General features: G+C 46.8%; 2 protein-coding genes across 2 annotated transcripts in view; one reads left to right on the forward strand and one right to left on the reverse strand.

The window, feature by feature from the left end:
* Positions 1 to 25,708: 25,708 nt before the first annotated feature.
* SCN3B (sodium voltage-gated channel beta subunit 3) lies at positions 25,709 to 46,963 on the forward strand. The gene is made up of 5 exons (XM_021696500.1): positions 25,709 to 25,763; positions 33,952 to 34,115; positions 37,593 to 37,818; positions 42,150 to 42,288; positions 46,900 to 46,963. The coding sequence occupies exons 1-5, from the start codon at positions 25,709 to 25,711 to the stop codon at positions 46,961 to 46,963; spliced, it is 648 nt and encodes a 215-aa protein (XP_021552175.1).
* A 6,466-nt stretch (positions 46,964 to 53,429) lies between these two features.
* The window catches only part of GRAMD1B (GRAM domain containing 1B), a 166,446-nt gene continuing 148,921 nt past the window's right edge, over positions 53,430 to 70,954 (reverse strand). Inside the window, exons 12-22 of the mRNA XM_021696275.2 lie at positions 70,362 to 70,551; positions 68,711 to 68,854; positions 67,684 to 67,802; positions 67,307 to 67,449; positions 65,902 to 66,005; positions 65,127 to 65,330; positions 63,990 to 64,080; positions 60,126 to 60,233; positions 59,689 to 59,806; positions 57,548 to 57,641; positions 53,430 to 53,491 (exon numbers count right to left, since the gene is read on the reverse strand). Coding sequence (XP_021551950.2) covers positions 57,552 to 57,641; positions 59,689 to 59,806; positions 60,126 to 60,233; positions 63,990 to 64,080; positions 65,127 to 65,330; positions 65,902 to 66,005; positions 67,307 to 67,449; positions 67,684 to 67,802; positions 68,711 to 68,854; positions 70,362 to 70,551 — 1,311 coding nt within the window. The 3' untranslated portion in view covers positions 53,430 to 53,491; positions 57,548 to 57,551. The remainder of the gene's footprint in view (positions 53,492 to 57,547; positions 57,642 to 59,688; positions 59,807 to 60,125; positions 60,234 to 63,989; positions 64,081 to 65,126; positions 65,331 to 65,901; positions 66,006 to 67,306; positions 67,450 to 67,683; positions 67,803 to 68,710; positions 68,855 to 70,361; positions 70,552 to 70,954) is intronic.

Genomic DNA, 70,954 nt, shown 5'->3' on the forward strand with positions numbered 1-70,954 from the left:
AGTAGGAGGAACCTCGTACCTGTACTTGATGCTAAGACATTCTGTAGTGGTAGTAATTGAGATAGTGTGGTATTGGTGAGGGAATAGACATGTAGATCAATAGAACAGAATAAAGAACCTAGAAATAGACCAACACAAATATACCCAGTTGATTGCTACAAGATGCAAAAGCAATTCAGTGGAGGAAGGACAGCCTTTTCATCAAATGGTGATGGAGCAATTATAATTAGACATCTATGGGTAAAAATAATAAATCTTGACACAAACCTCCCACCATATACAAAAATTAATTCAAAACACATCACAGATTTGAGTGTAATGTGAATCTATAAAACTTTTAGGAGAAAACGTCGGAGATCTTCGGGCTAGGCAGAGACTTACTAGACATGACACCAAAGCACAATACATAAAAAGAAAATATGATAACTTGGACCTCATCAGAATTAAAAACTTTTGCCCCATGAATAACCTCATTAAAAGGATTAAAATAAAATCTACCACCAGGAGAAAATATTTGTAAGCCATATATCTGACAAAGGCTCATATCTAGACTATAGAAAGAGCTCTTGAAAATCAACATTAAAAACAAAACAATTATAAAACATGCAGAAGACATGAGCAGACATTTCACCTAAAAGGAGATAAAGATGGCAAATAAGCACATGAAAAATTTTCAACATCCTAGCCATTAGCAAACAAAATCACAATGAGGTATCAGTACACATCTCCTAGAACAGCTAAAATAAAAAATAGTGGCAACACTAAATCTGGCAAGGATGTAGAGAAACTGGATCACTCATAGCTTGCTGGTGGGAGTGAAAATGTTACAACCACTCCAGCAAACAGTTTGGCAGTTTCTTATAAAACTGAACATGCAATTACCATATGACCAAGCAATTTCACTTTTGGGCATTTATCCCAGGGAAATGAAAACTCAGCTCCACACAAAAACTTATACATGCATGTTCATAGCAGATTTCTTCATAATAGAAAAGGCAAAGGAATAGAATAGCTTAAATAATTTTGGAAAAGAAAAAAAAATAGAAGGAATCACTGCACCTGATGCTAAGACATTCTGTAGTGACAGTAACAATCTACAAGTCTTTTTTGAGCGAATGGTTGAACAAATTCTGGTATATCCATACAACTGCATACCACTTGTCAATAAAAAGAAATGAACTGTTAATACATGCAACAGGGCGCCTGGGTGGCTCAGTTGGTTAAGCGACTGCCTTCGGCTCGGGTCATGATCCTGGAGTCCCGGGATCGAGTCCCGCATCGGGCTCCCTGCTCGGCAGGGAGTCTGCTTCTCCCTCTGCCCCTACCCCCTCTCATGTGCTCTCTCTCATTCTCTCTCTCTCAAATAAATAAATAAAATCTTAAAAAAAAAAAATACATGCAACAACCCAGACAGACTTTGAGGGGATTATGATTACCGAAAAAAGTCAATCTCAAAAAATTATATGTATGATGCCATTAGTAGAATAGAACATTCTAGAAATGGCACAAAAAAAGTAAAGCTAGCGAACGGATTAACAGTTGCTAGGGGGCAGGGATGATGGGAGTAGAGTGGGGTGGGGGTTGGTGTTCATACAAAGCTGTAGCACGAGAATGGTCTTTTGTGGTGATGGAATAGTTCTGGATCTTAATTGCACGGGTGGTTATACAAATCTATACATGGAATTAACTGGCTTGGAACTACACACACACAAACACATAAGTGAATGCAAGTTTTTTTTTTTTTTTAAAGATTTTATTTATTTATTTGACAGAGAGAGACACAGCGAGAGAGGGAACACAAGCAGGGGGAGTGGGAGAGGGAGAAGCAGGCTCCCCGCAGAGCTGGGAGCCCGATGCGGGACTCGATCCCAGGACCCTGGGATCATGACCTGAGCTGAAGGCAGTCGCTTAACCAACTGAGCCACCCAGGCGCCCGAATGCAAGTTTTTTAAGTGGTGAAAACTGAATAAGATTTATAGTCTAATAAACACTAATGTACCAATGTCAACTTTCTGGCTTTGATATTATACTATAGCTTCATAAGATGTCACCATTGGAAGCTGCCTGAAGAGAGTGAAAACTTATTTGTCCTGTTTTTGCAACTTCTTGGGGGTCTATACTATAACTCTTTCAAAAGTGTTAAAAAAAAGGGGGGAAACTTAAAAAAATGAAAAATAAAAATATATTTTTTAAAATGGCCTACCTCCTTAACGTTTTAAAAGCCTTCTTGGTCTGTTAAAGCAGACTAAAATAACTATAAGAGAGCCTTTTCCTTCTGCGGAAGACAGATGTAGTCATGGAAAGAAAGGTCAACAAGGAAGCAATAAATGAAGTGAACAGAGGTAAATAGGCCAAATCTCTGGAACCTATGGGAGAAAAATAATATGCCTTCAGCAAAGAAGTGAGCCTCAGAGTTTAAATTAGAAGGATGGTGTGTGTTCACTGACACCAAAGCATGAAGGAAATAACAGTGACAGACGGGCTGGAGCAAATCTGGGTTTGAAGCGTTGGAGGGGGAGAAGAGCATCTCTATGAGGGTGGATGGATGATAACACAGAGTCTATGCTTTGGGTGCAGCAAGGATGAATGTCCAGGCATGTGAGCGCTGATTGTCTGAGACTGAATCGAACCCTTGTTGATGAGACCTGCAGCCCCTGCCTGCCCCCACAGCGGGAGCTCTGCCTGCCTCCTCCCATCTTCCCTCCACCTAAACCCAAGGCATATTAATAATACTTATCATCACAACCTACATTTGCATAGAACCTTTCCATTTTTGCAAAAACGTTCCATATCTTTGACCTCATTTGAGCCTCACCATTCATTTGTAAGGTAGTCAGGGAAGGTGTTTAGGGTAAGGTAAGACAATTAAGAAAGACAGAGGTTTCACGGACTCATGTGGATATGGTGCTATGTTTTGGGTGTCTGGGCTGTGACAATCAGCTCTGGAATCTGAATTGTGGCCCCTCTTTTCCTACTGGACCATGTCAACTCCCAGAACACAGACTCTTTCCCAGGATGCTGTGCAGGGGGTGAGAAATTCAGAGAGAAAAGCTACCAGCAAAATTCAGCCTCGTAGAAAGACCTCTGCTTTTCAAGGAGCCATCATAAAAGAAAAAACCCATCAGTTCATTAGTTCACGGGGTTGGTTTTTCTTAAGAAGAGAAAGGAAAGTATGCAAATTTCACCCTGACTGGTTTTATGTTTTCAGGTAATTCCTGAGTCTTAGTCATACATGGGTCTTGGATTAATCAGAATTTATTTTTAGCTTCCAACCTTCCCGCTGAAGCTTAGAGCGCTGTTCTTTGCTTGCCGGGTGAGGTTGCCATAGAAACTCTTTCAGGGGAAGCAGAGTCTCTCTTCACAATGTTGTGACTGCAAGCAGGGACCAAAGCAGACCAGCCACTCCCTGCGAAGGAGAGTACTCTGGGGCCGCCAAAGCGCTCCATCTCTATGCCAAGATCCCTGCGCCCTGAGATGTGAAGTGTTTCCCGATCAGCATCCAAGTATACACCCACAAACATATCTTTTGCCCCCTGAAGCCTCATCTTCATTAGCCCCTCTTGGAGAATGGCTATGGAGCCCCGATATGAATGAGGAGCCCTAGTGGGAGCACTGCTATGCTGGAGTTGGCTCGCACTGGTTCACAAGACTGATCTGTGCATTGCTCCCCGGTTCCATGTTCCCGGATGTCCCATCGGCAGCTCGAAAATTAACCCCGGGTGGGAATATTTATGCCACAGAAATTGGTCAATCGTACAGATCAGGGCTTTTTACTTTTTCATCAGCTCACTACTGAGAACTTATCTTTCTCAGAAACTCTAAGAAGCTTTAATAACTGATTCTGAATAGGTTGTCTTCCAAATGTTGGTCAGTTATAGGTATCTCCGAGTCCAAAAGAGATGAAAGTAACTCAGATCTCCATAGAAGACTAGAACTCAGGTCTCTTCCACTTGTCCCACCCTTGTAACTTGTGTGTGCTTCTGTTATCACACTGTGCACTTTTTTTTTAAGATTTTATTTATTTATTTGAGAGAGAGAATGAGATGGAGAGAGCATGAGAGGGGGGAGGGTCAGAGGGAGAAGCAGACTCCCTGCTGAACAGGGAGCCCGATGCGGGACTCGATCCCGGGACTCCAGGATCATGACCTGAGCCGAAGGCAGTCGCTTAACCAACTGAACCACCCAGGTGCCCCACACTGTGCACTTTTATTTCAAATGCTGTCAGCTTCATTCCACTGTATCTCCTTGATAGCAAAAATTCTTTTTCATACATCTTTGTATCCCTAGTGCCCAGTATAGTGCTTGATACACAGATATTTGGTGCATGAGTTACTGAATGAATAAGTGTGTGTTAGAGCTGGAAGGGCCAAGAACTAATTGAACACAGTCAGTATGCTAGTAAGAAACACCTCCCAGGAAAGTAATAGTAAATTGCCCAAGGACACAATCCTGTTAATGGTAGAGGTGAGATAGGAACTCAGCTGATACCTTCTAAAACTGTGCCACATTGTCCCCTGGTTCCAAACTTCCAGTACTTGTGACAAATACCACATTGGTGATTCATAGCCTCAGCCTTTTCCTCCAAACGTTACTTGTTATAATCTTGTTACACGAGGAGCCCCCTGCACTGGAATTTCTCCATCCTTGTCTGGATGCTTCCACCATCCCTAAGTAAGGTAGGACTATTCCTACTCCAGTAATGTATGACTATAAGGGAAGAAGCTCCAGGACATTTCCATCAGACCATAGTGCCCTAGTCTCTTCCTCCCTTCCCTTCCTTTTTCTCTCTCTCTCTCTCCTTTCCTTCCCACCCTTAGTCCTGGATAGGCTTCTTTACTTGAAGATTCGTATGATTCATAAATCATATCTTGAGTTCTTTCCCAATAAATCCTTGATGTAAAATTCTAAATCTCATCAATGATCTGGATAGATAGGAAGACATCACATACAAGGAGAAGTGAGAAAGAAAATCACAGCAATAAATTTGTTTTAATGTCATCTTTGCAAATGTCAATATTCCTAATGTGGTGTCTCATGAAATGTTTCTTTTCTCCCCTGCTTCCTTCCCTATGACCTTGACCTAAAGCTCTTCTTTCTCTCCTTCTCCTCCTCTTTCTTGTTCTCCTCCTCCTTCTCCTCTTCCACTGCCTTCATCTTCTTCATAAAATAAAATATAAATGTTAAAAGTATGAAATAATGTGATGAGTGCCCAATGGGATATTAGTTTATCAAAATGCTAATATGGGGCGCCTGGGTGGCTCAGTTGGTTAAGCGACTGCCTTCGGCTCAGGTCATGATCCTGGAGTCCCGGGATCGAGTCCCATATCGGGCTCCTTGCTCAGCAGGGGGTCTGCTTCTCCCTCTGACCCTCCCCCCTCTCATGTGCTCTCTCTCTCTCATTCTCTCTCTCAAATAAAAAAAAAAATCTTTAAAAAAATGCTAATATGTTTGGAGTAGTTTCTACTAACAGGTACTGGAAAAAAAAAAAGAAAAAAAGAAAAAGTTTTTGGTAGATCTATAGCTGCATACCAAGTTCTTGATGATATATTAATTTGCTCTGGTAAAGAAACCACAACTGAAACAGTAGCTGCTGCTGGGGTCACCACCTAATGGAGGGTTCAGTAATCCACCATCATTCTTCAAGATTCAGCTGTCTTCTGTGCTGGTGAAAGGCAGCCATCAAAGCAAACTATTAGAACTACTCCCAGTCATTCAAGCTAAAACACTGAATACAGAATCTCTGGTCAGTGCACCCATATCAATAAATCCACCCTGATCCAACCATTCTCAGACATACCCCTCAGATTGTTTTTGAATCTTGCAATTTGGGTATGTATGGTATCTTCTCATTGGTCACGCTTGTACCTGATCCCCACGGTCTGCCAGAACTTGTGTTGAGATTTCTAAACAGAGATATAGAAGCAACAAGAGGTGGGAAAGATGAGTCTTGAGGAGGCTCAGTGCTCCTCTACAAGACAGTGACCTCTGGAGTGGTCATTAAAGCTTCCTCAGGCAAGGTAAGCTAACTCCCTCAGACAGGGGAGGCGAGGCTACTTCCACAAGGAAAAACAGGGTCGGTGGAATTTTTGGTTTTAAAGATCTCAGTTTTATTATAATCTGCCCATTTGTTCCCAGCTCAATTTCGGGGCTCTCTGGTCTTCCACAAGAGACTCTGTGAGGCTGTGAAGGCAATTTGTGTTCACTCAGCCTTTGAAGAATTCAACTTCGCATATGGCTTTCAGAAATCTCAGTCTCCAGGTTCAGGTGATAAATGTTTATTTCAGGTAAGTTACAGAAACTCTCTGGTTCTTTATCTGGACCTTGAGCTGGGAATTTAAACCCTGATCTCACTATTTCCCTTCTCCAAGTCCTTCAGTGGACTTTGAAAGAAACCATGCAACACCACAGTGCTTTACTTATACTTAATTATTCTATGGCAACATCTTCTTGATCATTCAGAGCTTTTCCTTCTATAAACACTTCGCTGCAGGTAATAACACGGGATAACCAACTAATTACTTTGCCATTATATGTCTTTGACTGCTAGTTACCAGTGATGACATAGTCTTTGATGTTTTTAAATTTAGCCAGATCAGAGAAGCAATTCAAATTCTCATCCTTCAAGTTCTTTTGTCTGGAACTACATTTGGTTCCAATAACATACCAGGCAGAGAAAGAGAACTAGGGTGAGTATTATGGATATGAGAGATTTACTGTAAGAATTGGATCTCTTTTAGACCATAAATTTTATTATAGGAATTAGACGCAAAAGTGAAGGAGCTAAAGAAGCGAAGTTCTGGAAGGGGGAGCTGGAGAACAACAAAAAAATAGTCACTCAGCAGGTCTTCCTGAAGCACTGATACAGATGGACAGGTCGGGGCTTGCGGGGAATTCTGGGAAGCAATCATATGGAGCCGCTAAAGTGGGACACAAAGGGGAGACTTCAGGAGAAGTCTATAGGAAGCCGTTGTCCTTAGCCCCTACCTCAGTGAGTACACAGCTAAGCCTAGGGCTGCTGTCTGGAAGACAAGCTGGATACAGAGCAGAGGAGAGAAAGAAGGCACCTCTGTGTCCCGAAGGTGGCTTTGTGTCTGTCTGTGACATACTTCTGAGAGTAATGGCTGTTACTTCGCTTTGGCCTTCCAAATCTCATGCAAGTTCTGCTTTTGGCCAACTCCATACTAGAACCATACACGGTAGGGAATTCTGAGAAATAGCATTCCCAGTTTGACCAAGTTGATACAGCACAACCTGACACAACTTTCTAGGAGTGTGCAGGTGGAAGCAAGTGACAGTAAGTGCAAACCCAGAGCTGAATGTACAAATGCCCAAAGAACCACATACAACCTGCTGAGACGAACAATCATGTAACGGCAATTGTACTGTGGTCAACTTTTATCTGTCAGGCTGATGCTGAGAGGTGTTAAAAGCTGGGAATTGAAAAGAAGAGAATTATCTTGCTCTTTTTTTACTCTGGCAGACTACTAAGTTAAATGTTTCGTCCTCTGTATTTTAAATATTTATTAATCAAAAAACAAGGACAATGGAAAGTTACAACTCAGCTAATCCTCCAAAGAATCTACTCTTAGGGGATATATTCACTAAACTTGTCACACTGTCATTCTAATCCCGTTGTCTATTAAAATCCATGGCTCTTTTTACTGTTAAAAACACACACACCACACATTTAGTATTAAGAAATTTTCTTCATTTAATTTATTAAAGCCTTGTCTGGGAGCTTCTTTTTTGGGTCGATTTCGGTAAATCTTCACAGAATCAGAGATAGGTGGATAAACTAAATTATTTGTCATTGTTCCTTCTACTCCTCATTGTATAATTTTACTAATGACATGAAACTCTTTCATTGCTATTTCCTGTGCACAGGCAGGGTGATTTTAAGTGATATCTAGAAAAATAGAACACAGTCCTAACAATTTGTGTCAATAAGGAAGTTTGACATTTACAAGGCACTTTAAAATGTTTTCCCAGGGGCGCCTGGGTGGCTCAGTCGTTACGCATCTGCCTTCGGCTCAAGTCATGATCCCAGGGTCCTGGGATCGAGCCCCGCATGGGGCTCCCTGCTCAGCGGGAAGCCTACTTCTCTCTCTCCCCCTGCCTGTGTTCCCTCTCTCGCTGTGTCTCTCTCTGTCAAATACATAAATAAAATCTTTAAAAAAAAAAATTTTCCCATTTGAGTCTCAAAACAATCCAATGAAGTGAGCTAGGCAGATGTCATATCACCACATTTATAGACATGGAAACTTGGTCTCTGTGTTTTCAAACAACTTGCCATTGCCAGAGCTCTTTCAGTTCCTCATGTGAGCTAACAGAACTTACGCAACTGATTACGATTACTTGGTCAGAAGCTTTTCTTTGTCCCCAGGAGTGATGATGGATTGCTCCATTTCATCCATACCTTATCACCTGGTAGTTTGTATGATCAACACACACATTTTGAGGTGGCACCGAAAAGAGAATGTGCTTTGGTAAGAGAAAAACCTGGATTTGAAAAATGGTTCTATCCCCTACTGGTTTTGTGGCTGTGGACAAGCTACTTAATCTCTCTGAGCTTCAGTTTTTCCATTTTAAAAAGGGAGAGGGGCGCCTGGGCGGCTCAGTCGTTAAGCGTCCGCCTTCGGCTCAGGTCATGGTCCCAGGGTCCTGGGATCGAGCCCCTCACTGGGCTCCCTGCTCTGCAGGAAGCCTGCTTCTCCCTCTCCTACTCTCCCTGCTTGTGTTCCCTCTCTCGCTATGTTTCTCTCTGTCAAATAAATAAAATCTTTAAAAAATAAAAAAATAAAAAGGGAGATAATTTTTACAAGGTTGTGAAGATGGCATTATATAATGTACATTGTCAGGATGCCCGAGGCCATGCCAGGCACATAGCACGGGCTTGGCAAATACCATCTTTCATCTATAAATCCTTTTTCCTCAAGGGTGAGGGCAGTTCTACACAAAGCCTTCCCTAATCCACCTCTCGCTCATTTTCACAATTTCACTGTACCCAAACCACGCAGAGCCCTACTTAATTGTTCTCAGATTGCTTCCTAACGATCTGCTCTTTTTCATTCATTCAACAAATATGTAGCAAGCGCCAACTATTTTCAGACACTGTATTAAACTCTGGATATAAAACAGTGAAGAAAACAGACCTGTTCCTGTCCTTGAGGAGCTCACAGTCAAGCAGGAAGCAGAGCTCATACCAGTAAATACCCTGGTAGATGTGTAGTAAGAAAGGGAGATAAGTGTTGTAAATGGAAAAACCAAGTTGCGGTGTGGAAGACTGAGTTCAGCTTGGGTGGCGAAAGACGTTCTCGTTGGAGTGACATTTAATCAGAGACATGAGGGATTAGGAAAAAACCAGTCATGTAAAGATGAAAAACTAGCATCTCCTAGACAGAGAAGAGTGGATATGGACACCCTAAATGGGGGAGGAAAACCCTAGAAAATCAGCATGGCTGGAGTACAGGGGATGAAAGGAGTGTGGCCTGAAACCAGGTCAGGAGGCAGGCAGGGGTCAGACCACACGGAGCCTTGGACCTCAGTTGGCCTCTCCCAGAAGATTTTGAGTACCCACAGTTTATTTAGGAGGTTGGGGAGAGGGGAAGTGAGAGAGGGAGACAAGGAAGGCAATAAAGGTGTGTTATTGAACACATCACCACTGGCGGAGCCTGGATCTCCACCCTCTGAGAAACTCCAAGACACATATATATGGGACACCCACCAGGGACACCAGGAAGTTGGGCTCTTTATCAACCAGATTCCTATGCTCCTTATGGCATTAATTCTCTGGCACTCCCAGCTTGCCATTTGTAGGCTTACCACATTCATGGCCAGGAAAAGAAGCCCAGGAGCAGAAAGTTATAGATGTATACTGAAAACAGCCTTCAGTGTGTACGGATGAGTGATGAGTAGTTGGGGTGGGCGATGAAGAAAGCCATACTGGACACATCATTTTCATTATAATGGGGAACTATGGGAGGATTTTCATAGTTTAATATGGTAGTGTTTAGGTTATTAGCTTTGTTTGTCTGGGTACATTGTAAGATCCTTGAGAACAAAGAACATTCTTCACATTCCTTTAGCACTAGCCACAGTGATGACATGATGCTGTTTACATAGCAAGTACTAAATAAATATGTTTGATTGACTGTCCAGGGGTAAAAGTATTGATGGATCCAAGGTAACTGGACCACAAAAGATCAGATAAAAAGTTTTTTCAGGGGCGCCTGGGTGGCTCAGTCGTTAAGCGTCTGCCTTCAGCTCAGGTCATGATCTCAGGGTCCTGGGATCAAGCCCCGCACCGGGCTCCCTGCTCCGCGGGAAGGCTGCTTCTCCCTCTCCCAGTCCTCCTGCTTGTGTTCCCTCTCTCGCTGTGTCTCTCTCTGTCAAATAAATAAAATCTTTAAAAAACAAAGTTTTTTCATCAGTATGTTTGGCATCGGGTTTTATAAAGTCTTTTAAAGTGGCCAAATGGCACATGGGTCACTTCAGTATCCAGGGAGTCAACTATAATGTGGGCTATTCATAGTAAATATTTCAGAGAGAATTCAACCCCACTTTTAACCCTGAGAAGGACAGAGTAGTACAGTGGTTGAAAGTACCGATTTTGGAGTTTCACCCAGATCACATAGGGCCTGGGCCATAACCCTATCAGCAATGGGCCCTTGAACAAATTACTTAACCTCATTAGCCCTCAGCCTCTTCATCTGTAAAATGGACATAATATGAATTACATTACCTCACAGGGTTAGTATAAAGGCAAGATAAAATAATATTCTATAATTACATATTCTATGTAATTAACATTCAATAAATGTTATCGTTACTAATATTTTTACTTTCCTCAGGGTTGTTCTGATAGGTTTTCTGGAACACAGATAAAAATGTACTCTCAAGTTCAGGCCAGACACAGAGTCAAGAGGAGCCCCTGGTCTGCCTGCACTTTAAGCCTATACGTTAGGGGGAAAAAAATCCCCAAACCCTCATTTCCAGTGGATACTTCTTCCCAGAAACAGACTTTCCCTCCAGGAATTGAGGGACATATTTGCAAAATGAACAGAAGCATGGGGGAGGTCGAGTGTGGACTCACACTCTCCCCAACCGGCCCTCTCATCTACCAGCTCCCTCTGTGCTGCTCTCTCCCTCCCCTTCCTGGAGAACTCAGAGGGACATGCATGGAACTATGAAGTATCTTTATGTAAAAGGCCCCACCAGCTGGGACTGCACTGGCCCACACCTTTGTATTCATCTTTTCCCATTTGCATTTTTTTCTGATTTCAAAGATATATATTCTCCTAGAAATTCTGGAAAACGTATAAAACCATAAAACAGTAGGAGAATAAAGCTCTTGAAACCTTCTCTAGGATGTGATTGCATTCACCCAAGACATGCTAGCTGATTTTTTTCTAATAACCTTAGAATCACAGGCTTTAAATTGCATCTGACCTGAAAGTCTTTTATAGCTATCTTCCCTTTCTTCTTGCTCCGGTCTCTGTGAAAACAAACACTTGTGAGTCACCGTTCTCTGCCTCTGAGTGTAGGTGTTTGTCCACTTTTGTGCCTCTACTTCCTGGCCGAGCATGGGCTGCCAAGAGGAGCAATGCCCAGATCCAGGTCAAAATGACATTCATGCAGGAGGCAGAATGGAGGGGACAAACCCAGAGTGGGACAACAACCAACAGCCAGGGGTGATGAGCTCCGGGGAGGGGTCCTCACTCTGTAGGATCTTCTATTGTGGTCTTCCCACTACAGTTATGAATCCTGGCCAGGAAGGCAGCTCCAGCTGCGGCCTCATCTAGCTGGAACAGATACTCATCCAAATGGAGAACAGGAGGTGACTTTTTAAGGGAATCTAAATAAGGCTCTCAAACTCGGCAACTGTTCAGAAGGCTCGTCTTCCCTCACAAGATGAGAATGACTTTTATGCCGCCGGCACTGAAACTTCTAGGAAAGCTGTAGATCTGGTGCTGCTCATTCCACTGGGGGTGTCGAGTCAGCAGGGTCTGGTAGGTGAGGAGTGAAAGTTGGGGCTTCTCAAGTCCATGGCATGAAACCAAAGAGGTTACATCAGCTGGAAGCTGTTCTGTCTCTGTCCTGCCAGCCAAGAAAGAGAAAGAATAAAGAAAAGAAAAAGGGGCAGAGGGGGGAGGGGGGAGGAAAATACCTAAATTTCCCCAGGAAGATGTTTCTCTCCTTGATTCCACTGTCTGTTAAGCACTCAAGAAGTTCTTCTTTAGCTCAAACCCAAGTTTTTCTTATTGCCACTTCCCCTCATGTTGTGCATCCTTCCTCCAAGAGATGAAGCTCCTTGGTACCAAGAAAGGTATTATAGGTGGTACCCGAGTCAATCGTGAGTCTGTTAGCTGTGTGACTTTGTGGACTTTTCCTTGCCTTGCTGCTCTTCAGTCTCCTTATATGTAAAATGGGCAGAATAATAACACATGCCTATTAAGGTTGTTGTAAGGATTACATGAGATAATATATGTAATGCTCCACAATGACAAACTCGATAAGCATCAGTTATAAATAGAATATTAGCAGCAGACCCTTCCATGGCATTGGTGATGTCTTTGATACTGTGATCCAACTTTTAAGCTGAGGATGAATTAGATCCTTTAGTTCTCCTTTTTTCTTCCTTTTTTTTAAAAGCCATCTTTTGTTTTTTATATCACTTAGATTTTTTTTTTTAGCCACTTCCTGATAATTCAAAGTAGAATTTAAAGGATCTAAACTCTTTAGTGAATTTACTTTAAAACTGAAAGCACCATCTTCTGCTTGGTAAGTCTCAGGAAAGTGCTAGAATCCTCTTCTCTCTTTTCACTGTGGTCCTGAAGATGAAGACCAAAGCAGTAGACCATTCGTGAGGAGACTTAAAAAAGAAGCAGCTTCTTTACTCCTAGTTTCTGCCTCAGCTACACACAGGAAGGAGCCAAGGGCATGTCTCTTTCCTACTGCCTAAAAACAAGAGACATCTTCTCTTCCCTCTGAGGCCTTCAAGGCTCCCAGGGACTGCCAGCAATACACAGTTGCTTATTTATTGGGGTTATATTTACGCATCACACATGCCAGGTACAGAGGAACTATGGTGTTATCAAGAACTCAGCCTTGTCCTTTTATGAACTTGAAATATTCCCCTAAATTTGACTTTTATGTTTTTCATTTCTATTAACTGAGTCTTTTCTTACCTCATTCCCCAGCCCTCAACAATACTAAATCTCTTATAATTCTTTCAAAAGAGGCCCTATGCCCAATCTACTTCTACTCTCCGGAAGATACGCATTCATTATCTCTACTCCCACATTGCCATATCCAGGTGGTTCAACTCTTCCTTTATGGAGTTCACAGAAGTCACAGTCACTCTTGTACCCTCCTCAAAGTTCTCCACCAACTTCCCTATACTTTGCCCATCTTACTCAGTGGTTTCTTCACCTAAAGAATGGTTGTTCTCTCTTTTCATCTTAATCATCACCTTCAGGAATGCCAACAATCCATGCTGATAAATGTTCCTTGTATTCTGGTCTCACATACTCTTTTCCTTTCTTTTTAATTCCAGAGACAGGCAAACATTCACCAACTTTCAATCCAGTCCAGCTGAACAGTTAGTGAGTTCAGTAAAGAATTGTTAACTGGATCTGAGCCTGAAATTTCTCCCCCTGCTTTATTCATTTGAATGCTCTAAGTTTGTTTTGATTTTATTGTTTTAAAAAAAATTCTGGGAGCAATATTTGCTTGCTGGAAAAATAATTCCAATTCTTGCAGAAGTATATAAATTGAAAAATTACATATTCCTGATCTCTTCAACTCCAATATCTTCCTTCTGCAATGTACTCAGTCACTTAGCAGGACCTCCACAATACAGACTTGCTTATCCCTTGATGTGGTTCTGTGCTAGAGATGTCAATACCCCAAATATCCCCTCTGATAATGATCTCCTGCTCTTCCTTCTCTCTCAACTACTTACAGTCCCTAACACTGCTTCTTAGTCTTCCTGTCACCACCAGTTGCTCCCTGATTCTTTTTTATTTATCTTTTATTTATTTATTTATTTATTTATTTATTTATTTGAGAGAGAGAGTGGGCACACGTGCATGTAGAGGAAGGGGCAGAGGGAGAGTGAGAGAGAGAAAATCTCAAGCAGACTCCCTGCTCAGCGCAGAGCCCAACTCAGAGCTCGATCTCATGACCCTGAGATCATGACCTGGGCTGAAATCAAGAGTCGAATGCTTAACCAACTGAGCCATGCAGGCGCCCTACTCCCTGATTCTTTCTTCTTCTTCTTCTTTTTTAAGATTTCATTTATTTATTTGACACAGAGAGAGAGAAAGAGAGCACAATCAGGGGGAGCAGCAGGCAGAGGGAGAGGGAGAAGCAGACACCCCACTGAGCAGGGAGCCCGATGTGGGGCTCGATCCCAGGGTCCTGGGATCATGACCTGAGCGGAAAGCAGATGCTTAACCAACTGAGCCACCCAGGCGCCCCTTTATTCTTCTTCTCTATCACATCTGTTGGTTAATTAACCATTTCACAAACATACTTTACACCACTCCAGGATGTCTCGACACCTTGAACTTCTCCTGTTCTACCTTCCCACTCTCCAGCCTTCAGGAATGGTTGGCAATGTTACTGGAGAAAGCCTTGAAGCCATTTGGAATGGATCCACCACAATCCATTCTTTGTTGGCTCTACTGATACTCACATCTGCTTTCATTCACTTTCTATTAATTAATCATCCCACTTCCTAGAGAATTTTCGATCTCTCTCTCATTCTCCTCAAGGCCCCAGTTCTGTCCAGCTTCCCACTTATAGCAAATAACTTTATTGCCTGTTTTACTGACATATAATCTCTCTCACTTGAGCAACTTCAAAGTCTTTTCTTGCTACCTCCACATCCCTGTGTATCCTTTCTCTTTCTCCTCTTGCACCTCCCCTGAAGCTGAGGTTTACTCCAGCCAGTGCTCTTGGTTCAACCCCCTCCTCCTTGTTACGAAGCTCATGCGTCAGTGATTGCCCTTTTCCCACAAATTTGGTCTTTCCTTCTGAGTTGACTTCTAAGCGTTTGCCGATATGACCTTCCCAGAAAAATCCTTACTTATCCTAAAGTTTCCTATCAACAATTTCACTCCCACTATCAAATGTTTTGCAAATATAATCAAACCAATCGCATCACTAGTTTTGTACCAACACTTCTTGTTCAACTTCTTCCATAATATGGCCTCCTCTTGACCCTCAGCTGAAACTCCTCATAAGGTCATCAGTGATTTCCTGATTACCAAGTCTCCCAGCCAATTTTTAACCCACTTAAGTCTCTGCTACCGCACTCACTATCAGTATGGAACATTCCCATCCCCGCTTTCGTCCCTGACACAGCACTATTTTGATTTCCTATCACTTTGATCACTCTGTTTCCATCTGTTACTGGCCTGACTGCTGCCTCTACCCTCCTAAATTTAGGTATCCTTAGATCTCTTATACTTTATAGTCTCTCTTTCAAATATCAGCCATTTCCATTACTTTAATTATCACTCCATAAGAATGACTCTCCTATCCTGATGACTAAATCCATGATCTCTTCTGAGGACCAGATTTAAATTTCTGGGCAATCTATCAGAATCTGCGACACAAAATATACCAAACAAAATCCAAGGTTCATCAGTTTTTTCCCCAAATCACCACTGCTGCTATCTTTTCTATGACTTTGGATGGCATCGAAGTTGCCTCCTCTTCCATGACTAGTGTGAACTTTCTTCCCTGCCTCACACTTGGTCATTTGCCAAATCCAATGTATTACACCTTCACATTTTCTTCTGAATCAGGTATCTCCCACTCATACTGCCCTACATCAGCTCCTTTTTCCTTCTTACTACAGCTAAAGCAATCATTTCTCCTATTTTTCCCATTCCATATCTCTTATTCTGCCAGATTAATTTTCCTAAACCCCATTTTATATCACCTCACTCATATGCTTTAAAATCTCCAATGACTCCCAATTATCTCTCAGACTAAGTCTAGACTCCTTAAAAGGCATTAAAGACTATTTACTTAATTTAATGTTTCCAGCATTATTTCTCTAAGTGTGTCCAGGGTTGAGATGAACTAAATCATTCACTTTCCCTATCTCAGGTCTGAAACTTCTCTGCTTCTATGCTTTTGTTCATGTTGGCTTACCTGTAAAGAATGTCATGCTTTTCAAACACTTCCTGTTGAAATCTTTGTTTCAAGAAGGTTTTAAATGTACCTTTTTTGGTGGACCTTTTACTGTTTGAGGTGTAGCCAGCCTTTTATCTGGTCCTCCATATCTTACTCTTACGCTGTTTTATAATATAACCATTTGTAAATGTGCCACCTTCTCACTCCTGATGTCTGATCCTCACTATAGATTGTGTCTTTAATACTATTTTCCAAGAACTTTGCTAATTTCTGCAAATTCAAAGATGAATTAAAATTTTTGTAATTTCCCTGGGAAATTCAAACTTTCCTTACCCAAAGGAAGCCTGTATTTATATTTTTCATCCTCATTCCCCAATGCAGGTTTCTCATTCATCTGAAAGGTGAGTGAGTTCCTATTCTCACTCCTTTAAGGGTGGAGAACATAGAGAAGGTGGGGCCATCTTTACCACCATGGCAAGGGAAATTGTGTTCTCCAATCCCCATGTTGGAATTCAGAATGCAAATCTTTGCACTAGAAGGGAGAACACAGACTAGTGATGGAAACAGACCCCAGCGCACCCAGTTACAAGGTTATTTGACAAACGCTGTGATAGAAGTGTGGGGTGTGGGCATCATCTCCATCATGGTGTGGGAGAATGGACGAAGAAATCCGAGGGCAGGATAAAAGACCTTGGCAGCCACTCAATCAGGTGTTCTCAGTGTGACTTCATTAATCATTCTGAAACACAAAGTCCAGCTCTGTGCCTTTCCCAAACACTCAGCATAGTCACATTCTCTTATAAGTACTTACAGAAATGCAATATTTTTAAAAAGCTATGTTATTGTTTCATATGGTTTGAATATGGAGTCTCTTCCCTCTCCTCCTACCAAGTCCTGGAGTTGTTGTGTTGAGCTCCTCCTGGCAACACACAGCTGCTAGTGGAAATCTGAGTCCCACCATTAGTGTGGGACATCAAAGAATAGAAAACAGAATTGGTGGTTTTGCCACATACAAGTTGGGTGGCCAAGTCACTGAACTTCTGTTGACTTTAGTTTTCTAAAAAAAAAAAAAAAGAGAGAGAGCGAGCTATAATGCCTACTCCTTATTTATGAATTTACGAAGAAGGGAGGAAATAGTGTTTATTTTTTTATTTTTATTTTTTAAAAGATTTTATTTATTTATTTAATTGACAGAGAGAGAGAGAGAGAGAGCGTGAGGGGGAACACAAGTAGGGGGAGTGGGAGAGGGAGAAGCAGGCCTCCCGCTGAGCAGGGAGCCTGATGCGGGGCTCGATCCCAGGACCCTGAGATCATGACCTGAGCTGAAGGCAGTACCTTGACCAACTGAACCAACCAGGCACCCCAATATGTTTAATTCATTTAATCTTCATAAATAGCTACAAGGTAGGTAGTATTATTATTGTTTTCATTTTGACAGAAGAAACTAAGGTTCAGAAGAATTAAGTAACTTGTCCAAGGTACAGAAATAACAGGCAGAGTATCCAGGATAAACCTGTCTGATCCCAAAGATACCATTCTTTTCCATTGCTCCATTTAGCCACTCCAAATCATGGCCTTACTTGAAAATGGCAGTGTTATTCAGTGATACATGCCCCACATTAAGAATCAGGAGTGTGTTACCTGCATCTACAAGGTGATCCTCTCAGGACACTCTTTAACCCCCAATCTACCATTTCCTTTCTTTGGGAAATTTTACTCATCTACTCAAATATTACCTCTTTCAAAACTTTTCCAGCTACCTCCCTGCTCCCCAGGCTCAAAGTATAATCTGTGACTCCATCTTCCAGGCTACCTATATACAATAACCATACAATTTCAGTTATTGTTTTAAAGCCACAGACTAATGCAATACCTGGCATAGAGTAAGCACTCAGTAAAAATTTTATAAATGAATGAATAAGTGAAGCTTAACAGTATGCAAGTAATTTAATCTCTCTAGATATCAATTTTCTCCATCTTTAAAATAGATGACTAGGCTCTCATATGTCACGTATATCATGAGAATTCAATGAGATATGTAGTGTTCATAAAAATAAAACTGTAAAATGAGGCCAAGCAGTTGTTCCTTTTGAAAAGTAACATAGACATTATTCTCTTTCTCTCTCTTTCCTTTTTTTTTTTTTGAGGAAATAAATGTAAGAAAAGTTAAATGACTTGCTCATTCAACTTGTATATGGCAGAACTATGACTCAAATTCAAGGGTCTTTGTCTTCAAAGTCTTAAGGGCTAACTTCTTCCTATAAGATCTTCACCATCAAAAGACACTTCCATGTGCAAATCAATCAGAAATTTAATGACTCCCCCATACACAAAACAGACCAACAACAAAGAGTTTTTCATTCCTATTAATCCATGTGAGCTCTCTAAATGATAAGTGACTATAAGCCCTCTCCACTCTGGAAGAAAGAAAGAAAAAAGATAAAAGAAAGAGAGAGAGAGAGAGAGGAAAGGAAAGGAAGGAAAGAAGGAAGGAAGGAAAGAAAGAAAGAAAGAAAGAAAGAAAGAAAGAAAGAAAGAAAGAAAGAAAGAAAGAAAGAAAGAAAAGAAAGAAAGAAAAGAAAGAAAGAACACAAATTATATTGGATTTTTTCTTGTCTACTTACTTAGATTCCATACTTTTCTGTAATACTTGAAGCTTTGTGAGTAAAGGGGTTATACCTACTTTTTCTTACATATAAATACACACACAGAGCACTCATCTTAGGACTTCACACTGCATAAGGAGTCATTAACTTTCTGATTGATTTGCACATGGAAGTGTCTTTTGATGGTGAAGATCTTATAGGAAGAAGTTAAGTCCTTAAGACTTTTTTTTTAAAGATTTTATTTATTTATTTGAGACAGAGAGAATGAGAGAGACAGAGAGCACATGAGAGGGGGGAGGGTCAGAGGGAGAAGCAGACTCCCTGCCGAGCAGGGAGCCCGATGCGGGACTCGATCCCGGGACTCCAGGATCATGACCTGAGCCGAAGGCAGTCGCTTAACCAACTGAGCCACCCAGGCGCCCAAGTCCTTAAGACTTTGAAGACAAAGAGCCTTGGGTTTGAGTCATAGTTCTGCCATATACAAGTTGAATGAGCAAGTCATTTAACTTCTCTTATATTTCCTCAAAAAAAAAAAAAAAGGAGAGAGAGAAAGAGAATAATGTCTACTCCTTAAAATCGTTGTGAGGATTAAATGAGTTAAATCCATACAAAGTGCATAGCATTGTTCTGGGGCCAAAGCATACTCTCAAATATTATGATAATGATGAAGATAATGATGTTGGTGATGAAAATGATAACAAAGGCATTGATAAATCATGAAAGGTTGATTATTTCTCATCATGCTGAAGTTAACAGCTGGGTACATCTCTGTAAGGATTAAAGAAATAATCTAAACAGGAGCCTAACACCTCGTGGATTTATGAGATTTTACAAAATCCAAAACACATCCACCCATTAGTTCATTTGTACTTCCAGTAACTCTGGGAGGCAGACAATTAGAGAGAGAAAATTGGTTCAGAGTGGTCAAGTGAAAATGTCAGTACTACCTCAGAGCCGAAAGAGGCCTGAGACAGACATCCTGTCCCCCACCTGAGGGTCATTTTGTGGTTTCTTTTTCTCCTTCTTCAATATTGTTTCTGATGAGTATTGAGTCATCCAGGGCTCAGGTGTTGTTTCTTCTGCACCAAACATCAGAATAACCAGATGTTTTAGTTCAGCAGCAAAGGCAATAAGGACCTTATTTCTCCAAAAGTCTTTCTCCTTGTGTCTAGCCTAAGAGCCCAAGCCAGAAATGCATAAGAAATTATGCCAGAGTAACAGCAATACTTGAAATATAACTTTTCTTCTGGGAAGCTTGAAGTACCTTATCACCAATTATACTTTCTTTTTCCCCATTCAAATGTTTAGATTATTATAACTACCTATTGACAGCTTTCTCATAGATGTGTACCATGGGCTTCCTGAAGATTGGTTAAGATCAGTGACACTGGCTACTCTTGCCCACAGGATGTGTTATGAGTGTTTGTGGGGCACTCCTGGATGTCAAGAGTGTTCTGGCTTCCCTGATCAGCAGATGAAATTCAATTCAATTCAACAAACATTTTTGGCCTCATTTTACCTGCCAGGTTCTCTGCCATGTGAAGGTCCAGGAAGGGATTGCATAGTCTGGTCATATTGTCACTATTTCCTGTCCTAATCCCAAACTTCCCTTGGCTGGCGACAGTAACCACACAGTTGGCATTCGGATGAGGGAATGATTTGGGGGAGCCTGATATCTCCCAGTCCCACATGTGCTCTTTGCCACAGTTTAAAATAAACACGTTTTTTTACTCTCCTTGTCCCATGGGTTATGCACTATTTTTCAAAATCCATTTAGAATAGCAAAAGCAGGTCACTCAACTTGCCTACATTGGGCTGTGATGTCTGCATCTTGACTCTTAGTTCAGGTATGTGTTGATCTTGAAATGCATCAAGAAGGGGCCCACACCGTCTCTCCCATCTGTAGCTCCCCTGTTCCTTCCCAGCCCCTCCTTTTCAGGAGATAATTTTGCTTCCTTTACTAAGATCCATATGTGTATCCTAAGATCTCTCTCTGCTTTATCTTTACTCAGTGTCACTGCCCCTAATGCTTTTTCTAATTTCCCCCCATAATCTTAGTGAAATGGGTTTCTTTCCTTAGGAAAAGTAACATCTCCGTGCATATCTCAGATGCCATTCCTCTCTTGCTGTCAGAGTCATTCTTTCCTCTCTACCTCAAAATCTCTAAATACCTCAGGCCCCATACACTTCTCTCCTCTTTCTCAATCTCTGAGCACAGTTGGCTGGAGTCCCCTGTAAGGGGGAGTGTCCCTCAAGTCTCAATATTTTCTTTCCTTGTCTATTGTGGCATTGTGTCTTTCTGATCTCCCATTTCTCTGATTATTTTTTTTTTCTGTTCCCTCTACTGATTATGGCCTGGGCTCCCCACCCCTTCCACCCTATTCTAACTCATTCATCCGTCCATTTATTCATTCATTCAGGATTCATAGAGGATCTAATAATCTGCCTGGTACCAACCTGGGCATAGGAGTACAGCAGCAAACAGAGCAAACAAGGCTGCTTTCGTGAAGCTTACATCCTGACAGGAGGAAACAGAAAATAAGCAAATGCATTAAATTTCAAATAAAATAATTCTTGGATAGTAAGAGAAGATATAAAGAAAAAGAAGCAGGATAATGACATAGAGAGTAGCTTCAGATGGGGAAAGTGAGCAGGAAACCAGTTTAGAAAGCATGACCAGGAGTGCCACACTAAGGAGAAGTCACTTGAGGCAAGACCTTAATGATAAGAAACCAGCCACAGGATAAAGAGCATTCTGGGGGGGCGCCTGGGTGGCTCAGTTGGTTGAGCGACTGCCTTCGGCTCAGGTCATGATCCTGGAGTCCCAGGATCGAGTCCCACATCGGGCTCCCTGCTCAGCGGGGGGTCTGCTTCTCCCTCTGACCCTCTTCCCTCTCGTGCTCTCTGTCTCTCATTCTCTCTCTCAAATAAATAAATAAAGTCTTTAAAAAAAAAAAGAGCATTCTGGGAAGAGGGGACTTCTGGCACAAAGGCTCTATGTTGAGAAAAAGCTTAATAAGTTTGTGTAATGGAACATTGTGAACAAGATAGGGAATGGTAGACACAAGTGTGAAAATCTAGCCAGACCTTAGGGCAGGTGAGGAGTCTAGATTTTATTAAGTGCAATGAAATGCCATTGAAGGACTTTAAGCAAGAAAGGTACATGATCTTATAAAATACAAAAAGTGCTCTGGCTACTGTTTGTAGACTAAAATGGATGGTTTCATCATCAGCTGTAAAGGGAAGATGGTCATAAGATTGGAAAAGATTAAAAACAAAACAGTAAAAAAGTACTGAAACCAAAATGGCAGAAAGGAGGAAGGCATAACTTAAACAATTAAAATGAGTTAAAAATTCTTAGAACAAGGCAGAATGTACTTCAGGGAACTTAAGGTACTTTCAAGAGTGACAGAGAGCCACTGCCAAAAATCAAAGGAAATGTTAGAAAACTGAAAAGACCAAATGCTCCTATTTTCAATAAAAGAGAGAGTGTCACATGCAAACTAGAGGCAAATAAGCTGTTTCTAAAATCTCATGTAAAATCCTCAAAGTGGACAAGTAAACATTTAGAAAAGAACATTGTGATTATTTCCTAATAGCACAAATGGATGTAAGAAAAATTATGTAAAATTAAGCCAGTTCCCACTGTGGTGGTGCTGGTGGTTGTGGGGGTGGTGTTGACAGATTTATCAGACTGAAAATATCTCAGTTGCTCTATGTATTTGGATGGGACTTTCAATAAAATCATAGAATCTCAAAGGTTGTTGGAACTTTATCAGTAATCTATTCCAAATTTCTAACCTGTAGAAGATTTTTTTTTTTCTGCAACATCCCAGTAATTCTTTGGAGAACAACTGCTTGAACATAACAAAAGGTAATTCATTTCACTTTGGAATCATTTGAAATATATTGCTGAAAATCTATTTCCATGTAAGTGTAAACCATCGATCCTACCTCTTTTCTCTGGACCATTATCAATGTAATTTTTCTCACATACACCCTTTGTGTTAAGTTTTCAGGATGTGTCATGCTGTAAGTATGGAAAATAGAGAGACACATTTCAGTATTTGTGATTGAGCAACCATATCAAAAAGTCTAATTAGTAGCTCATTGTCAAGCTAGAGTGAGATCTCTAAAAGCATGTCAATGGACTCTTCTTTGTTTTTTTTCCCCCTATCTATTAAAAAAAAACCACCTATGTTTGGATCAGGTGATTGTCAAGCCTAGAGATGAAACAAAGCTGAAGAAGAAAGATATGTTGGATGATTGAATGTGGATTCAATAAGAGTACTAACAGGATGTGACAATTAGTTGAAACTGATAAATTTTAACAGCAATAAATGTAGTTCCATAATCATTTTTTCAAAATTCCCCGTATAACTAAAAACGACTCTGCAACAGTTCAAGTGAAAAATACTTAGGACTTTTAATTGACCACAAGCTCATAATGAGTGAGATATGGCAGTAAATGTATTTGAATAGACATACCCTCTAAAGCAAGTGTGGCCATAATTCCCCTGGATTTATACTGGTCAGACCACACAGGGAACATCATTTCCTGTTCTAAATGTCACTTTGAGAATCATGCTGACAAACTACAAATCCTCCTGAGAAAGTGACAAAAACAGTTTCGGGACCACTTAGTGGAGTGTGGGGAGGGAAGAGGAGTGTACAGAATTCTACTGAATGTAAAGAAGAACTTCTTTAAGCAATAGAAGGGACAGGTACCTGGGTGGCTCAGTCGGTTAAGCATCTGCCTTCAGCTCAGGTCATGATCCCAGGGTCCTGGGATAGAGTCTAGCATGGTCCCTGCTCAGTGGGGAGTCTACCTCTCCCTCTGCCCCTCCCCCCCCACTCATGCTCTCTCTCGCTCTCTCTTTCAAGTAAAAAAATAAAATATTTTTAAAAAAAAAACAGAAGGGACTAACTTGGGAAGTAGTAAGCTCTTACCACTAGAAAGAGTTGAGTCTATTCATCAGGAATGTTCTTGGGGGATTCATGAATTGAACAGGTTGAATTAAGTCAACTTTAACTTCTCTTTCAAGCTTAACACACTGTGCTTCAAAGGGCTGGCCTTCAAAAACAACATAGAGTTTATGACCTGGTGGCTCCCTGCCCAGGAAGAAAGTCCTATCTTGGCGACCTTCTGCTGTTCTGTCATATGTTAGGAAAGAGAATTTCCTGCCTGTGGTTCGTTTACAGTCAGCTGTTACTCTCCCGTTCTTTTTTGGAATATCAATGTCAAGCTTCCCCTTTTGGAAAGGGAGCAGGAGGGAATAAGAAGGGGGAGGGGGAGATTTTTGTATTAATCTTTCATTTCAGTTCCAGGCATTCCTAATCTGTTATGTCAGTTTGAATTTATAACAAATCAGAGTTTGAATTTAAAGTTTCAGGTTTCCCTTCCAGAGATGGGGCGGGGGCGCTGAAACAGCTGCTAGGATTAGGGAGTGGCTAATAGTTGGAGGAAGCCAAACCACAATCTATCTGCTTTTAAACTAAAAAAAAGGAAAAGGAAAAAAGCGATTAGAGCAAGAGGGAGCTGCTCCCACCCACGGCACCACTCTTGCGCTAACCTTTGGATCACCTCACTGGATGAGGAGGTGAACATGGGAACAGGTACACCTCATCCCTACCTCACTTCTCCCAAGCAGGGATTTTCTTGCTGTGGTCAATGTGCCCGGAACTAATTAATCAGGCTAGACAGAATAGATTGGGAGAACAGAAGGGGATGGGGTCGGGGGAGAGAAGCCCGGAGCTTCTCATGTACAGTGTACATTACAGATGACATCATTGCCTGAAAGAGATTCGGCCCTCCCCTTCCCGGAGCTGGAGGCAAGCATGCCTGTGCGGGAGCAGGAGTGGGGTTGCCTGGAGGGTGTGAATTGGTGCGAGGAGGTGTTCCCGGGCTGGGGAGAGCTGCGGAGATGTGAAAGGGAGACCTGGAGACAGCCAGCTAGCAGAGAAACCGCGAGGTCTGGAGGTGTTTGCGCCGCTCCAAGCTCCGCCCCTCGCTCGGCCGCCGTGTTCTGCCCTGGGAGGGGCACGCCTGTTTGGGGGTGGGGAGTGTGTGCACGAGGGGTGGGTCCGTGGTAGCGGTGGGGGTGGACAGCCGCCTGCGCATGTCAAGGCTGACTGGACATACGCGGTCAAGGGGGACCTGCAGAAGGGCAGTTGGTCACCCGCCACCCAGGGTCGGGGCCCCGGCATTATCTCGGGGCGAGCTCCGGGGAAGGGGCCCACCCTCCCTGTCCCCTCCCCCTGAGATCGGCAGCGCGACAGGAGCTTCCGCCTCCTTCCCCGCCCCTCCGGACCTTCCCGGGGATCAGAGGGCGGGTGTGGACAGTACCGAGGTGGAACGAATTTTGGAGCTCAGACGGGTGGCCCGGGTGGCTTCGGGTGTGGGGGGCACGCCCAGCTTGGAGAAGCCGGTGCAGGCGGATGAAGCCGAAGCTCCTGGGTCTTGGTGGATCCTGGTCTGAGCATAGCTATTCCCAGGGGAGGTGAGAGGTGGATCAACATGGACCCCTTCGATAGCCCAGCCGCCTAGAGCCAGCCGTGCTGCTCTCTTCGGAGCTGAGCTGTCACCGAGGCGCAAACAGGAGAAGCAGCTGAGCGACTGGAATTTGTGAAGTTCCGGGGTGGGCGGGGAAGGTACTGTCCGTGGTGCTGAGCCGGATCCCAGCAACGGGCTCCGGGGAGAGCGCGCGAAGCTGCGGATCGGCTCCCTCGAATTGGGGCGGTGCGCCAGGGTAGCTTGGAGCTGAAACCCCCGCCCGGCTCGAAAAGCCCGGAAAGCCTCCCCAGTCGCTGGCGCTTGACCCTTATTTCAGTCAGAAAGTCGCCCTCTTGGGGCAGTTCGTCCCAAAGGGTTTCCTCGAAAGTATCTGAGAGGGCGAGTTGTTGACCGAGGGAATCTCTCTGTTTAGCCCCGGAAGCCACCCGCCGGAAAAAAGATGCCTGCCTTCAACAGATTGTTTCCCCTGGCTTCCCTCGTGCTCATCTTCTGGGGTAAGTACCAGCACCCTGCCGTGCGAGATGCAGATAACAGTAATAATGCCAACAATAATAACACTTAATTCATGTTTGTGACAGGAAGGAGCCCTGGTTGGCTTCCCTCTATGCTTGTCTGCCAGACATGGAGATCCATAGGGGTTCCATGAGAGCTGGGATTTTGAGATTGGAAAAACACCTCCTCACTCCTGCTGCTTTATTCCTGAGCTACCCTTGGTGGTTTTTCCACCCCTCTTCCTGTTTCCTGTTAATTCCAAAGTATTTTTTTCCCTTTTCCTTTGCTGAAAGGGAATGCAGCCACATTCATTATGAAAAATCTCGGTTGCATTTACATTTCATTTTTCAATGAGGAATCAGTCGGTCTTCAAATTAATTCCCATGTCTTTTTTCAAAAGCTGGATGCACGCATTTTGAAAATGAAAACACTTTAGCTGTTGGTCCATTTGTTTAAGTCTAATAAGGAAAATAGGCTTCAGCCATTTGCAGCTATGTCTTTGATAAATAGGCACCTGGGCATTGCATCTTTATTCTTTTTCATGAACATATGAAGCTAATGTGCTTTGGTGTTTGGGGAGCAATGTTTTTTTGCTTTCAAAAATGAATAGGTTCTTGTTTGCTGTGAGGAAATAAGGTGACCTTCTCCCTCTAAGTAAGGAAGACCTTCACTTGCAACACTAAGTCTAAGCAGAGAAGTGTCGGAGTGGGGTGCCTGCTTGTGTGTAGAGAGAGTTAATGAGTCTACGTGATAATGTCTGAATATGTGATTGAGAGAATGGTTTACTCTGTGGATGTATATGTCTCAGTGTTTGAATGTGTGTGTTAGCGTATGTCTGAGCATGTTAGAATGGGCATTTGAATGGACTGGTGAAGATGTGTGTGTGTGTGTGTGGTGGTTCTGTAGTTCTGGGCATCTCTGTCTTGGTGATTCTGATTAGATCCTCAGGTCAAATATAGGTGCTCTTCAGTTGATATATTGCTTCACATGATCTTCTACATTCCCACTTTTTCCATGCTTTTACCTTCCTTTATGCCAAAAATCAATAACCAGGATAATTAGAAGTGATTGTGCCCACCTGCTTTATTGAAAGTAGGCATGTGGGATTATTCTCCCATGCTTGGCATGAAACTCATTTCTGCCTGTGCAGTGGCAAATATGCTGATGGGAATTGCCTCTTTGCCTTAGTATCACTTTATTAAGCCTCCAGGACTTACTGGCTGCCAGCATTATCTGGATTTTGCATGTGACCAAAAGCAAAGCCAAGCTTCCTGTTGAACAAAATGCCTGATGAGACAGTCCGGGAAGGACAAGGAGGAAGAATAATGCCAGTCCCAAAGGCAGACCCACTGCCATCCATCCCCAGTAGAGTAGACTAGACCTGAAGATGAAGCAGACATAATAGGTTGCCAATGATCTCACTTGCCTTGAAGACTTAAGGCTGGGATTTCCTCCGGGGAGGCTAAGGCTAGGGACATGAGGCTTAGGAGAGGTTGGTCTGGCTGTATAAGAAAGAGTGTGAGTAAAGCAATGGGAGATGAAGTTGCAGAGAGCCTTCGAAAGGGCTCTACAGAGCCTTTCTTCCCAAACCTTAATTTAAATTTTTAGCATCCCTGACTGAATTCTAGTGGAGGAGGTGAGCATGCCTTATTCCAAGCACCTCTTAGGACTTACAAAGCCTGGCTTGGAGTCTTAGCTCTGCCATTAGCTTGCTATGTAACAACCTTAGAGTATGTGCTTCCTCATACGTGAAGTTTGGAAGTTGGGGCAGATAATGTTTAAGACTGAATAGTAAGGAATTATTTACAGAATATTGCTAAACTTGGCAGTGTCCACCCCTCTCCTCACTCCCACTCCCCACCCCACCCCAAAATAAAACCTTTGGAAGAAGTGTGTACATCGCACCCATCCTTGCTAATTCTCAGCTTCTTTATAACCAGAACATTGGTTCACGAAACTTAAAAGCTGCAGAAGGAAAGAGGGATGGTTCGGGAAACTTGGCCATCAGATGTAAAAGAAAGGGCCTCATTTCACAAATGCAATTTCATTTTATTTGAATGTAATTCTAGTATTGGAAACCACTTTGACTAGATACATTCTCCCTTCCCAAGCTGATTTTTCACATGATGCAAATATGAATGGAAAGAATCTTTTCTGTTATATTATTATCTGCATCTATTGAAAAACCTTCCCTTATTTCCTTTAATAACGTATATACTAATAATTAAAAAAAACCTCTACACTTCCCTGGTGCTTTACAGTTTACAAAGCATTTTTCAATCCAGTACTTCTTTTTGGTCACTGTATCAATCCTTGGGGGTAGTCAGGGAAAAATAGTATTATTTCTAATTTAGAGGTGAGAGAATGAGCTCAGGGAGAGGGAAGGACTTGCTAGAGAACTCTTGTCTTCTGATTTCAGTCTTCTAGTACTTGTTCTAACACTTCTTATGGACACATGTGCTACTATGCAGGATTGCCAGATAGGTATCTGTCCTCTCATCCCTTTTCTGAGCCACCACCCATCCTCTCCTCCTCCAAGCCATTGCCTTTCCTAAGGGCCTCCTTAGCCTCTAGTCCCAGGTCTACTCTCCCAGATGTCTGCCGTGTTGGGGAATGTTTTCCTCTCTTCTCCCAGCAGCCCATCTTGCTGCATCCCATTCTTTCAAGGCTCTGCTAAGTGACTGGCTACTCTGATAGGCAAATCATTTCAGGGTGTTAATATCTACAGATGACTTCTTTTATTACCCTCTTTTGGAAAGTATTTACATTCTATTTTTTTTTAAAGATTTTATTTATTTATTCAACGGATAGAGAGAGAGAGAGAGCACAAGTAGGCAGAGTGGCAGGCAGAGGGAGAGGGAGAAGCAGACTCTCCGCTGAGCAGGGAGCCGGACATGGGGTTTGATCCCAGGACCCCAGGATCATGACCTGAGCCGAAGGCAGCCGACTGAGCCACCCAGGCGCCCCAAGTATTTACATTCTAATCAAAGCCTTTATTGGGGTGCTTGGGTGTCTCAGTCATTAAACATCTGCCTTCAGCTCAGGTCACGGTCCCAGGGTCCTGGGATCAAGGCCCACATTGGGCTCCCTGGTCTGCGGGAAGCCTGCTTCTCCCTCTCCCACTCCTCCTGCTTGTGTTCCTTCTCTCGCTATGTCTCTATCTGTCAAGTAAATAAATAAAATCTTAAAAACAAAACAAAAACAAAAACAAAAATAAAACAGTGTGGCAACTGTTAAAAAAAAAAAAACCTTTATTATCTTAGCACAAAGGAAAGCATTCTAGAGCAAGCTCAGGAGGGGCAATATAGTAATGCCCAAAGAAGAAAAGATTAGAGGAGTTGGTTCAAAACACATTGCTCTCCACCTCATAATAGATTGATGCTATTCCTTAGTTAAATATAATCATTAGTAATAATATATTCTACCTTCTCAGAAGATTCTTATTTTTTTTTTAAATTTTTAAAAAAAAATTTATTTATTTATTTGAGAGAGAGAATGAGAGACAGAGAGCACGAGAGGGAAGAGGGTCAGAGGGAGAAGCAGACCCCCCGCTGAGCAGGGAGCCGGATGTGGGACTCGATCCCGGGACTCCAGGATCATGACCTGAGCTGCAGGCAGTCGCTTAACCAACTGAGCCACCCAGGCGCCCCTTCATTATTTTTTTTTAAATTTAATTTATTTATTTGAGAGAGAGAGAGAGCACAAGCAGGGGGAGCAGCAGAGGGAGAGGGAGAAGCAGTCTCCCCGCTGAGCAGAGAGCCCGACACAGGGCTCGATCCCAGGACCCTGAGATCATGACCTGAGCAGAAGGCAGACACTTAATGGACTGAGCCACCCAGGTGCCCCAAGTTTCCTCATTATTACTATGGAAATTGAAGAAGAGACCAAAAGTGAAGTGATTTTGGCCAAGACTATTCTAGCAGTTTATTATTTACAGTCAGCAATGTGGATTGAATACCTACCATATGTACAACCTTTCTTGGATATCTAGAGGATTTCATAGACAGAGAGGCAGTCTCCATGGGGCGGAGAAACAGATGTCACCTCTTGATGGAAGGAGCAGCAAGTCATATTGCAAAGGGCAAGCAAAGAGAGATGAGAGAATTTTGCGGCCATTTTGCAGTGTACTATCCAGGACCTCATGAGCAGAATTCTATGAGAAAGGAATCAGTAACGTTCGTTCTCTGATGATATCTTGGATTATTGTCATCTCAGGAGCAACTCAGAAAAAAGAGGGACTGCCATGCTATCCATTGTGATCCTCCTGACTGCATATATTCTGTCCTCCCTCCTTTAACTATAAATGAACTAACTGTGCTCCTATTTAAGACCAATTCATCTACTTGTTCATTAAAGCACATCACCTGTCACCTATTCGAGGATGTTGGTCCAGCAAATTATTCCTTTTCAAACCCCAACACCTCTACTACCACCTTCATCCAAGCAAAACCATTGAGCCATCTTTCGGTCTGATCAGTGTACCAGCCTCTTAACTATTCTCTTTGCTTCCACACTCGTTCTTCCTCACTTCCTCAGTTTATTCTCAACATAGCAGTCAGATCATGTAATTTTGTATAAATCATATCATTCTTCCACTCAGAATACTCCAGTATTCTCCAAGTCACTCTGAGCAAAAGTCCAAGTTCTAATTGTAGTCTACAAGACCAGCCGTGATCTGGCCCTGGCTTATGTGTCCTTCTTTCTCACTTTGTTCCCTGTGCTTTATTGTGCTCTTTGCTTTGACAGACACTCCCACCCTAGGACCCCCACAATGCTATGTCCTCTATTTGGCACACTTCCACACAGATATTCATGTATCTCCTTTCTTCCCCTCATTTCTTTCCTTCAGTGCCTGCTCATTCTCATGCTCTCAATGAGGCTGTTGCCAGTGTGCCTATGTCCCTCTACTCTGTTTTACTTTTTCTCATAGCACTTATTATAATGTAATGTCCCTTATTTTTCTCACCCTCCCCTGGAATGTAGAGTCCATGACAGCAGGGATGGTTTCTGTTTTGTTCCCTGTTGTGTTGTCTAGAACAGTGCCTGGCACACAGTATATTTGTTGAATAGGTGAACAAACAGATGAAGGGTAAAATACCTTAACAAGCGGTATGGGTACAAAGCACATTCATATAAATCATTCCATAGAATTTCCATGATGATTCCATTAGATAGATATTATTTTCAACATTCTGTTGATGAATAAACTGAGTCTCAGGGGTTAACGAGTAGATAAACCCAGGCCTTCGGTTGCCAAATACATCTTCATCCTGCCTCTGTATTTGTAACTGTGCGTTCCTTGGTACATTTTCCTCTGCTGCTTTGAAGTCATCATCATTGAACTAATTTACCTTTACCATGTCTCATTAAATATGAATGTGCCCCAAGGCTGCCTGCTACACAGAGTTCTCAATGCACATTCTCTGCACCTCTCTTCATTCCCAAACTTTTGCGCAGACCACACTTTCTTCTCTCTTTTTTTTTTCAACCAGGTCAGCAATCAAGACTTCAAACACAGCACATTCTTTTTTTTTTTTTAAGATTTTATTTATTTATTTGAGAGAGGGAGACAGAGACAGAGATAGTGAGAGAGAACACGAGTGGGGAGGAGAGAGAGAAGCAGGCTCCCCGCTCAGCGGGGAGCCTGATGCGGGGCTTGATCCCAGGTCTCTGGGATCATGACCTGGCCGAACGCAGACGCTTAACTGACTGAGCCACGCAGGTGCCCCAAAACACATCACATTCTGAAAGTGTTTCTGATCAGTTCTCTCCAGATATGGACCCTCTCCCCAAAAAGTGATGGTCCATATGCAGAAGCAGGAGACTCTCTTGCAGATTGCCCAATAAGACCAGTCCCAGCTTGCTTGGGAGTTTTAAAACCAATTAATTTTATTTTATGTTGATGTTTTAAATTTCATCATAGTGCCACTCTGTTTGTCTGTTTGTTTTTAAAGAAAGGCAGACTGCTGTATGCAGTGCCTTATTTGGATATGTCTGGAGTCTTGGAAGCTTGACTACCCTATGTTCCTTTACAAATGGACCTTGAGGGCTTGTTTGGAGGTTCTAGCAGGTGAGCACAGCTACTCATATACCCTTGAGCAAAGAACAGTCCTCCTCTACAAGGTTGTCCTCTGACTGAGTGCACAGTTTTGGGAGGGATGCACACGGGGTGGTGAGGAAAGAAGGGGACACCTGCTTAGCCAGACAGATCAGCCAAATTAATCCTGGCAATCAATGGGGTGACAGATCCCAGTGCCATCTGTTTTTTGAACTCTATGTTTAATAACGACATTTTTTGCCTTTGAAGCCGGTCACATGTAATTTATTTTTGACTCAATTAGTTGGTCAATCTCATTTTAAGCTCTAAAATAAAGCTTTCCTCTGCTGTTAGAGAGAACTGCCTGCCAATACAGAAACAGACTAGCCATTTATAGTGTACTAGCTTTTAAATATCAATGTATCAATGTGTATTGTTTCACTTTTAGGGGTTCTGTTTTTATTATTAATTCATGAGAAGGTAGCATCAGAAGGGGCCTTCGAAGTCCTGATATAAGAACGCTTCCTGGACATCCCACTTTTTAATCTTGTATACAGTGAAGTATGAACTCTTACCAAATAGTTTTTTGCATTTGTAAACAGCTTCAGCACCAGAAAATTATTATTATTTTTTTAATGAGCTAAACTTACTTTCTTGTAACTTTTGGAATTGGACAGAATTTATTTTCTCTTCCACAGGCCAGCCTTCAAATATTTGAAGACAGATAAGTTCTGTGTCCAAGCCAGGCACCCCTCATCCTCCCATCTGTTTCTCCCCAGACTTTGTCCCCAGATCCTTCTCCATCTTGTTCCCCTCTGGGCATGCACTCATTGAACAACTTCTTTTTGCAAACTGTGACACCCTGAACTGATCATAATGGTCCAGATTTGTTCTGAACAGTACGGAGGCACTGTTTCTCCCTCGTTCTGCACATTGTACGTCTGTTAATGCAGACCACATTTGCACTTGCTTTGTTGGCAGCCACATCCCACTTTTGACTCATTCTGAAAGTACGGTTTGATGTACTCGCCTTTTTTTATGGGTTACAAGTTTCTACAGGGCAGGGGCTGTAAGTCCAGACCTCCATGTGGCATACAAGGTGCCCCCCTCTTCTGACTTCTCTCCAGATTTGTTTCTTCCACTCCTATGCGAAAAGCATCACTCCAGCCGAGTGGTCAGTTCACTTGTCTTCCTCACTGCTGCTCCATCCCCAACCAGGCATCAGAATTAACTAAAATTTTTTAAAAAATTTTATTTATTTGAGAGAGAGAGTGAGAGAGAGAGAGCACAAGAGGGGGGAGGGTCAGAGGGAGAAGCAGACTCCCCGCTGAGCAGGGAGCCCGATGCGGGACTCGATCCAGGGACTCCAGGATCATGACCTGAGCTGAAGGCAGTCGCTTAACCAACTGAGCCACCCAGGCACCCTTAACTACAATTTTTTTCATAAAATTCAGATTTAATTACATATCTCCATGGCTTGCAAATATCTGACCCTTCATGTTGTGAAGGCCATACAAAGGTCTTCACAATGTGGTCCTCACTCCCTTTCTACACCCCAGCCTCATCTTCCTTTTCTTTCTCTCTCCCCTGTCCAACCAAGAATAATTGGCCCTCCTCTGGGAACAGAGAGCACGTCTCCAGCATAGCACTCATCATGGCCCATTTCATGATACTTAGGAGTATGTGTTCCCTGCTAGATTCTCGATGCCTTTAGGGTGTGGTTAGAGTTTCGTTCATCTTTGTGTCTCAGCCTAGCATCAGGCCTGGCATGGAGTAGACTTCAGTGAATGGTGGTTGAATGAAGGGGTGCGTGGATGGTCAATGGATGGGTGTGTGTGCCCTGTTTCCCTCCTAGACTCTAGTCTTTGAGGGCAGGGCTCAGGGCTGCGCCACATCCTAACTGCATCCTGGGAGGCTTGCAGTGAACTTCGGGTCGCCCATGGCCCCTCTAGCCCAATCCCTGCCTGCTCTGTGCATGCATCCTTGGGGAGCACAGGTGAAGATGTACATACATGTACATGCGATTTTCAAGCTTGTCTCATGATTCTTTCTTCTCTGTCTCTTCTCCCTCCCTCTCGTTCTCCAATGCCGCTCTCCTGGTGCCCGCCTCCCCAACACCTGCTGTTCCTTCCCTGTCACCGGCCTCTCTGCAGTCAGCGTCTGCGTCCCTGTGTGTGTGGAAGTACCCTCGGAGACAGAGGCCGTTCAGGGCAACCCCATGAAGCTGCGCTGCATTTCCTGCATGAAGAGGGAGGAGGTGGAGGCCACCACGGTGGTGGAGTGGTTCTACAGGCCCGAGGGCGGTAAAGATTTCCTTGTATGTCTGGCTGCTGACTCTGGCCTTTCTTTTGCTTGCCTCTGCTGTTATGTGCCTGGCTCCTGACAGTCTGGGGAACGAAAATCTGACAAACACTGGCTCTTTCTTTTCAAAGCACTGACAGCCCTGCAGCAGATGACTGACAGCCCAGCCCAGCTGCAAGCGTTCCTGGTTACAAGCAGGGGGAGGGGGAGAAGAGAGAAATAGCGCTCAGAGCCTACTGTGCGCTAGTCGCCCCATAAGGTGCTTCGCAGGTGTTTTTAATTCTCTGCACCACCGTAGTGGATGGATTGACTTAGTAGAAACGTTGAAATGACACTCAGCGTCATTATATGGAATAGCGTAGGTTAGCTCATTGAAATCTCACGATCCCAGTGAAATAAGAATGATAGGGATGACCAAGCTGCTTTTTTTTTCTAATTTAAATTCAATTAGCCAACTTACAGTACATCGTTAGTTTCAGATGTAATGTTCAATAATTTATCAGTTGCGTTTAACACCCAGTGCTCATCACACCATGTGCCCTCCTTAATGCCCATCACCCAATTACCCCATCCCCCCAGCCACCTCCTCCAAGCTGCTTTTCAACTGGTATACCCAGTACAGCTGCATCCGTGAGTAAAATATTTAAATAGTTCTTTTTTTTTTAAGATTTTATTTTATTTTAATTTTTTTTAAAGATTTTATTTATTTATTCATGAGAGACAGAGCGAGAGAGAGAAGCAGAGGGAGAAGCAGGCTCCCAAGGAGCAGGGAGCCCGATGCGGGACTTGATCCCAGGACCCTGGGATCATGACCTGAGCCGAAGGCAGACGCTCAACCATCTGAGCCACCCAGGCGCCCAAGATTTTATTTTTTATTTGACAGAGAGAGAGTGAGAGAGGGAACACAAGCAAGGGGAGTGGGAGAGGGAGAAGCAGGCTTCCTGCCGAGCAGGGAGCCCGATGCGGGGCTTGATCCCAGGATCCTGGGATCATGACCTGAGCCACCCAGGCGCCCTTAAGATTTTCTTATGGACCAGAGCTCTGGTTTCAGAAACAGGGAACAGCCAAGGGGAATTTGAGGGAGATGATTGCCTCCCAACCTACTAGGCTCTCCTTGTCTTGTTATTCACATCACATTTCATATGCTGATACGCAAGCAAGCTAACTCATCAGCAATAGTAGTAGAAAGAAGCAGCTAACTTGATTTAGCATCTTTTTTTTACCTGTTGCCTGGATTCTTTTTGCTTTGGGAGCATGTGAGCCCTTATCAATTAGCTTCTCTGATAGATTTTTTTTTTTAAAGATTTTATTTATTTGTTTGACAGAGAGAGACACAGCAAGAGAGGGAACACAAGCAGGGGGAGTGGGAGAGGGAGAAGCAGGCTTCCCGCAGAGCAGGGAGCCCGAAGCGGGGCTCGATCCCAGGACCCTGGGATCATGACCTGAGCCGAAGGCAGACGCTTAACAACTGAGCCACCCAGGCGCCCCAATATTTAAATAGTTCTATAGTGGATATTTGCCGTGCCAAGCCTCCCAAGTGGCCTCACCACCATCGGTCCCACTAGGAACCGCCGGACCTCCCCATGTTCTAGAGACTAAGGGATCACCCTGACTGAGCAGGGAGCCTCCAAGTCCCCTCCCTGTGCTGTGGCTAATGTCAGTTCTGATTGGTTGTTACACGCTTTGAATACCACCTTGGGGATGACCGTTACTCAGACTTTCAGTGACTCTAGAACCTCGCTGCCTGGGTTTGAGTCTGGATTCCACAACTTATAGGTTCTGTGCCCTGGGACAATTTGCTTTGCCCCTCTGTGCCTCAGTGTCCTCATTTCTAAAATGGGGGTGCAAACCATAGCTACCTCAGAGAATTGTCACCTTCAAAGTTGTTAGCTTTAATTTTTAATGTGTTTAGAATAGCCCTGGAATATAGGAAGCACTACATGTTTGCTAGAGAAAAGGTATACGTACATAAGTGAGGCACCTGGGGCCCAAAGAAGTTAAGTGAATAAGAGAGCTTAGATTCGAACCAGGGATACAAGGCTGTTTTTACTGCACTATCCCACCTTCCTGGAGGCAAGTTTCTTTTCTACAGACTTAATGGAGACAATAGCAGGGTGGAGTTGAGTGTTTGCTCCAATCGGGTGTCAGCACTGGGAGCAATAGACTCCCCTGAAATCTCGGGGTTCGCTCAGAGTTAACTGTGACCGAGGCTAGCCCCCAGGTTACAGGAACCCGATGCCTGGGCCAGATGCGAAGTCCCCCATTGACCTCAGGCCTTGTTTTATGCCCGCCACCAATTCTGCTGCCGGGTCTGCCCAAAATGAGTAGAGGTTGACTCAGAAGGAAGAAAAGAAACTTTAAAAAGTTGCAGTGGACATACAAAGCACTGCTGTCTCCTAGAAATTTTTCTGACAATGGGAATGTTCCGTACTTGGGCTGTCCGATGCAGTAACCACTGGCCACAGGTGGCCGCTGAGCCCTTGAAATGTGACTAGTGCAACGGAGGAACGGAATTTTACATTTTATTTCAATTCTAGTCATTTAATTTTTAATGTAAGTAGCCACGCATGCCAAGTGGAGACTGGAATGGACAGTACGGCTGTAGAGAATAAGAAGGTGGGGGTGTCTGAGAAAAGAAGTTTTGAGACCGTATTTCCATTATAATTCAGCCCAAAGTGAAAGACCTGAGGTGTGCATATCAGTTGGCAGCTCTGCTCATCTGTGACACTTTTTGCGTCCTGGGCCCCCTTCCCGTGACCTGACCCCGACTAACCACATCCTCTCAGTGAGAACCAGATCAGAGAGTCAAGTTTTGAGGTCAAGGCTTTCAGATGCCTTCGTGACTCAGGATGCTGCCTTTCTCGGTCTCTGCTCTGTTCTCTCACCGGCTGCGCCCTTGACACATCTTACGCTCTCTTGCTCTCTCTCTGTCTCCTTCCAATTCTTCCTTTCTCTCAATTTCCCCCTCCTGGTCTCCTGTATGCTTCACTCACCTTTTAAAAAATTTTTTAAAAAAGATTTTATTTATTTATTTGAAAGAGAGAGAGCACGAGCAGAGGGAGTGAGACGGGCAGTGGAGCCCAATGCGGGGCTCGATCCCAGCACCCTGGGATCATGACCTGAGCCAAAGGCAGACGCTTAACAACTGAGCCACCCAGGCGTCCCCTTCACTTACCTTCGTTTGTTATCTTTCCTTGCACCTCTTTTTTCCTGCCATCCTTCTTCCTGCCTCCCCCTTTCTGCCTCTTCTTTTGCTGTGTCCATACGCCCCAATACCTGTTTACCTTTGCTCGTCTTTCCCTGCCTTTCTCTCTTCCCTGCCCTCCTCTGAGCCTCCTCGTCCCACTCCCACACTTGGGATCTCCTTGTAACACTGTCCCCTTTCTTCCCTGTTCGTGCAAGTTCTGCTCCTTTGCTCTGCCCTGTCCCCATCCCGGCTCTCCTACCCAATTTTCTCTCCTGGCCCTACTCTCTTTTGCTTCTCTACCTGCAGATCTATGAGTATCGGAACGGCCAGCAGGAGGTGGAGAGCCCTTTCCAGGGACGCCTGCAATGGAATGGGAGCAAAGACTTGCAGGATGTGTCCATCACTGTGCTTAACGTCACTCTGAATGACTCCGGCCTCTACACCTGCAACGTGTCCCGGGAATTTGCTTTTGAGGCACACCGCCCCTTTGTGAAGACTACACGGCTGATACCCCTCCGAGTCACCGAGGAGGGTGAGGCTGGGGCACAGGGTCTCGAGGGTGCCCTGCTCTTGAGGGGAGGGAGGATAGAGGGTTTCCACACAAATGAGACCCTTGCGGAGTGCAAAACCCGTATATTGGGAGTGGTGATATCTAAAAATGTCACCATTGACTTGTCTTCCTTTAGCAGCCAGCTTCCTGCAAGCTGCCTGACAGCTTGCCTCTCGGTGCCTTTCTTCAGAGTGGAAAGGCTCAGAGATGAAAACAGAATGACCTCTTCCTTCACCCCCTCTCATCCTTAGAGAAAGAGGACAGCCTCCCTGAAGCCTAAAGGTGCCAAATCAGCTGCACCTGCTTCTCTGGCTTGTGTTGAATCCCTGACTCGATGGGCACAGAGAAATCTCATGAGGTTATCTAGAGGTCATCAAACTCTCCTGTATGTAAGCCATACATATCTCTGAACGGGCAGTGCTCAAACTTCAGCAAGCCTCAAAATCCCCTGCAGGACTTTTTAAAATGCAGACTTTCTGATTCTGTAGATAGAGCCTGGGAATTTGCACGTCTAACCAATTTTTTTTTTTAAAGATTTTATTTATTTATATGACAGAGAGACACAGAGAGAGAGGGAACACAAGCAGGGGGAGTGGGAGAGGGAGAAGCAGGCTTCCCGCGGAGCAGGGAGCCCGATGTGGGGCTCGATCCCAGGACCCTGGGATCATGACCTGAGCCGAAGGCAGACGCGTAACGACTGAGCCACCCAGGCGCCCCTTGCACGTCTAACCAATTGCCAGGAGATGCCCGAGCTGCTGGGGACCACACTTTGAGAACCACTGTTCTAAACCAAAGCTTGACAGCCTTTTGTCTTCTGTCCCCCCTCCACCCACACACACACAATAATCACACAAGCAACCCTCCTTCCCCATCCCTGGCATCTCTCATTTCATAACCTCATTCTCAGCTGGGAGAAACAAGTTTCTAGTCTTTAGTTGAAAATCTTCAGATTTCCCACAGCTAGTTTCTTGTTGGGGGGACAGGGAAGTCCTTTCATCAACCCAATTTAAATGTTCTCTTTTAATCCAGTCCAGAATCGTGATGGCGAGGTTTGAGTGTTCTCATGCAGGGTTCTTCTTGTGCTTTCAAGGGACTCCGGGAACTGTGGCTCCCAGCCCCTTGCAAACACTCCCTCAAGTGTCAGAAGACTGATACATGGACCTCCTTGTGTGTCTTCTCATCCAGGTTAAACGATGGTTCCATTTTTCTTAGCCTCTTCTCAAGCATTCTATTTCCAGCATCTTCTTAGCATTATTGCTGCCCCAAGATGCAGAATGGTGAGCAGGCAATAGGTGTGGAGCTTGAAAGAAGAGGTCAAAGTCAAGATAGGGCTCTTCCTAGGATTCCCAAGAATCCCAACTTCCACACCACAAGTTTATTTTTTTTCTCATGTTATTGTGATAGAATTCATAAAGCAAACTTGAGAGCGAATGGCCGGGCAAGAGAGGTCACGACTTTGTCCTGATGCGGACAATATGATTAAAACGGAAGGTAGGTCAGTTCTGAACGTGCAGAAGCACTCACAGACCACTGACATTTAGACCTGATGAGCCATTTTCCGCTCTGAGCCCGTCTCCTCTTGTGTACAACGAGTAGGTTGGACCAGAAGCTCTCTAAGGTATTTTTCTGTTCCCAAGTTCCATTATGCTGTTTACACACCTCTTCCTCCCGGGAGGAGAGGCTGGCGCCCTCTGCTGCTCACCGCCGGGAACTGCAGGCCGCTGTCGGCCAGCCCCTCGGAAGGTGCCTGTCTCCACCCACTGCTTTCTCAAGCTTTTGCCTCCAGAGACCCCCGCGCAGCCAGTGGAAAGTGTGGCAAAGCTGAACCAGTCCGCCTGCTGGGCACCAGAGCAAGGCCTGGGTAGAAATAGAGGGAAACCAAGTTTGTTATCAGACCCACAGAGCCTCGTGGGGTGCTAGGACTGGGAGGAAGCTTGGCGCTCACTTCATCCAGGTGTTCTGAACAAAGAGTAGGTGTCAGAATCGCCCAGGGGCTTGTCTTCATTGTAGACCTCTCCGTACCACTCTTGTGGGTATGAGTTCGGTAGGCTGGAGTGAGGTCTGGTGTATGTCAGTAGAAATGACTCCCTTGGTGATTGATTGGAGGTTGCAGCTCTGGTGCCCCTCACTTTGTGGTGGGGAGATCAGTGAGGGTCTTGCCTAGAGACGTGAAGCAAATTGGCACCAGACGCAGGACTACAAGCCAGCTCTTTTGCCCACTGGGCTAGCTCTATGTCCACTGCATCTTTTCCTTCTACCACCATCCCATTCCCCGCTACTCTTTCTTTCTTCTCCTTCTTTTCAGAACTTTTTTCCCTTCCTTCTTCCCTTCCCCCTTCCTTTCCCTTTCTTCCCCTTCCTTTCCCCTTCCCTTTCCCCTTCCCTTTCCCTTCTCCTTCCTCTCTTTCTTTTCCTCTGTGACCCCTTGGCAGCCTCTGAGAATACCTCCCCCCAGATACTCACTGCTCCCATAAGGCTCAGAGCTACACACTCCACCATGACACACCCCACCACATTTCCTCCATTCCTATGGTCTCCCAGAATCTCTCTGGTTCTCTTTGTTCAAGCTGAAATTATCCTACTTTAAGCTCTGCCCTCCTGGCTCTAAGACAAAAATCTGAGGTCTCTTCACCTAGAAGTGACTAAAAGTAGTGAGCACAGATACCTTCCTGTGTTACTACTTCTGGGCTATTACATTTAAAAAGTGCACACTTTAAGAAGAATACATCATAAATCAGGTAGTGTCAAGCCCACGAAAAGACATTTGATGTGTATGGTGTTCTTCCGTGCCTCAAGCGGCATCTGACCTCCAGCTCTGGGAGGTCCAGCATCCAGGAAACCTGGACGATCGTGAAGACTTTGGACTGCTTTTCTGAGCTGAGGGTCATGGCTATGGCTATTCTGTGCTTTCAGTGAGCTAATGGGCAAGGCCTTATGGATGACCGGGGCCTCTGGATAACCAAGGACCATGAATCTAGTTTACTGGTAGGAGTTAGCAATGGGACATGTGGCTACAGCCTTCCTTCCCACTAGAAAGGAAGATCTATCAGGACATTTGCCATATATCATGTTTTAATTGTCATTTTGATTGGCCATGAAACAAAGATCAATATTTATTTATATTCATGCATTCAACAAATACTTACTGAGTACTTCAAATATTCCGGGATGAGACGACAGGCTGATAATTCAGAAATAAGTAAAATATGTCCTTAATAAGCACACCATCAGTAGAGAAGAGAGAGAAACACATGACACCCTGAGAGGTGTCACGATGGACGGATGAGGAAAAGTGCATGGAGGAGGACATGGAGAGCTCTGCATGAGAGGCTGAGGAAGGTTTCACAGACGGGGGCCCTTCAGTGGCATTGGGGAGAATGCTCAGGGGACTGAAAACCAGGAGGGGATATTGAGACAGAGGTAGCAGAGGGGAGTGCAGTACCATCGAGGAAAAGGAAAGGGGATGAATAGATGTCCACAGATCCCAAAAGACCACAGTGTATATGGGAAGTGAAGTTTGGCCGGTGCGTCGAATGGCAATGAGGAGAAAAGGGCTGGACTGTGAATGGTCTTACATGTCGCGCTAACAGAGTTTGGTCTTTTTCCTGAGGGCAGCTGGGAACATGGAGGGTTCTACGCATGAAAATGGCAGGATCAGATTTGTGTTTCAGAAAGCCCGGTTAATACATGGAATGCTCCAATTCTCCTTTCTGTTTGGGTTTGGGATGACGTGGAAGGAAGACGGACTGGGAAGGACCTTGTTTCCAAATCCAGACTTGTAGAGAACACGCCCCAGCTCACCGGGCCGGCTGACTGCCCTGGCCCCGGACACGTTTCCCACGCTCTCTCCCTGTGCTACGCTAAGGTCAGAGGACCCGGGTGGTTGAACTGGACATGTTCCCCACATCGGTGTAGACCTTCACATCTCACAAGACGTTCTGGAACACACTAGGTAATGTAATGGTGGGAACTGTTACCCTTACCTTACACTGTAGGGAGATGAGTCTCAAATAAGGGAAATGGCTCTGCACATAAAATTGGGACCCAGCTCTTACATCTCGCTCAGCTCCAGGATTCCTTCCACTGCTCTGTTATTTCTTCCTCCGCAGCCCCCACTCCAGAAGAAAGTCGGTGAGAAAGTGGACAGAGAGGAGTGTCAGAGGATATTAAATCTCTCCAACATCTTCCCGAGCTCCTTAGCCCCAGGGCTTATTTAAGCCCCACTTGAAAATAGGGCTCCTATATCTTGGAGCCAGGGACAGATCTGGCTTTGTTGGGCATGCATATTCTGAGCCTCACTCTCCCCCTTGCAGCTGGAGAGGACTTCACCTCTGTGGTCTCAGAGATCATGATGTACATCCTCCTGGTCTTCCTCACCTTGTGGCTGCTCATTGAGATGATATATTGCTACAGGAAGGTCTCAAAGGCTGAAGAGGCAGCCCAAGAAAATGCGTAAGTTCTAAGACGCCAAAATAATGCTAGCGGCCACCTTCAGAGGGCTTGCTCTCACAGATGAGGTGCTAAGTAATCAACACAGTCCTCCGCTCCCCTCCCTCCAGCCTTCGAGGTAGGCAGCACTGATATACCTATTTTCCAGATGAGGAAACAGCCCGGGAGAGTTTGCCCAAGACCATTATAAGAGGCAAAGCAAGGTTTCGATTTGGGCCCGCTGACTTTTAATGGGCACTCTTAACCTCTGATGTAAAATAAAGCCCATAAGCTACCATCACAATCCTATGAAATGAGCTTTATTATGACCATCTTACAGATGCTGAAGCAGGCTTCTAGAGGTTAAGTGCCTTGCTGAAGCCACACAGAAAATGAGAGGAGCAGCTGGGATTTAGGCCTCTCGATTCCAAACGTTCATGTTCTTTCTGTCACACTCAGCCATTTGTTGGCTCATCAGGCTGTCTGGGCACTGCCTTTTCTTAGCTAAGGAGCTCCAAGCCACACGTTCTTTGCCCTGGAGCTCGGCAGCAATTGAATACCCAAAATAGGGGCTCTCATCCTCCAATGTCCAGACCTTACCTTGGCCATGTTCACCAAGGCCCTAGTCACTTGGGAGTGAGCACATCTGAGAAATAATGGGGTCTGAGAATCTCAGAGGCCGCTCTGGCCTGTTATTCGGGGAGAAGAAAGGACAGAACTGTCATAGATTTACAAGGCTAGCAACATTGCTGAGGTGATATCCTAAAAACTGTAGGCAGATAACATCACTTAAAAATGTTTGATAAAGTATTTTGCATGGTACCTATGATCTCAGGAAAGTAAAAATTACAACTGATATAAGGAGAGAAAGTAATGATATGCTGGGGGAGATTGTCACTCCTGGTGAAACCTAGGTGCTCAGATTTTATTGCTTAGACAGAAAGTGCCTACAACTGGGCCTGCACAAAAAAACAGAGTTGGAACTGAGGCCTCCAGCAGAGCCAGGATCCTCCAAAGGCTATACAACACATGCCAAGGACAGATCAGAAAATCAGTCCGCCAGCCTAGGGAAAAACCCAAGGAAACTTACCTATCTTGACCTGACTCCCAAAAGAAACATGAAAGATTCTTGAGAATTAGTAACCACAAGCCTGTAGTCACAATGTTTGGGATTTAAATTTATACTACCTACATGATCCAGGAACCTAGTCTGAGCTGAGAAATTCAATTAAAAAATTAGTCTCCAGACAGTGATAACTATGTAGAAGAAATGGAAAACGATTCTGAAGGGACCCTCTCTCCGCTGAGGCGTACCAGGATTCCCCACGTAAGGCACTGCTGAATCTGATTTCACAGTCTGATCCAAAGCTAAAAAGTAGCACAAGCAAGAGAAGGAACAAATGGTAGGATTAAATCCCAGGAACTTCAGACACAAGAAGGACCTGGTAGAATTTTGAAAATAAGTTCATTTGAAAGAGTTAAAGCAATGAAAGGAGGAACCAAAAGCATAAGAATAGAATCAGTTGCTAAGAAAAACAAGCAGGCAGAGTTTATTTTATTTTTTAAAGATTTTATTTATTTATTTGACAGAGCGAGAGCGAGAGCGAGAGAGAGAGAGAGAGAGAGAGCACAAGCAGGGGGGAGCGGGAGAGGAAGAAGCAGGCTCCCCGCTGAGCAGAGAGCCGGATGCGGGACTCGATCCCAGCAACCTGGGATCATGACCTGAGCCAAAGGCAGATGCTTAACTGACTGAGCCACCCACACACCCCACAAACAGGCAGATTTTAAATAGGAATTTAAGAAATCTGGAAATGAAAAATATAGTCAATAAAATGTAAAACTTGATGGAGGGGTTCACCAGAAGATTAGATACAGACAAGCAGGCCATAAACCTAAGGAAATTATACAGAATGAAGCACAGAGATCTAAAAAGATGGAATATCACAATGAAACATGAAGAAAGAAAATGAGAATACCCATTAGGATAGAACAGACAAAATGGAGGAGAAACAATATTGAGAGATACAGCGGCTGAGGAAAGACTCCTCAGATCCAGGAAGCACCACGTGTTCTGAGCAGGATAAATACTAAACCAGAACACCAGTCGTCTCTAAACTGATAAAGGGCAGCTACTCAGATTACCTCCAGCAAATACCACCTGGGTTGGAACTGCCTATAATATTAGAAACATGTCTCCCGGCTTCTATTCAATATTAACTAGCAGATCCCAGGCAGTGTCCTAAGTAAATACAAAGAAAAAAAAAAAAGTAAAAATTGTAAGGGAAGACACCGAAGTATCATGATTCACACCCAATATAATGATCTATTGTTGGTTGGCAACCTCCTCTGGAGTTTCCCCGGTGTGATTGGAGGGCAGGGAGAGATGGAAGGAAGAGGCGGGCCACTCCAGATGGGTAGGTGGCCAATTGAATAAACCAGGGGAATTACTTACAAGGCTTTTCTTGGGCAGCCACAGGACGAGCCTGCCAGAATCTTAAAGGTCTGTGTAAAGGCCTTAACTAGGTTCAGAGAGGTGTATTGTCCAGATAGTCTCAATACCACATCACTGTCTTAAGACGGTGTCCCTGGGGCAGCTTCTGGGAATGGGGAAGGCAGGTAGAGTGCACACTCCAAGGAAAGCTGTGGAGGGGGCGGGTCTTGACTGCTGGAGTCCAGCTCATGGGTTACCCGACAGCCACGTCCTGCCCATGACTTCCTCCACCACCTACATAGAAAATCCAAGGGAATCTATGAACAAACCATCAGAGCTAGTGAGAACATTCCACGAGATTGTAGATACAAATCAAAACATAAAAGTATAAAAATCACCTATAGTCCAGCCACAAACATTTAGAAAAACTTTGAAATAGTTAAAACATTTGAAAAAATTTCCATTACAGTAGCAACAAACACTCTCCAGTACCTGGGAATACATTTGATAGAGGTGTGTGAGACCTTTAAGGAGAAAATTACAATACTTTACTGAAAGACTTAAGACCTAAATAAATGAGAGAATAAAACCTCACTGATGGAAACATGGCAATTCTCTCTGAAATTAATCTGTAAATTCAATGACATTTCCATCAAAATCCCGATTGGATTGTTCAAGGAACTCAATTAGCAGATTATTAAAAGTCACATGGAAGACCAAAGGGCCAAAACTAGTCCAAACTAAGTGATGGCCAGATAGTGACTATTTTCTCCACAGGGTCTCTGTTGTGTATTATTCTTTGGTTTTGCTTCTTGGTTGGCAACCCTTCTGATCATACTTAGCTCATGAGCCATGGTTTGCCTATTTCAAAGAAAGAACAATATTTAGCGAATATAGCTGGTAGGACTTCTTCTATCCGATATGAAGATTTCTTATAGAGCTATTAAAGAGTTTGTCCTGACAGGACATACAGCACAAAGAGAGCAAAACTGAGAGCCCCCCCCCTCCAAATAGATCAAGAAAAAAAGATTCCCCATCTCTCACACTAAAGAGAAATAAATTGTAAGTGGATTTAGAGACGAGGTAAAATGTACAACTTGAAAATCCTATCAAGGGAAAAGAGAAGCCCCTATCTTCATTACCTTAGGATAGAGAGGATTTCTTAAAATACAAAAGGCACAGAGAGGAAGGAAGGATAATTTTCATGACACTATATATGAAAATCAATTGTACATTGCAAGAATCATCCATAAGCAAAGTTTAGAGACAACAGACCAGGAGAAGATATTTTCAGGACATGAAACAATCAAAGAAAAACCCAGGGGTGCCTGAGTGGCTCAGTCAGTTAAGTGACTGACTCTTTATTTTGGCTCAGGTCATGATCTTAGGGTCCTGGGATCGAGCACTGTGTTGAGTTCCATGCTCAACGGGGAGATTGCTTCAGGATTCATTCTCTTCTCTCTCCCTCTGCCCCTCCCCCTAAAATAAATAAATAAAACCTAAAGAAAAGAAAAGAAAAATCCATGAGAAAAAGACAGGTATCTCAGAAGGAAAACTGGCAAAGCAAATGAATGGTCAAATTACAGAAGCAGAAACCCAAATCACCTAAAAACTTATGAAAAGATGTACAATGTCAGCAGTAATCAGGGAAATGGATATTAAAGCCACTATAAAATATAATTTTAGGGGCGCCTGGATGGCTCGGTCGTTAAGCGTCTGCCTTCGGCTCGGGTCATGATCCCGGGGTCCTGGGATCGAGCCCCACATCGGGCTCCCTGCTCAGCCAGGAGCCTGCCTCTCCCTCTCCCACTCCCCCTGCTTGTGTTCCCTCTCTAGCTGTCTCTCTCTCTGTATCAAATAAATAAATTAAAAAATCTTTAAAAAAATATATATATATATATAATTTCACACCCAGCAGTGTGGCCAACATTTTAGCCTAACAATAGGAAGTCCTGAGACCCATGTGGTTAAATGGGAAGATTCATGCATTGCTAGTGGAAGGAAAAAAATATAGACAACGCCTAGTATTCTAGTCCCTGCTGAAAGGGCCATTCTAGTTTTCTCTTGGGAAACACAGGCAGAAGGAAATGCAGAGCTGTTCTGCAGACATCCTTGTTCCTGTGCCCCTGCTCCTTCCCTTTTCTTGGGTTCCCACCCCTGGGTACAAAAGGACTGATTCTCTTCTCCCGTCTGCGCTCCTCCAGGTCTGACTACCTTGCCATCCCGTCCGAGAACAAAGAGAGCTCAGCGGTGCCAGTGGAGGAATAGAAGGGTGTGCCCGAGGTGATGTGCAGGGAAGGACCGGGGAAGGTGCATCAGGATGGCAGCTTGTACAAGTGACTGTATCCATCCACACCCAAGTGACTTTAAATTTGACCCCTTAGATTTCTACCCTACCCAGAGTCCCCACCCTCAGGGTACTACCCTAAGTTGATGATGCCCAGGTCACAGAGCTTTACGTCAAGCCCTTCAGAAGGTAAATTGCTTTGGCCTGAGTGTTGGAGCAACTTGAACTTCTTTCCCGCCGTGACAAAAAGTAATACCCCCACTCCCTCCTTTGCAAGAATTGTGGATTTGGTCAGAGTCTTTGGCTGGGCTGGACTGGGCCAGGCTGGAAATTCTCAGTGAGTTGTTTTATCATTGGTAGGTGGTCTGGACACTGAGGGACTGGATATTCCAGGTTCAGTGATGTCAACAGCATCAGGAGGATGCCCCAGGGGCCACATCACTTCCCCTCATGCATCCATCCTTCTACTCATTCATGATACAGCTGCTCACGTCTGAACTTTCACCTCTGACTTCCTAACTCCATCAGACCTCTGCACACCCTAAGATGTTGCCAGAACTGAGGAGCCAACATTTCTACACGGACTCAACCTCACCCTGTCCTAGCTTTAAAGGAGCTCCCATGCCAACCGGACTTCTTCCCTGGGCTCCAAATGACTCTGTACAAATGCGGGAGATGGCACATCGCTCTGTCCCTAACTGGCTGGAACTGGCTGCATTCATTGCTGCAAGTGAATGGATGTCTTCATGGAAGGAAGCGGGAATGGCTAATGCGGGTTAAAGCAAGAGTGTCATGAAGTAGGATTCCTCGAAGTCAATTTTTTCAAGTTCCTGGCCCACTTGACTAGAGCATCAGAGCAAAGCATGCCTTTCTAGATTCTTCAGTGATAGAAAGCTTACGAAGCAGGGACCAAAATATTCCCGGAACTTGGTACTCTAGGGCTCGATCCGGATAGGTCTCGAAGGCCTAAGTTGGGCTCAGTCCTTCAAGAAGCCAAACACAGAAGTGGCTCTTAAAAGTCATACAACATGTTCATAACCCTATTAGGGTAAAGAGTGTGTGCCCTCCAAGGGGAGCGCCCACCTGAGATAGCTGGGAAGCATTATTTCCCTGTGGGCATTGGAACAGAAATTCCTAAATTCTTCCTCTCAAAATTCCTGTAGATCAGTATTATTCCTCATTTTACAGGAGGCAACTGGGACTCAGACTGGGCTCAATTGAGTAAGAGACTTCAGAGACTAAACTGGAACATAGTAAGCCTTAGGTGCTGCCCAGTTGAGACTTTCGGAGATGGGATAATTTTGTTTTTAAAAAGACCTTGAAACTGAGCTTGGCCATGGCCATGCCTTGTTCACAAGCACAGGGGGTGGACTGCCTGGCTGAAGTTAACTCTGATAGAGTCAGGTAACGAAACTGGCTGAAAGGCCTGGAGTAGGACACGGGGTAGACTGGAAGAATTTCCTCAGTGAAGATGAAAACTCCTCCAGAAGGAGGTTGCATCTGGGAAGCATATTTAAACTAAGAAATGTGCTTTGTAGTCTCAGATGGATGACCGTGAATGAGTGAAGTGATGGGCAGGGCTAGGTGGCTTCCAAATATTTCACCCGTGAATCCATGATGTCTTGCTGTTGGGTTTTTTATGGACTTTGGGAGAGCAGAGGAACACTGAAAAAATTTTAGTCAGTATCTCATTTCATTTCAATTGAGTGACTGGTCCAAGTGTGATGTCCTTCAGCACCTAGTGAGGAGGAAGGGAAGGCTGCTTTATGGGCTATGAAAGCATGTTGGTGGCAGGGCTCAGGCAGCGAGAGGTCCCTCAGATCTGGGGGAATTTATGAGAGAAAGAGCATGCTCCACTGACTCTGGGCCTCACCCAACAAGCTTGTTTTTTTTTTTTTTTTTCAACTCTTCCATCCTTGGGGGATCTACTTGAAACAAATCCTTGTTCACATCTTCAAGAGCCCAATTTTACCGAAGAAAATACTTTCAGTAAACTCAAGGCCTTTTTCATTGGTAATTTCCCACACAATTCCTCTGAAATAGGCGAAAGAATATAAATCAGTTTTCGTCCTTTGTCATTAGGAAGATAGATAGGCACAGATTTCTGTGAGGTCTTCCCAGTCCCATGGCTGGTGGATGGCCAAGCTTACAGCAGAAGTAAGCTACTTACTATGAGCCCACCCTCCTCTTGCTTCCGGTAGACAATGCATCTAACTCATAATCAAGTAGTATGCACGATGGCTGCCTTTTCTCTTTTTAAAAAGCCCAACCCAGGTATTTCCTGAGTGCTTTTTATTAATGAGTTCAATGCACCTATCATTTTTTCTCCTTCTTTATCTTTTAAGGAATCTTCTCCACCCTTCTCATCCTTAACCCTGTCATTAGAGCAATCTGGCTTACATAGTGCTTTCGTTTCCGCTACCTTAGTTCTTCTCCACAAGTAGCCCTGTGAGGTGGGTATTACTGATACCTGTGTAACAGATGAGCACACTGAGGCTGTCTGAGGCTAAGCAGCTTTGCCACATCCTACATTCGTACAGCTGGTAAGTGGAGAGCTGGGGTCAGGTCTTCGGACTCCTGGCCCAGTTCCCTTTCCACTCAGAGCACAGCTGCTTCCTTCCCTCTCATTGTGGAACGTCCATCTCATCTTCGCCTCTCTTGCATGTCCCGAGGTGTTGGACATTTCTCACCCTTGACCCCACTCAACAGCTCCTCTGCCACTTTGCTTCTTAGCAGGTGCTTGCGATGTGCTTTGAGACTCTATCTCATTTTGGTTTTCCCTTTCTAGTTCGTTCGCACATCGCTCTTTCTCCTGAATGGCAATTCAACTCCTTCCTGGGAGACTTGATTGGGACTACAAAACTAAGGGTACTGTGATCCCCAACCTGCTTCAAATCCTCCCCATTCTGTTTCTCCCCATATTCCTAGGGGAGCCAGACCAAATGTGCATTGCTCTGGAAATTTCATCTGGCATGTTGCACTTATGAAAGGGCTTAGAAATGTTCTCAAGGGCTATTACTACTTTAGGAACCCCATCTGTTGTCTTGGTGCTGGGTATTTCCCCTGACTGATTCCCTCAATAACACAATTCACTGAAGGCCAGGCCAGGCTGGGTCTGATTTTTGCTTTCCTACTGCTGTAACAGCCAAGAACTTGATTGCTCAACTCGGTTGGCACTGTAGACACCCTGCCCTACTGACCTTTACTGTCAGTTCAGTCTTAGAGCACAGCCCCAACTCCTTCACGTTAATACTCCGACAGTCGGGGCCTGTCCCTACCCCAACCTTTACTTTCAATCTGTTTAAAAGCATTATCCTTTACTTCCTCCATCCCCCAATATCCACACATCCAGATTTCTGATTCTCTGAGTTTCTGCTTTCTCTTTCGATGCCCAACTAGACAGGTTAGTAGGAAAGGAATTTTTCAAAGCAGGAACATGCTGGAGAAACGTGTGCAGCAGAGAATGGTTAAGAGACAGTGGTAGCTCCCAACAAAACTACTAGATCAAAAAGGAAAGTACACCCAACCCAGGATCTGTGAACCTACCTGACATCAGAGGACAGAGGCTGTGTAATTGGCATCTCTGCAGGAAGATGCAAGAGCCAGACACATTTCAGATCTTGGTTCCCCTTTCCCCAGTTAACATAGAAATGGAAAAATACAACAAACAAAAAAGCCTTCCTCTCCCCTCCTTTTGTACATGGAAGATTCCCCAACCCAGTGAATTCACCTAGTTCCTGTGAGTGTATCTGAGTGGTACCGGTGTGTTCACCCTCCGATCATCCATCCATTCCGCGTTTCTGCACGCACTCTGTCTCAAGCACCAATCTGGAGCCTCCGCGTGCCCCCGTGGCCTTAGGTCTGAAAAATACCATCAGCCAAGTTCTTCCTAATCTCTTAAAGTCCACCGTGGTAGATAACTCATGTCGGGCTATCTTACTTGAGTTTATTGTAGGACCCAGTAGATAAGCACATGAAGCAAGTCTGAGTTGTGGAAGATCAGACTTCACCCCTAGCCTAGGCCAGCTAAGCCTCAAAGCTGGTAATACCCCTTTTCCCCCCTGAATCACCATCCGGCAAGAGCTACATCTGATGGCAGTTTGTGTGATGGGGAGGGGGTCTGCAGAAGCCCGAGTGCTTGTAGATTTGGGAAACACCATCAAACACAATTAGCAAACTCTTGCGGTCTTGTAACTGATGCATCTCTTTGCCACATCATCACCTTCATATTGCCTTTTCTTAATTTTCCATAGCCAATCTTTTTCTGAACTCTAGAAATGTTGTTCCTGATCACCCACGAGCTCCACAACTTAATGCCAGTACGTAGTGTTTTTCAGGAAATACCCTGTTCCTGTCAATAAAGTGTCTCTAAACGCGGCTTGCTCTGTCTGGTTTTGCTCTACTATGTGTATCTGATATGCATACTATGGCTTCTACCTCCCTCCCCAGCCTGCATCAACTCCTGAACTCACCATCAGTGGGTATTTTCCCGGAGAACAAAAAATGCATTTAATAGTCTAGAATTAAACAATACAAATGTGTGATGTAGCCTTCCTTCTCCTCCTTCCCTCCCCAAATCAAAGGAACACAAGAGTCGCCAGTCCTCTCCCGCCTGACACCAAGTAAGTTTCCCATCGCGTGGTGAGGGGAGAACTCCAAGAAAGACCTAATGAGGGGAGGGGGCCAGATTCCCCGACCAGTCCAGGCTAACAAGGAAATAAGGCAAAGCTGTCTCTCAATGTCCATCTTCCTGAAGTGCCAAGGCACAAAAGGGAAAAGTTAAGTAGGACATTGTCATTGGGATTCACAGCATATGATAATATGCTTCTTTAATAATAGTACTGCTTGGAGTTCCTAGGTGGTGCAGCCGGTTGAGCACCCGACTCTTGGTTTTGGCTCCGGTCGTGATCTCAAGGTTGTGAGATTGAGCCCCACACTGGGCTCCATGCTCAGCGTGCAGTCTGCTTGAGATTCTCTCCCTCTCCCTCTGCCCCTCCCGCTCTCTGATAAATGAATCTTTTAAAAAGTACTGGTTAATAATGAAATAAAAATTCTCTTAGTAGAGTAGCAGCCACTATATGAAGAAACACACACACACACATTTTGTATATCTCTAAAAAACTGAGGCTTGGAATAATGGATGGGGACCAAGGTCACAAAGCTGATAAATAGTGATGCTGCAATCCGTACTCTGGTCTGATTTTAAAACTTCTTATCCATCTGACTCTATCAGGCGGCCTGCCTTCCTAGGAAAGGGCATCCTAGATGTTGGGCAGATGGCTGGGCATATGTGTATGGGCATGCCCCCCCCCCCCCCCCCTCCTTTGGGCCTTGCCCTCATCACATCTGGGAGGACCAAAAACATTTGGGACGATGAGCACTAATGAACTGAGCAATAAGCACACACACCATTTATTATTTGTAGTTCAATACTTTTTTCGTTTAATTCATACTGTACTTCCATGGCTCTAGCTACTTTACATTAAGATTTGGCTGGGAAGCTGTGTACGGTTCTAGGTAATAGCAGTTAAGTTTTCAGACCTTGCGCACAGCGCCAGGCAAAGTACAGTTCTAGATCCAAATACAGATGGCCAGACAACTCGACTGCAATCAACCTGTGTTCTTTCCCATATATGGCCCAGTGCAGGTGTTGGGGACTGCTCCCTCTGCCCGACCCCACTCCACCCCTTGTCAGGATCATCCAGGGGCCACTGGGGCGGCCTCTGACCCATCTCTCCCCATCTTGGAGTCTAGGTTGAGTGTGGGGGCGGGGGGGGGAAGCACCATGGGTTTGGGAAGATGATCTGGTCCATGCAGAGAGTGGTCTGGCCCTAGAGTGCAGGACAGGGAAATGTGGGGAGCCACACTACCGTCGGCAAAAACGGCTGCTTTTGCTACGCAATCTCAGCACGTGGCATCCGAGCCCAGGGCCAACTCCCCAGACAGAGCCAGCTGTCTCTCCCAGGGCAGAGGCCACCATTTTGCTTCTGCAGCATCTCACTGTGTTGAGAGAAGCAAGGAGGCCAAGGGGGCAGAGATGACGGTATTCTTTATGCTTTCACATGTCGGGCAGATCGTCTGGCATCGGCTCCTCTTGGCAGGCAAGGTGCTTCTCGCCAGCAGCCAAGGCTCCAATCCAGGCTCCCAGGCCTGCTGAGGACCTCAAGTCACAACAGAAAACAATGCCCAAGACCCCTGAGCTGTCGCACAGAACACCAAGACAGGGAGCTGGCTGGGCCCGTCACAGCCATGGCTGGAGCACGAGTGAGGTAACGAGGCTGGGCAGAGAGGTGGGAAGGGGCGCTCTCTACACCTTGTGCAAATTCCTGCTCCACATCAGGGAAGCAGGGGCGTTAAAGAGACGGCCTTCCGGAAAAACGCTCCACTCGGACCCAAAACGCATCTTCTGGAAGAAAACATAGAGGTGGAGGGAGTGGGGCCAGCCTGCTGGAGGTTGGGGGATGAGGGTCAAGGATGTCAAGTGGTGGATGGGATGATTGTCCCACAGCCTAGAGACAAGGGGTGAGGGAGGAGAGAGTCAGGAAGACAGGTTCTCGAGTTTCCTACTGGAGTGGGCAGGTGGGGTTCAGGGGTGTGGGGAGGGAGGTCACAGCCCCGCCACCTGGGGGCCCTAGGGAGGAAGGGCTGGCTTTGGCTGCCCTGCAGAGTTCTAACCAGGTGGAGAAGAGCTAGAGGGTCTATACTTCCACTCCACCTTCCTGGAAGGAATTAACAAAATTGGCCTTGGAGGACCCACTCATGTCTGCAACTCCTCTCTTCCCCATTCACCTCCCTGGGACAAGGGCAGCAAGATCAGCAACTTTTGAAGCTCTCAGTTAGAGCACTGGGCTGAGTTAGGAGACCTGGGCCTGAGTCCTGGCTCTGCTTTTGGACAAGTCACTTCCCGTCCCTGAACTGCAGTATCCTCATTTGTAAGGCAAGCTCCCAGGAAGGGGGATGAGCTGGACCATCTGTAAGATAGGTTTCAGCACGGGCATTGTCTTGGGTCAGAGACTGGCAAGGTAGGGCTTTCTCAAACTTGGAAGGTACTCTGCCAGAAGAGAAGAAGCCTTCTGGGCTAGAGCTTCTCTGGTGTTGCGATGAGTAGTGGGGCAGCATCAGGGTTCCGGGGAAATCCAGGATAGTTACACTTTCTTCTTTATGAGCCAGCAGGATAGGGAGGCCTAGTAAGTAGGGAGAGGGAGATCAGGCATGTTGTATTTCCCAGTATTAACCTAGGAGGGTGTTTCTTCCTTTGTTGGCCTAGTCTTAGTTTGGGAAGGGACTTTCTCTAAGCCAGAAGGAGGATAATGGCAAGAAGGGCACAGTCTTGGATTAAGCTCATCTTTTGTCTCTAGGCTATGAAGCCTTTCATCTGTCCATCCTCCCTCCTCCTTGCTAGAAGAGACACTGGAGAGAAGTCATTGCAGGCCCTAGCGCTTCTCTTTTGACTCCGTTCAAACCTTGTTGGGGTTTGGATTGTGAAGCTTTGGCTAAAATCCTTGGGTTGCCTTAGAGCACTGACCCTAAGAACCTGGGATTATAGGAAGGGGGAGAGGGATCAAGAAACCTCAAGAAGAATGCTTTGCTAGAAGTGGCTTCTTTCCGTGTCCCTGTCCCTGATCCAAGCTTGGACCATGTCTAAAATCATTTGCGGGCAGCATCTCTAGGGTGAAATCTTGGAGAAAGGACCAGGGGGAGAATCTTTCTGGACTTTTTGTGGTCTCAGAAGGATGCTTTCTGTGCCATACTATGCTACTGCTTTAGCTCTGCAGGGCAGCCAAAGCCAGCCCTTCCTCCCTAGGGCCCCCAGGTGCCAGAGAGTGCAAGCTCTCAAATGTGACCCCAGGAATCCTTGCAGAAAGATTCCCACGTGACCAGAGTCCTTACACGAACAAAAACAGGCTGAAAGAAAGAAAGGGTATGGTTCTGATGCTCCCAGGAACAGCTACAAGCGAAGCTGCTGGGCTTCAGTTTCAATGTTATTTATCAGTTTCACTCCCAGACTTATCTGCAAGGGTGAGTTAGCCTTTGACAGGCTATTGAATGCGGGGTGGGCGGGGGAAGCTTTTGTTTGGGAGTGAATAGAGGTGTTGGGCCTTCTGCTTTGAAAGCTTAAAATATTACTCGAACAGAAAGTGCCACAAGAGATCCATGATTCTTAGGAACGAGGCAGGCTGAGGTGTGTACGCACTGTCTCTGGAGTTCAAACCCCCAGGGTTCCTCGGACATACTAAGCACCTCCCTCCCTGTCACCTACTCCTCCCTGGAATGGCTGAAGAGGTTTTAAAGCAAAAGCAGAACAGCTCTGTGCAGCCAAGCCCACTCACATCACTTTACTCCCTGCAGAGAACCCGTTGGAAGTCTCCCCAAAGGTCCCACCATGGGACCATCAACAACTGGATGATTTAAATAAATATTTAATTATGTATGGAATAAATGAGAGAACTTATCACTTTTGCTTTCAAAAGTTTCTGAGAATAATTTTGGCTTCTGGCTCCTACAGCAGGAAAATTTCTAGCAGTCTGCACTGTTCCTCTTTCTTTGGCCCGAGGCCCCCGAGTCCTGACCATCACCAGAGTGTCTCCTAGTCAAAGTCCTGGACAAAAATGAGTAGTGACCCACTAACCTGTGGGCATATGCACCCTGCACCGGGATCACAGTCAACTCCAGCCCTCGCATCTCCTTTCCTAGGGAAGGGATACCCATTCTAGCTGATTCCATGGAGGCTTCTCAGCCTACTCCCCTACGGCATGTATCCTTTGTCTTCTCATCCTGCCCTTAGGTTAATAATGAGGTTGTATTCTCAGACTGAGAAGTCAAAAACGTGTCTTTAATTGCCAAAGGGGGGGGATGCTCAGGCCATTCCAACAGAAGAACACGACTTGCTTTTCTTTGAGGCTAGGTCAGCGATAAAACCTTCCTTTCCTTCAGCCCCTTATAAGAGGTCCCCTAGGAGAACAAGCAATCTGGAAGAGTTTTCCTGGCCAAACTAGTATGTATGATCCTTTCCCTACTGAGGATCTGTGAGGCTGGCAGGATTCCTCTGATCATTAGATGGAGGAATAGCAGTTAAGTGAATGAAAAATGGTAATCGGGCCCAGAAGGGCCCTGCGAGGTCAGATAAAATGCACGGGTCCTAGTGAGCCAACTCCAAAATGGTCCTGGATGACTCACTTTCCTAACCAAAGGTCTTCCTTCTCCTCCTTAGTGGTCTCCTACCTCTCTGGGGCCAGAGGCTAGAGGAGAGGAGGCTTTGCCCCCTTTGCCAGAACTCCCACTCCCAAGTCTGAGGAACAGGATTTGGAATGGCCTCCACATGAGGCAGAGACTCACCCTGGCCTTTTCCTGCACAAATGCAATGCACCTTGCCAAATGCATTCCTTCCCAAAGCCTAGGTCTTCTACCATGTGCCGAGTGTCTTCATTGTCTCCCTCACCAAAGTCAGTTCTTCCCTTAGAGTAAACGATGCTGGCAGCCAAGTGAGTGCTTGGATATCGGTACTCACTACTCACACCACGTTCTGTGTGAACCTATGATCCGATCCATACAATGCTAGGGCACTCACTCCCCCCAACCCCAGATGTCCCTAGGACATCCTGATTAGTCCCAGAAATCAAACTGACAGCTCAAAGTGAAGGAATTAGAGCCACAGGCCCGACTGGCTCATAACCACTTAAAAAGGGGTTTAACAAGATCCAAAATGCTCCATCCTGGCTAATAAACAATGTGCTCTTAGGGCACAGAGAAAAAATAGGGCTTTAGGCACTAAAAAGTGACACTTCACCCAGATCCAGCCTGGGAGAAGACCAGAGAGAAGGGCGGGGGGTGGTGGGAAAGTAAGAAATTCCCAGCCCTTATTGGGTCCACACCCTACAGGAGTTAGGGGAAGGTGCAGGGGTGATGGAGGAGAACCCCACTCCGCATGCACGTCCTCGGGAGCCTGCGGCTCAAGGCCCAATCCCACAGGGGCAGCCTTCCCAGCCTTCCAGCCCTCCGCCTGACTGGGGGCTCGTGGTCCATAGAAAGCAGGGGGTTGGGCGGTTGGGTGGGGCTCAGGTGGCAGAGTTTAGATTGGGCTCTTGCCCTTGATGCTTCCTGTTCACAAGAGAATACCTGGGGAAGCGTGGGGTAGGGAAGAAAAGATTCTCTTTTATTTTGGAAACAAATCAAGAGGGGATTCGGGAATGAAGCACCTTAAGCCCCTTGAGACTTCGAGACCCCAAGGTCTTCACAGGCGTCACTTTGGCTCAACATTTCCCTTCTCAGAGCCAGGAACGGCCAGCGAGGGGAAGGGTGGGGACGAGGGGGGGGGGAGGGGGGGAGGAGGAGGATCAGGGGAGGTTGGTGCTGAGAGGTGGTCCCTGCCCTCCTCGGCCCCTCCGCCGGCCAGCATAGGAGGTGGGCCCGCTCCTTCTCCCTGGTACATAGGCATTATCTCTTTTTAAAATCTGTATATAATATATATATATTTATATTCTGTATATATATATATTTATATATATCTATGTATATGGTCTATGTACACGTATTGCACGGGCCTCTCGTAACCACCCCGTTCCTGCCTTGTCAGTGATAACGACTCCTCTTCTCTTCACTTTCTGAAGTGTAGTCGCGGGACCTGATGCCATTCTGAAGGTTGATGAGAGAGTCCTTCATCTGTAAGACAGGGAAGCCCGCCCAGTCCCGGGTTTGTGCCCTCAGTGCGATGCTCCGCCTTGCCCGCCCAGGGCAGCTCCCCCAGCACGCCAGCAAGTTCAAGGAAGCTAGGCTCCTAAGACAAGGGTTCTCCTAGGACGCGGTCTCCGGCAGACACGGAAGAGCCAAGTTAGCACTGGGAACCCCTGGGGGGAGGTTCACTGTGTCTTCATGATTAAGGATTAAGAATTCTCTCTCTTGGGGCTCCTGGGTGGCTCAGTCGGTTAGGCGTCTGCCTTCGGCTCAGGTCATGATCCCAGGGTCCTGGGATCGAGCCCCGCATCGGGCTCCCTGCTCAGCGGGGAGTCTGCTTCTCCCTCTCCTGCTCCCCCTGCTTGTGCACTCTCTCTCTCTAATAAACAAATAAAAAATCTTTAAAAAAAAATAAAGGGAATGAAACAAAACACCTATCCACACCTATCCTAATGCTTACAGAGTTGAGTCCACCACGCTATAATTCTGACCGCCCCGCGCTCCAATGTAAGGGACCCCATCTTGACACCGAATTCTGGAGTTGGAAGAGAACCGGGTCATCCAGTCCAACTGCCTCCTACTTAATTCATAAGTTTCTTATCTGACATCATCTGGTCAACCCTTGGGCACTTTCGGTGATACAATCTCAGGCCTTCAAAGTAGCCCATTCCATTACTGGATAGCTTGATTGTCAGTGGTCTGTTTTTATTTGATGACTCATCAAAGCTCCCCCGTTCCCTGTAACTTCTAGCCCCTGGGGTCTCACGAGCAATCTATCTATCCTTCTACCTGTTGGACCTCTATGTCTGAAGACTACCCTGTTTTCCTCGCCCCCATCTTTCCTTCTCCTTACTGTATCTTTAATTCTATCAACTCTTCTTGATATCGCAGGGCTCCTAAACCCCCTGCTGGGCCATTTACTCCTTTTGTTTAAAAAAAAAAAAAAAAAAAAAATCCATGGCTCCAAAGCTAAACATGATATTCTAAAACACATTCAATTGGATCCTGATAGCCACATTAAAATCCTCTCTCCTCAATTTAGAGCTAAGACCATGCTACGAAGGGGAAATAAGATTTAGTATTAACGAATGCCTCCCCTGTGCCCTCAAATCCTGACAGCAATTTCGTGAAGTTACAATTATTTTATAAATGAAGAAACTGTGAAGTCACTCATATTAAATCCCTTGCTCAAGGTCACAAAACTAGTCCTTGGCAAGACTGGGACTCCATCTCAAGTCTGGCTGACCACGCAACATAAAGAACTCCTTAGGAACAGAAAATTTTAATGGAACAGGACAAATCCTTTGTCTCCTATCTTCTTAATTCTCTTGTAGAGCAAAGGTAGCTTCTTGCTGTCTTGGCAACCACGTGGGAGTTTTGTATAAGACGTTAACTTCTGGGTGAAGAAAGCGAAGCTCCTCCCTCCTTTGATAAAACTAAACTTAACTGATTTTGCTCCAGGATCATTTTCTTAAATAGATGAATGAATGTAGTTTTTGGAAGGAACACAGGCCCTTGTACTAGAAGATGTTACAAAAAGATGACCCAGTATAACCACCATCTTCCCAGACTATCCGTGCAGCCTCTGAGGAAGAAGGACGTGTTGGGGGTTGTGTGTTGGTTTGTGTGTGTGTTGAGGTCAGGGGGAGGCGGTGGCATACAGCAAAAGGAACTAGAAAAATATGCCCTCTGGAAAGATAAATCTCTGTGAAAGGAGGTTCTCTCTTTAAATGCTTGTCAGATGGCCATGAGTGACCAAGGCAGGGAAAAAAAATCAGTCTTTCCATCTAACCTACAGCTTTCTTGCCACCAATTTCCATTGTTATTGTCTGGGGGAGTACACCTGTGTTTCCAACAACCCATTCCAGGATGACTTTAAAATCAGAACAGTGGATGGCCCAGGGGAAGAATGAATGGGAGGCTGAGGTCCGGTGGGTGGTGATGGGGATGGGGATGGGGAGATCTCTCCCAGAGCACAGGGAAGGAGCTCATCTCCAGAAGATGAGGGCAAGGAGAGAAGGTGGGGACATCTCACCTGGTCAAGAAGCATCACTGAGGATTTGATGATCTCCCTCCATTTTTGGAGCTCTGTATCGTGGTACTTTTGTTGGGACTCCAAGAGCTGGGCCCATTCTGTCTGAGACTGGGGTAACCTGTGGGGCAGAAGAAGGGGTATCCCCGCAGCTGGAGTTATGCTCACTGGACTGTCCTGTGCTCCCAGACCCCTGAAGGACAGAGAGTCACATCAGACTGCTTTGTCCTCTGCTCAGTGCCCCCGGTTGCCCTGTGCCCCAGGTCAGAAGCAGACTAAAGCTACAGGGACAGTTTTCAGAGCTTGCCTATGGACTCATCCCAAAGGGTTACCCACTGGCCAAGGGCAGCGGGGCCGTCCCACGGAGACTGGGTGGCAGGAGCTGGGGCACGGTACCGGGTGGGGTGGAGGTGGTGGCCAAGGGAAGAGGCAAGGATTACCTTTCTTGGAGCCTCAGACCCTGCCAGGCAGTGAGGGTCTGGGTGGTGTATTCCAACATCCAGAGTTTGTAGAAGAGCATCATGTTAAGGATGACCAGCAGCACCAGACTGGGAAGGAGACAAAGCGGGACAAAAGCAACAGGCATGAGATGTAATCTTGAGAATGCACACTCCCTCTAAGAGCCAGGGATCACCCCCCACCCTCCCAGAGGCAGCTGCTGTCCTTGACCATTGGTCCCCTGAAGCATGGCGGTGAGGGAGGGAGGAGGAAGGATGCAGCTGGGGGGAGAGGGAGAGGGAGAGTGAGCGGGCGCTTTCATCTGGAGGGGCCAGGACACAGCAGGAGCGCCGCTGAGAGGCGTGTGGGTGAAGGCACTGGGAAAGAGAGACACACAGGAGCCACCCAGACCCTGGGTGCTTGGGGGAAGAGGTAAGATGGAGAGGGAAAGAGATGAAGGGTAAGTGAAGCAATCAGAGAGCCAGTACCTGAAACAGATCCTAATGGGAGCGAGGAGGAAAAATGGGGAGGAGGCAGAGGTTAGAAGAGACCAGTGCGGGGATGGGGAGGGCTGCACTGGAACCAAGCCAGAGAACAAGTGAGTCTGCGGGAAAGAAACACAGGAAGCGAGGACAAGTGGACAAGGAGACCCAGCAAGCAAGGAACAAGAGACAGAGGCTGCAGACAGATCTTAGTATGTCAAGGGTGACACTTGGAGGCAAGTCCTCCTACCCAGCCAACCTAAGGCACGACAGAAGGGCGAAGCTGTGGGCTATCGGCCTGATCCGCCCGACAGGTGTTAGCAGGATGCCCTAAAGCACGGTCTCATCCTTGCACCTGCCTTGCACCTACCCAGACCCTCAGGGGTCATGAGGGTCCCCGGTCTGGACCAGCACTGGTCAGAGCCAGGGAGGGGGTAAGGAGGACCCAGGGGTACAGAGAGCTGCCAAGACAAAAGGGACATTCCCTTCTCTTGGCCTCAGTGGCTGCCAGAAGATCATCTTAGGACACAAGGTCATGGAGCAGAGAGATGAAGACCAGGGGAGCAAGGGGATCTCGAGACGCACAGGACTGGGTACAGTCCTGGCTCACTGCTTCAGGGTTCTTAACTTCTGATGAAGTTCCCCAGCTTCTCTGAACCCTCTTCTTTTTTTTTTTTAAAGATTTTTTATTTATTTGACAGAGAGAGACACAGCGAGAGAGGGAGCACAAGTGGGGGGAGCGGGAGAGGGAGAAGCAGGCTTCCCGCGGAGCAGGGAGCCCGATGTGGGACTCGATCCCAGGACCCTGGGATCATGACCTGAGCCGAAGGCAGACGCTTAACGAATGAGCCACCCAGGCGCCCCTCTCTGAACCCTCTTCTTAACAGGGACGGTTCCTACCCTGCTGGGGCTGCGATGTGTGTGGTGTGAAGAAGTGGACGGAAAGCTCCCCGCACACAGGAGCCCCCCAATGACAGGCGGTTTTATCATGAAAGGAGGGGGTACAGGGACACGTAGGGACACACACAGGAAAAGGGAGACAGAATGAACGATGGAAAAGGACCAACAAAGAACATCTTATGCTGTGCCTTTGACCTTTCAAAGTGTGCGCTTGTGAGATACTGTGTTCTTCTCTGTGCTTCCAGTACCAGGGAAGGTGGTACTCCTGAAGCTGGCAGCTGCCAGTCCTTGACCCTATCCAGCTGTGCTCTCAGGGCTCTGTGACTTCTCTAGAACAATCTCTAAATTTCACATTGATGTTCAATGGCCCCACCTTTAACTGCATCCACACGCGCCAGAGGACCTGAATGTCCACCTCTTCAGCGTGGGCTGCATACATCTGAGCTCCTGCATTTGGGTCTATGTGTAAAATCCTGCCTGTGCTCAGTGGAGGTCCAGGACACCCCTGCGAGCTGAGGGAAGGGCCTGTGGTCCACACAGCGAACAGAGGGGGCCCGCCAGACGCAGGGCGGTCCGATCCACACACACACGGTCAGCAGACCCGTCGCCCGGACCCTCTAAGTGTTGAAGATGAAGCCCATGATCTTAACCCAACAAAGCCCCCACATCAGCTAATGCCATGCTATGCCATTTACTCGGGAGAGCAGGCCTACTTAATAAGTCAGCATGCAGAGAAGGCTCAAACAGAGAACTTACCTGAGTTTCAAGTTTTCTATCTACCAAACCCAACACCAGAGACTTAACAGAACAGCACGAATCCCCTCAAATGGAGGTTGCTAAACGGAAACCTTCCTGGTTTCACAGCTGTCTTTGTATATGACTTTGTAAAAAAGACCTTGGCTCCTTAGGCCACAGGCGGAAGAATTCTCCACCTCCCTTTTTGTTATACACGCAGTCAGGGCAGAAGAGAGCCTGCTTCATGTTCCTCACGGGCCCCCCTGCTTTCAGTGGTGCCCACACCTCGCCTGTGGCCCCGTTTCCTCTCTCACGCTTGGCGCTGTCCTGGGATGGTCTCCTTCTCGCCCGTGGCTCTCATGCTCCCGCTAACTAAATCAGCATCAACAAGCTATGCTTCCCCGCCTCGCTCCGGGTCCGCATCGGCAAGTACCGGTCACCTCCACCTGGATGCCCTACGGCCACTCAAGACACAGCTGGAGCCCGGAGCGTCTTCTCGGACAGCTCTGCGCCCCGTTCCAGTTTCTGGTAACGACACAACCGTTCACGGGCGCCCACCACAGTCCTTCCTCTTCTTCGGCTACCCAACCAGATGGCTAACGGGTCTTCGGTCCCTCCCCTGCTGGACAGTCACGCTCACCTACATCGCTGCCACTTACTTGGACCAGATTGCCTGCCTCCAGCCCTTTCTTCTCTAGGCCTCCCCTCATGGTTGTCAGAGTGACTTAACAACAACAGCAACAACCACCACCACCACCACCACGTAAAGCCAATCCTGTCACACCCCAGGGCTCCTTCAGGGCTTCCTGATGGATTTGGCTGTGCCTCTGCTTCTGCCTCTCTGAAAATGCATTAGTGGGGGCCTGAAGGAGTGGGGAGGGGGTGTCACAGAAGAAAGAGCCAGAGACAGGCTAGTGCCCGGTGCAGAGCTGTCAGGGCCCGCGTCTGGGCAGCTCCTGTGCCACTCCCCCAACCTGTCCCCCCACATGCTCACCCCCACCTCCAGGTAAGGTCGGGGGGTGTACCCGGCAGCAGGCTGAACCAAGCAGAAGAGCTGTCCACACTCAGCTGTCCCAGGAACTCCCTGCTCCCAGCAGTTCAGGGGCATCCCTGGAGGGCTCTGGGCTTCCACTGCAGACAGCTGTGCCCTCCCACCCTGCCCGTGCATTTCATCCCCCCTTCCTCTCTCCCTGCCCAGCATCCTCCTGGGAACGTTACTGAGCCTACTGCTTTATAACATGATGGCAATATTGTAAATTATTTACATTAATACAAACATATATTTCTGGACGGTGGTCATTGATTTTGTCTGGCTATCCTGCCAAAGTGTGGGCCCAGGAGTGCCCGATCCTGGTGCCCGGCTCAGGGCAGATACTCAGGACCTCCCTCACAAGTGAACGAATGGGCTTCTAAGAGGCTGTGTGGCGTCTCTATGTTAGCATTTCTCCAACGGTGTAGTAATTCTGAGTTTCCTGTCTTACCCACTTGAAACTGAGTTCCTAAGGGCATGGATGCTGTATACAGCGTTCTGTTGTCAATCATGAAGGCCTAGCTGACAGCAAATGCCAAATCAAACAGAGAAAAATAAACAAAGAGGCCAGGAAGGACGGACAGAGCAAGTGATCTGAAGAGAGAAGGCTAGAGGACAAAGAAGGGCCACGGTAAGGGGTGCTCATACGCCTGAGGAGCCAGCAGGTGGGGAGGGAAGGTGCCGGGGCAGGGGCGGGGACGAGAGCTGGGATCCCTTACACACAGCTGATAACCAGCAGCAGCTTGGACACGCTCTGCAGGTGGAAACCGTTAGGGGTGTCCTCGGGGATATGCCGCGTCTGCGTGGACCCTGTAGGGAGAGTAAAGAGGCCATCACCACGGTGGCTCACGAGTCCCCTGGCTGCCGTGACAGCAGTCACGCACTGAGCTTCCGGGAATGACGGGTACATCCAGCCCTCCGAAAGTACAAGGGAAGCCCCTCACGGGCAAGGTCAGGGGCTGGGTCAGGCGAAGTGGACACTCAAGTCACCGAACAAACAAGAAACTCAACAGCCTTACGGAGCTAGGACATGTGGAGGGGGGACAAAGTGCTCTGCAGCTTAGCCGTGACAAGTGCACTGGCTGGGACCAGAGACCGCTTTCAGCTCGGGCTTTGTCTGTAACCAGTGATGTGACGTTGAGCAAGTCTCAACTGCTCTCGGAGAGTCAGCGTATTCACATATGCCATGCTAGTCAGAAATCCTCTACGTGAGGGATGTAAGGGAGTGCTCTGGTTGAAGCTGGGGGCGCGGCGGGGAGGTGGGGGGCGGGCACGGAAGGCTGGCACTCTCCTCCTCTCCTGTCCCCATCCTGAGGAACGCCCAGGGGTGTGCAAAGCATAGCCTGAAAGACGCCGGATTAGTCGTCTCTGAGGCTTCTTACGGCTATAGGTTGCCATGACCGAGCGAAGACATGAGGTTGTGTGTGGCTGGATGGGAAGAGGGAGACACGTCAAGGGAGTCCACCGCCTGGGAGGGCAGGTCCCTGATGGGCCTGTGGGGGCCACATGAGCTCGGACTCCCTGATGTTTGTGTCAGGAGGGCATCTCTGGCCTGAGCTACGGCTTCTCCCTGGTGCATTTGCCAAAAACTTGGAAGCTGCTCGTTTGAGTCTATCAAGGCGCACATGGAGTTCAGGGAACTTCTGTTCAGCAGACCCCACATGTGGGTTCAGCAGTGACTGAGGAACATAAAGGGCAAAAGGAAACAGGCAGAGGATCCAGAGGCTGAATAATGAGTTAAGGGCAAATTGTGTACGATCTATACCCAAGGACGCAAAATGAGCGCACACGTGGGTCTTGGCATGGGCATGCAGCTCGAGCCCCGAGCCCCATCCCCACGGCCAGCCGGCACGCACCTGCCACGTGTTTGATCCTGTGGCCCACATCTTCATCGGTGGGTGTGGTGACGGGGCTCATCACCTCTTCCAGGTGAGGCACCCGCAGGTGGGCATGGGGACGTTTCCTCCTCCGTACCGTCGGGGCCTTGCTGGTCTTCTCTTTGGGAGACTGTCTGTGGATCTCAGCCAGGTAGGTGCTCTCCGTTTTGGTTAGCTCGCTCTCTGTCAGAGACAAAAGGCCACCTGCCTGTACCTCCAGCTCCACATACCGGCCCCCAGAAACAACTCTGTCTCCTAGCTGAGCCCCCTCTGAGAGAACCATTTTCCCGCACTGAACTCTGGGACGTTGACTGGGAGGGCAAGGGTCCCTCAGGGGCGGCCACGAGCCTCAGGAAGTACTGCTGGGACGCGGCCTCACCCAAACCCCCCTTCTGGGTTTTGCTCAGCATCGTGCAGAGACATAGGTTCCCAACCTCTGCACCCTCATGTAGACAGTTGGGGGCACGTCACAGGTCCTAATGGACGCGTTCACAGGCTCATCCTTCCTTTCTGAAACTGAATTACCACCGGTGTGATGAAATGTGGAGGTCATGCGCCGGGGGTGGGGGGTGGCCACAGACCCCATGAAAGTTACAGGCATAGCCTCTTGGAAAACGCACGTGTTCACAGACCTGCCAGATTCTGTATCCATTTCTGGGGCCACCTCAGGGCCCTCATGACACCCCTTCACCATCTCGGTGTGGCCCCCATTTCTGTGCTTCCCACTCCCCTGAATGGTGGCAGCTTTGCTCACCTAGGTGGCGGAAGTAGTCCTCCAGCCCACTCCAGAAGTTCTTCTCGATGAAAGTTTTCACCAACCCCCATGGCTGTTTGCGGTAGCGCAGCTCTGTGGAGACCCTGAGGAGCAAGCCAGAAACGAGATCAGCCATTTCCGGGGCAGACCCTCCTCCGCTGGGAAAGGCCCTTCGCACCACACCCACTGTGCCATCTGATCTCCCTGGCCACTTCTGGAGGTCAGTGGGACCGGCGGACTGATCCTCATTTTGTAGCTGAGAAAACAGGAGTTCTAGAATAGTCCAGCAGACCAAAGGCTACCACACAGGGCTCCTGACTCCGGGCCCATAGTTCTTCCATGAGGCCACGCCGCCTACTCCAGATGGTGCCAGGCAGCCAGCCGGCCGTGGGGGTCCTTCTCTTCTTCTGCAGAGACTTTCAAGTCCAGATCAGGCTCTAGGGTTCCGTCATTGCCACTTTTAGGGGAGTGATCTGCCACCGGCCGGGGCTCCTGCCTCTCCACCCCATGAGACCTCGCCAGTTCTCACTTTTTTCCCAGTATTCTCTCCCCCAGTCACAGGTCTCTCTGCTGCCCGTGCTGCCTGCTTACCAGCCCCTTCCTCCCCTCCACTGCAGCGCCCGGCTTATGCTCCCGTTCTTAAGGCTGCCTACCCTCCTCTCCCTGCCGTCCTCGGGGACACTGCGGCCTGACGTGAGCAAGCTCATGCTTGCGTGTCACCTCGCCACCACCCTCCACACCGCCACCCAGCAAGTGTTCACGGGATTACGGGTGGGTGCCTTTCTGGAGAGGTTTGTCTGAGGTCAACAGGCTACTTCTGGGTGAACTGGGGAACGAAAGGACATCTACTCAGAAGACTCTCCAAAGAAGCTGGAAGTGAGAAGTCTAGACAGTGTGGGGAAGGATGGGGGGGGGCAGGAGGGAGGAGAGAGCACTGAGGGAAATGGAAGGACGGAAGGAGGCATAGATACTCAGCAGCATAGGTACCAAAAATATATATACATGTATTTTCTTTTTTTAAAGATTTTATTTATTTGAGAGAGAGAATGAGATAGAGAGAGAGAGCATGAGAGGGGGAAGGGTCAGAGGGAGAAGCAGACTCCCTGCTGAGCAGGGAGCCCGATGCGGGACTCGATCCAGGGACTCCAGGATCATGACCTGAGCCGAAGGCAGTCGCTTAACCAACTGAGCCACCCAGGCGCCCTATATATGTATTTTCTTAAAGAAGAGGACAGGAACGATGCAGGCCCTTTCTGAGATGTGGGTGTTCAGAACGTCCCGATTCCCGAGAGGTCTCCCTCTAGCCTTTCACCAAACCCCCGTTTTACTGCGACCACATGAGCGAGGACACCCAAGCACACCGGGAACCTCCTGGGAACCCACGCAGGCCCTCTAGACGCTGTACCTGAGTCGACTCTTGTTCCGAGCCACGCGGGTGAGAGTGTAGCGATTGATGGTGTAGAAGTAGTCGTGGTAGGGCACGTCGTGCGTGAGGACCTCGGCGTCTATCACATAACATTCACTCTCCTGGCTCGCCTTGTACATGGTCTGTGGGGGAGAAGGGACAAAGCTGAAAAGAAGCAAGACGGGAAAAGCACCGTCCTCCCTACGCCTGGACGGAGGACCGGGAACCAGTGGAAACGGGCAGCCTGGTACGTGTCCCCGCCTCGGGGCCCAACGACACTTGCACCCAGAAACTTCTTCCTAGCGTCTACCCTTAATCGTTCTCGGCAGGACAGAGGCTCTTCCTGCTGCCCTTCCGTGCCCCTGCGCTCAGCTCACCTGCGTCTCCCTGACGGTGGCAGTTTTAGGAGCCAGAGGGTTGGTAAGGGTGATGGTGTAGAGGATCACTCGGCTCTGGTTTCCATTCTCTTCCTTCTTCCATGGATGGAAGATGATATCTGAGGGTGGACAAGAGCCCTGGAATGAGGGAGGGAGAGAGGCACGGCCGTGCCATCTCTGAATTTCCCCTTCGAGTGAACTCTTGACTGTACTGATGGACGCCTGGCCTCCAACAGGAAGCCAATGGGAGCCCGAGGGCCCCAGGAGGAGGGTGGGGGGAGGGGGAGTCAAAGCAGAAAGAGGCTCATTGTAGCATTGCCGGAATTCTACCCAGGGCTCCAGAATGCTGACTGTTCCCGGGGCCGGGACAGGAGGTCTGGGGGCCCCCTGCGGGGGTGCTGGCAACACTGGAGTCACTGTGGCAAGGGCCTGGGATCCCTGGGAACAAGTCCTCTCCTCTAAGACACAGCCTCCGCATGCCCTCCGCCTGCCCTCTCCTCCTGGCTGAGGGCTAGGCTGATACCCGGATGCTCTTGCACAGAGTCAGGTGCCCAGCAGCTCTGCCCGGCCGGAGCTGCAGTCCCTGCTCTGGGCAGAACAGGGGCAGGGGGGTGGGACAGGAGCCAAGCAGGGACGCACAGAGTCCTGGGTGTGAATCCTGGCCCACGCCCTGCTTGGCTGCACGGCCCTGGGCAAGTGAGAACAGTCGGAGCTCTGGTTTCATCGTCGGTACCCCGGGGATCGCAATGCTCACACATGCGGCAGGTCCGAGCGTGACCCGAGATGAGGCGACTCTTTGCGAGACCGTGAGCCCTGGGCGGTCTTGCTCGCCAGTGAGCCTGCGGGGCTGGCACCGAGCGCCTGGCGCACAGTGGGCGAGCATAAAGCAGCAGCACTGGGGGACAGAGTAGCATGCAGGGCCGTGGGGGTGGGGGGTGGGAAGAGGGTGCCCCCGGGCCATCGGGTGGCCTGGGGAAGGAGGGAACTTGGGAAGAAGAGGACAAAGCGTGGCCCGGGAGGAACTGACCGGAGAAGCGACGCTGCTCCATGAAGTCCCGCTGGAAGGGCGAGTCGGTGAACAGCAGGTCGTAGAGCTTGTCCACGCTGAAGTTGAAGACCTCGTTCACGTACTGCCGGCCACTCAGGTCCTCGTAGAAGGCCTGGACCTCCCCTGCATGGAAGAGGATGAGGAAGGAGGGAGTGAGGGCCGAGGGGCGGGCGGCCCCAGGGCCACCCCCCCAGGCCACCAAGGGTCAAGGGCGGCCAGTGTGGGTAGCGGTTCATGACCTCGCATCTTCCGTCTCCTCCTTTGCCGGCACACACACAGCTCACTCGAACCGGCCTTCTGTTCAGCCTTCCTTGACAAAGACGATGGGAATGTACTCTTTGCTTTTAGTTTTTCAAGCCTTCCTAAGGAAGCTGATCTCAGACTAAAATTTAAATCGAGGGTGACTTCCTGAACCCAGAAGTTATCAGTCACCCAGAGTCTGTAAGTTAAGCACAACCGATGACACATGGCATCGCAACCACAGTACAGAGGGCATTGAAGGGACGTGGATCCAACCGGAATGGCCTGTTTACAGAAAAGCTTCGAAGGCTGGGCTGGACTGCAGGGCCGCGCTCTCTAACCACACAAGGTCGGCTCCTCTTCCATAAGGCAGCCTGTCTCCCCCAGGGTTTCAATGCCTGTCACTTTCCTCAGGTTTCTGTCTGCTCCGACAGAATGTGCTGCTGAAGCCCCGGCGCTCCTCCCAAGCCCTCGGCACCCCGTAGCCCCTAAATTGCTGCACCTACAGAAGCTGGCGTGTGGTCTCGAGCAAGATGCTGACATTCCTGGAGCCCCTGCGGCTCAGAATCATACAGAGCCGGTGCCTGTGATCGTATAGGATAAGCACTGTGTGAGCACCGTTGGGGGGCAATCATTGGCACTGGCCCCGCGTCCTAGATGGGAGTGGGGAAACCAGCCAAAGGCGAGGGGACCACTCCAGGGGACCATCGGAGAGACTGTCCGCAGATGTTTAAATGAGCACTGTCTACATACACGCACTAGTCCTAGCCTACCACCAAGTCAGTGGGGATCAACCCATTTCATGAATACTGACAATTTTCCTCTCAGCTCCAGAAATGCCAGAGGCAATGCATGCCTGAGCCAGGTCTTAGAAGCTGATCTGATGCAGGACTGAAGTGAGAAATACTACCTAGAAATACTAGGGAGAAGGGCAGGTTCTAGAGTCTGAGTCACCCAGCAGCACCTTTTCTTGCAGCCTGGTCTAAAAGCCCGACGCTGGGGTCACTAAAGCAGGTTTCTATTAAAATCACATTATTTCCAGGAAGCAGCTGACTGGCACTTTCCTGTGGCATGTAACCACTGCCTTGCCTTGCATCTCTATGAGGAACAGAGCTGCCGGGCAAGCCCAGGTCGACAGGGGGGACATTTAGTGGCAAGACTGGATGGCAGGACAAAGCATGATCCATCAAGTAAAGAAAGACAAATACGGTACGATAAGGATCCTGCAGTGGCTATCCGGAAAATGTCTGTATGCTAATGACAAATGAACCCACCCTTCCACCGGAAACCCAGAAACTGACTTGACTCCAGCCTCCATACAGGGACACCCTGTTAGCCTTCAAATGGAGAGAGGAAGGGCCACTCTGCACACCCACTTTCAAATGCCCACCTTCATCATGGGTGTCAGAAGAGTCACTGAGCTCAGTGGGGATGTCCTCATTGTCATTGAAGTCCAGCGAAGGGGAGGTCACAGGCGCGATGATCTCGATCTTCTCCCCGATGATGTTGTCAATGGCAAGCTCCTTCTCCAGGGACCCATCCCCCTCTAGCACCTCCTCCTCCAGGGGCAGGCCATCGAACTGGCGTAGAGACAGAGAAGTCACCCAACAGGGCCAACCTGCTCCGGGGCTCCTCTCTAAAGGGAGGTTAGGAACCCGGCCTTGGGAGCCCTCATGTTCACAACACAGCTGCTCTGGAGCTGGGCTGAAAGTCATGCTCTAGGGGTTTCCCCAGCTCTGCCATGGAAGACGGGAGAACCCAGTAGAAGGTTCCGACCTTGTCCTGCTCACCATTACATAGTGCACCAGCCCAGCAGTGAGCAGAGTTAGTACCTTCCGTCTCAGCAACGCTCCTGGAGCCACACCTCCCCCATGCTACCTGTCGGCTTGCTTCTCACTAGGGCTCATCTACTATGAGGCTCAAAAGCTTTGTAAGCATATTTTAATTTATTCTCCCCTTAGCCCTAGAAGGGAATAGATATAG

Source organism: Neomonachus schauinslandi, chromosome 11, assembly GCF_002201575.2.
Source record: "Neomonachus schauinslandi chromosome 11, ASM220157v2, whole genome shotgun sequence".
Classification (NCBI taxonomy): Eukaryota; Metazoa; Chordata; class Mammalia; order Carnivora; family Phocidae; genus Neomonachus; species Neomonachus schauinslandi.

Coding starts and splice junctions, on each gene's coding strand:
- SCN3B (XM_021696500.1), top strand. CDS start 25,709: ATGCCTGCCTTCAACAGATTGTTTCCCCTGGCTTCCCTCGTGCTCATC. Junction 25,764..33,951: donor CCTCGTGCTCATCTTCTGGG/GTAAGTACCAGC, acceptor GCCTCTCTGCAG/TCAGCGTCTGCGTCCCTGTG. Junction 42,289..46,899: donor GAGGCAGCCCAAGAAAATGC/GTAAGTTCTAAG, acceptor GCGCTCCTCCAG/GTCTGACTACCTTGCCATCC.